The 72,089-nt window shown below is 31.1% G+C and overlaps 4 protein-coding genes, 1 long non-coding RNA gene and 1 other non-coding gene across 8 annotated transcripts; 1 reads left to right on the forward strand and 5 right to left on the reverse strand.

The window, feature by feature from the left end:
- Nucleotides 1-9,192: 9,192 nt before the first annotated feature.
- Nucleotides 9,193-10,448, reverse strand: LOC107897217 (uncharacterized). Its single transcript, XM_016822588.2, has one exon. It carries the CDS (start codon nt 9,794-9,796, stop codon nt 9,464-9,466), a length of 333 nt encoding a protein of 110 aa, XP_016678077.1. The 5' UTR covers nt 9,797-10,448; the 3' UTR covers nt 9,193-9,463.
- Nucleotides 10,449-11,824: 1,376 nt separating this feature from the next.
- Nucleotides 11,825-13,081, reverse strand: LOC107897218 (F-box protein CPR1). Its single transcript, XM_016822590.2, has one exon. The coding sequence runs from the start codon at nt 12,993-12,995 to the stop codon at nt 11,862-11,864; it is 1,134 nt and encodes a 377-aa protein (XP_016678079.2). The 5' UTR covers nt 12,996-13,081; the 3' UTR covers nt 11,825-11,861.
- Nucleotides 13,082-13,108: 27 nt separating this feature from the next.
- Nucleotides 13,109-17,919, reverse strand: LOC107897219 (serine-threonine kinase receptor-associated protein). 3 transcript variants are annotated; one of them, XR_005903166.1, is made up of 8 exons: nt 17,414-17,911; nt 16,645-16,780; nt 15,999-16,080; nt 15,126-15,301; nt 14,348-14,485; nt 14,130-14,269; nt 13,539-13,849; nt 13,109-13,354 (listed from the first exon to the last, which is right to left on the reverse strand). XR_005903166.1 is itself a non-coding variant. In XM_016822591.2 (7 exons), exons 1-7 carry the CDS (start codon nt 17,529-17,531, stop codon nt 13,620-13,622), a joined length of 1,020 nt encoding a protein of 339 aa, XP_016678080.1. In that variant the 5' UTR covers nt 17,532-17,919; the 3' UTR covers nt 13,434-13,619. The 3 variants fall into 3 exon arrangements, 1 of the variants encoding a protein (XP_016678080.1); XR_005903165.1 differs by having other exon boundaries at nt 13,109-13,361; XM_016822591.2 differs by lacking the exon at nt 13,109-13,354 and having other exon boundaries at nt 13,434-13,849; nt 17,414-17,919.
- Nucleotides 17,920-22,836: 4,917 nt separating this feature from the next.
- On the reverse strand, nt 22,837-27,826 carry LOC107897220 (uncharacterized). The gene is made up of 7 exons (XM_016822594.2): nt 27,134-27,826; nt 26,719-27,035; nt 25,479-26,213; nt 25,081-25,209; nt 24,450-24,653; nt 24,164-24,364; nt 22,837-23,944 (listed from the first exon to the last, which is right to left on the reverse strand). Exons 1-7 carry the CDS (start codon nt 27,399-27,401, stop codon nt 23,834-23,836), a joined length of 1,965 nt encoding a protein of 654 aa, XP_016678083.2. The 5' UTR covers nt 27,402-27,826; the 3' UTR covers nt 22,837-23,833.
- Nucleotides 27,827-38,726: 10,900 nt separating this feature from the next.
- Nucleotides 38,727-38,798, forward strand: TRNAC-GCA (transfer RNA cysteine (anticodon GCA)). Its single transcript has one exon. It is a non-coding gene; the product is annotated as a tRNA-Cys (tRNA).
- Nucleotides 38,799-46,781: 7,983 nt separating this feature from the next.
- Nucleotides 46,782-52,281, reverse strand: LOC107897221 (uncharacterized). The gene is made up of 4 exons (XR_005903168.1): nt 52,043-52,281; nt 51,601-51,794; nt 50,830-51,479; nt 46,782-47,015 (listed from the first exon to the last, which is right to left on the reverse strand). It is a non-coding gene; the product is annotated as an uncharacterized lncRNA (long non-coding RNA).
- Nucleotides 52,282-72,089: the final 19,808 nt, after the last annotated feature.

The raw sequence follows: 72,089 nt of genomic DNA on the forward strand, positions 1-72,089 counted from the left end.
ACTAGGGTCAAATTAGGGCTGTCACATGAATAAGGTAACTATTAAGAATAAATACCCGTTACCTCGCATTGATGATTTATTTGATCAACTGAAGGGAGCTTCTGTATTTTCAAAAATTGATTTGAGATCGGGATATTATCAGCTGAAGGTAAAGGAGAGTGATGTACCGAAGACAGCATTTCGTACACGGTATGGACATTATGAATTTTTGGTGATGCAATTTGGGTTAACAAATGCTCCAGCTGTTTTTATGGATATTATGAATCGGATTTTCCAACCGTACTTGGATCAGTTTGTAGTAGTTTTTATTGATGATATTTTAGTATATTCGAAGTTTGAAACTGAACATGAACAACATCTTCGAATGGTTTTGCAAATATTACGAGAGAAGCAATTGTATAGAAAATTAAACAAGTGTGAGTTTTGGTTATTGGAAGTTGTATTTCTTGGTCATGTAGTATCAGCAGATGGGATAAGAGTAGATCCAAAGAAGATTGAAGCCATACTTCAGTGGAAAGTTCCTAGAAATGTATCAGAGGTACGTAATTTCCTTGGTTTAGCTGGATATTATTGAAGGTTTGTGAATGGATTTTCAAAAATAGCTTTACCGATGATAAAGTTGCTGCAAAAGAATGTCCCGTTTGTTTGGAATGAGCAGTGTCAAAAAAGTTTTGAAATGTTGAAGCAAATATTAACAGAAGCACCAGTATTGACTTTACCAGAGTTGGAAAAAGATTTTGTTGTGTACAGCGATGCTTCTTTAAATGGTCTTGGGTGTGTACTGATGCAAAGTGGAAAAGTAATTGCTTATGCTTCGCAACAATTGAAACCCCATGAACGTAATTATCCGACTCATGATCTGGAATTAGTAGCGGTGATTTTTGCTCTAAATATTTGGAGACATTATCTGTATGGTGAGAAATGTTATATCTACACTGATCATAAAAGTCTCAAGTATCTTCCGTCATAGAAAGAATTGAATTTGAGACATCGTCGGTGGATAGAACTTTTAAAAGATTATGATTGTGTTATTAACTATCATCTGGGTAAAGCTAATGTGGTAGCTGACGCATTGAGTAGAAAAGCTGTAACTGAATTGAGAGTAATGTTTGCACAACTTAGCATTATTGATGATGGAAGTCTTTTAGCTGAATTGAGAGTAAAACCGGTAATGCTTGATCAAATCAGAACAGCACAGTTAGAAGATGACAAATTAATGAAGAAAAGAGATACGGTACTAAACAGTATAGCAGGGAAGTTTAGTATTGACGAAAATGATTGTTTGAGATTTTAGAATCGACTCTGTATTCCAACTACTTCAGAGTTGAAAGAGTTAATACTTCGAGAAGCACATGACAGTTATTTTGCATTACATCCCGGAGGAAGGAAGATGTACGGTGATTTACGGGAACTGTATTGGTGGCTAAGTATGAAAAGAGATATAGTGGAATATGTGGCTAAATGTTTAACATGTCAGTGAGTTAAAGCTAAACATCAGGTTCCGACTGGTTTACTTCAGCCATTAATATTCCTGAATGGAAATGGGACCGAATAACAATGGATTTTATAACTGGGCTGCCACTGTCTACAAGTAAAAAGAATGCTATCTGGGTAATTGTTGATCGAATTACGAAATCAGCTCATTTTATAGCCGTTAGAACTGACTGGTTACTACAGAAACTTGCGGAGGTGTATATTCGAGAAATTGTAAGGTTACATGGTATTCCAGAATCAATAATTTCTGATAGAGATCCACGGTTTATGTCAAGGTTTTGGAAGCAATTACATAAGTATTTTGGTACTCAACTTCATTTTAGTACAACTTTTAATCCACAGACTGATGGACAGTCAGAACGAGTCATTCAGATTTTAGAAGACATGCTCCGAGCTTGTATCATTGATTTTGAATCAGGTTGGGAACATTATTTACCGTTAGCTGAGTTTGTATATAATAATAGTTTCCAATCAGGTATTCAAATGGCACCGTATGAAGCTTTGTATGGTCGGCAATGCCAATCACCAGTGTGTTGGACGGAACTGAATGAAAGAAAAGTGGTTGGACCAAAGTTAATTCAAGAAACAAAAAACACTGTTAGAAAGATTCGAGAATAATTGAAAGCATCTTTCGATAGGCAAAGCATCGTTCGATAGGCAGAAATTGTACGCAGATCTGAAACGACGAGACATTGAGTACTCAGTTGGAGACAAAGTATTTCTTAAAGTTTCTCCTTAGAAGAAAATTTTGAGATTCAGTCGGAAGGGTAAATTGAGTCCACGATACATTGGACCGTATGAGATTATAGAAAGAATTGGAACAGTGGCATATCGTTTAGCTCTGCCTCCTGAATTACAGAAGATTCATGATGTTTTCCATGTTTCTATGTTAAAAAGATATCGATCAGATCCATCTCATGTGATTTCAACTGAAGATATAGAGATTCGACCTGATTTGTCATATGAAGAAAAACCGGTTAAGATACTGGCTCGTGAGGTAAAGGAATTACGCAATAAACGAGTTCCCTTGGCAAAAGTGTTATGGATAAGTCATAATATTGAAGAAGCAACGTGGGAATCAGAGGATACAATGAGAGCACAGTACCCCCATCTCTTTTCAGGTAAATTTCGAGGACGAAATTTATTAAGTGGAGAGAAATGTAACGACCCAAAGTTTACGGGTATTGAAAAATTAAATTTTTTGGTCATTATTTCCTCAAAATGAGTTCGTAAATATTTATTAAAAATATTTACGAATTTAGTAGTGTGGTTAATTAGATTTTAACTAAGAAAATTTAGCTAAATTAAGATTAATTAAGTATAAGGATTTAATTGAATAAAGTGTGAAAGTTTAATTATAAACTATAGAAAAGTCAAGAAACTAAATTAGCAAATAAGCCTTAAAGTGACAAATGTGTGGTAAAAATTAATTACATGTGTATAAAGTATAATACATACATGTGTAGTATAAGTATATGTTTACTTATATTATAAGTAAATAATAATAATTACTAAAATATAATAATAATATAATATAATAGAAGAATAAAGAAATAAAATAGAAAAAGAAAGAAAGAACAGACAAAGTGGAACGAAATAGGAAAGAAAAAGAAAGGAGAAAAGAAAAAAGAAAAAAATTAGTGTTTTAGAGTTTCAAGCTTGATTGGTAAGTCAATTTGATCCCTTTTCTTGTAATTTTAGTGTCTATGAAATCCTAAGAAGAAATACTATTTGAGTTATGTTGAAATTTAGAAAGTTATTAAATTTTTAGATGTTGATTAAGTTGAATAAAAGGAAGAATTAAGTGTAATTTGATGGAAATATAAGTTAGAAGTGGGAGAAGGATTGAATTGTAAAGATAGATATAAGTTTTGTTATAGTAGGTATTAAATTGTTTAAATTGTAGAATAGATGTTTTATATTGAATATTAAGAGTTGAAACTTGTTTAAAGTAGGTATAAAATGAAAACTATAAGGTTATTTGAACAAAAGAATGGTTATGGTGGAAGGACTAAATTGGAATTTATGTAAAAGTTACATGGAAAATTAAAGAGTGTGTTATTAAATAACATATATTGATAATTTTAAATGTTAAATTTTATGTAGCCAACGTAGCACCGGAAACGTCATCGAAAAAGAGGAAGGAAAAAGTGAACGAGGATATCGAATAAACTCGAGAATTTCGGTTTGTATTTCTATAAACTATGCTTAATATTTTAATACAATGCAATTGTTATTTTTAATAATTAAAATGTATAATGAATGGTATGATGGAAACTGTTACTACTTCTATATGGAAATGAAATGATTGGAAGACCCTATTAACAGTGTCGGGCTAGTCGGATACAATTGGCATGCCATAGGATTGGAAGTGTTCAGGGATATTCTGACTATGTGTCGATGAGACACTATATGTGTCGAGTACTGTGACTGCTTCGGATTCGTTCTGAAGAGGTACTTTGTACCTGACTATGACTGTTACTGTACTGTTACTGTTACTCTACGGTGTCTTTCGATTTCTGCCGATGAAACACTGTATATTATCCCCGGTGTGTAGGTTGGATCCGCGTATCTGTTTAGGTCCGAGTTATGTTAATAGGGGTAAACTCTCACCATGGCCCAATTTACCACAAATGAAACAAAATAAACTCAACTTTCCATACTGAAAATGAGCATAAACCATCGTTTCTTTTATAGGAACCCATTTTTGCCCAGGCCCGTGAAATGAAATAAACAAAAATTTATAAACCAAATTAAATAAATAAAGTGTCCCTGTTAATGTCGAATTTACAATAAACAGGCCTAAAGGCCTGATAACCCAAAACTCGGTTACATTTTACAGCCCAATTAGTCTAAACCAAAATACCCATTAACCCAATACCCTTTTTCACTCGTGACCTAAGCAACTACCTTGTTGCACCCATTAAACCTCTTAACCCAACAAATAAACACGGCCCAAAGGGCCCAAACCATTAACAGAATTAGAGGACCTAAGGTTTTCTGAAACCCTAGGCGCCGCAAGCACCCCGACACCAGGCCTCATCTCGCGCCGCAATCGGTGTGCCAATCCCTCGTCACCGGGTCTTCACTCGCCTGCAAAAGGAAAGAAACAGCAGAGACAATACAAATATAGCAAGAAATAAAATCAAATATTGTAAATATTATTTTATGTTGATTTTCAGTGGCTATAAAAGCCCGAATCGAAACGATGTAATGGACTACGTTTTCTTACATGCACATATACAATAAAAATCAGGAAAATACAGAGGTGATTTACATCTACAAACCCTGTTTAATCTTTGCTTCAGTTTTGATAATTTCTTCTTGGTTTTTCTATGCTAACAGTGAAATACACTATCGAAAATCAATTTTTTTATTATTTATCGAAAGGAAACCCAACGTTTTTGTTTCTTTTGAATTTTTTTTATACAAACTATCAAAAAAGGGAAAAGGAATAGATTACCTATGATTTGACTCAAAAAGGAGTGTTTTTAACTTTTAGGCCACCGTGTGTGGCCGCCCCGATGGTGGCACATGAGGCGCGTGTGGTGGATGCTCGTGGGGCCGATGGCCGAATGTTAAACCGGAAAAGAGGAGGTTTCAGAGGATTTTCAGAAGTTTTTTTTAAGGACTAAGTTCAAATGTTTTTTTAATAAAAAATAACTTGTATAATTATATGAAAACGATGTCGTTTTTACTTTTCAATAAGTACCAAAACGAAGTCGTTTAGGGCTAGGATCCGCGTGTTGACTCGATAACCCGGAGAGGATCCGCGCGTTTTTGATAAAAGGGAAATTTGTCCCTTTAGTCCTTCCGCATTTTTTATCTTTTAAATTAAGTTTATTTCGTCCTTAAATTTTGGCCCAGTGATTTTGTTTCGATTTCAACTTGGTCCTTGAGCCCTTTAAAGCGCAAACACTAGAATGGTGCCGTTTTGGGGTTAAGGTATATTTACCCAACGAGCTCCTATGTGTAGCAAGCGTTTTCAATCTGGTCCATTATACTCCTATTTTAAATTAAATTCTATTTTATTTTAATTTAATCCTTATAATCTAGATTTTTAATTCTTCTCACTTATTTAGTTTTTATTTTCCGTTTTATTCCTAATTATTCTAATATATATATATAAATTATTATTATTTATTACTTATATTATGCTATTTTATTAAATTTTATATCATTTTAAAAATTTGTACGTTATTACTATATAATATATTTTTTAAAAAAGATTTTTTTTGGTATATCATAGTTAAATTTTATGTATTATATTTATTTATTAAAAAACCCCAATGTATATATTATATATTATTTTACAGTTTGTATATTGTATAATATTTTAAAGTAATTTGTTATAAATATAAAATTTTTATATCGCTAACTTTTAAATATGTTTTTATTTATAAATATATATATATTGATTTGTTATATTATATATTATTTTAAAATTAGTATGTTATATAATATTTAAATTGTTTTATAAAAATGTATATTTTTTAAATATTATTACATATGTGTTCCCCTATATGTGTTTCTTTGTAGTTAAAGTTTTTATAAAATATATGCTTTATTTATTTTATCATAAATTATCTATCTTTGTTTTAGTCATTTTTTTTAAAAAAAAGGGGTTTTTTTATAGTATATATGTTAATTGTTTGGTATATGTCACCTACCTTATATTATTCTTATATATTTTTCTAGTGTTTAAACGTTTATGTTTTATTTTATTCTTTTCTTTTTGAAAGAATGTTTTATTTTATTCATGTTCATAATATTATGTTTTATGTTTTATATTTTATATTACTTACATTATTTGTATAATTTGTCATTTTTTTTACGTTAGTGCTAATTATTAATATGTTGGGTATCTTCTAAGTGAATTGTTTTTTATGTAATAATACAACATTTTGGCTCCAATCATTGTTTTAAAAAGTATATTTCATTTCAACCGCCATATTTTATCTAAAAGATTTTTAAGAAATAAGGCAATATTTTGGTGTTTAGAAGTTCGGAAAATAGTGCCTTAACGTGCTGAGTTGCGATTTTTCGTTTGATTAAACAACTAAATATCCTTTTGATAAATTTTCAAGATCATGGGATGATTTTGGTTACGAGAGTTTAGAACATTGTGTCCTAATGTGCTGGATGTGATGTTTGTATTCTTTCGAAACAAAAGAATCTCGAGTTTCAACTTAAAGCTCAAAGTTTAAAAAGAGATCATGTTTTAAAAAGCCTTTAAAATTTTCGACAATTAGGACAATAAATAATCAATTCGGTACCGATTTTGGGCGGTACGAGGGTGCTAATCATTCCTCGTACGTAATCGACTCCCGAACCTATTTTCTTGAATTTTCGTAGACCAAAATCAATTTTTATTAAGTAAAACGTTTTATAAGATGATCCAACCACATCTAAAAGGATTGGTGGCGACTCTCATTTTCGTTTTTTTAAATAGTCGACCCCATTTTTTCCAAAACCCCTAAAAAAGGGTTTTGACATCTTTTCCTATTCGAATCTTTTTCTTTCTTTTCAACAGCATGGACACATCCAACTGAACACAAATACGTATAAATTTTCTAAGTCCCATCATCGGAATAGCATGATCATATTCAATAAACTGTCCTATAAAATCACCAAATTGTTTAACCATCGCCTCCATCATTAATCCAAGAGGCAAATAATGTATTTGAACCCAAAAATCAGTCAAATTTAACAAGATACTTGACGGATCTTCTCCATTTTGAACTTTTTGCAGAATAAGTAAATGGTTATTGAAGAACCATGGCGTACCAGATATCATCCTTTTAATATCAACTTTATGAAAGAATTGGAAAAGGTATCTTTTATCCCCAAATCTGAAATACAGATCCCACCAATGGGATGCCAGAGATCGGCTATAGTGTTGCGAAGAGAAGGAAAATGAACTACGCTATTGGTTAAGCAGTGCCCAACCAAACAATATTGATAGTTCCGTTCCACCATAACAGTTTCCTCATTAAACTCTTCTTCCTCCTCGTCCATTAGCTTTAGATTGGCTATTCCTTCCTCCATAAACAGAATCACTTAACCAGCTTTCCAAGAGAATAAAAACAGAACAATGACAAACCAAACACCAAGAAGAAAAAAAACAAGACAGACAAATAGAGAGAAGCGTGTCACAGAGACAGACTTTTGTTATTATTTTAATTAGTGTAATTGTTAAAGCAATCAAAATTTTAAAAACAATATTTAAGTGTGTGCTTCCAAATTTTTTTGAAATGTGTCGATTGAGACTCACCTTGATTGGCATGAGCATTATTGCCAATACAGGAGGACGTGAGTTCGAGTGCGTTGAAACATATTATCCTCCTATTTAAGGGTTAGGGAGGGACTATGAGTAGTTCTAGACATTATATAAAAAAAATCTAAAATGTTATTCAAAAGCGTTATTTTATTTTTTATTTAATAAATTATTTTCATTAAATTCACATTGATATTAAATACAAAGTAGTTTAAAATTTTAAAAATATTTTTATTTTATTATTAATATCAAAGGGTTTTTCATGGATAAAAATAATAGATCAAATGCTTATTTAAGGGCATTTTTAATATATTAGTCATCTTGAAATTTGTCATTTCAAGCCAAAATTTTTAAAGTCATCTCAAGTGTTAATTCAAAGCTAATTACTCCTGTTATATCTTTCACTATCTGAGCACATGTCAGCAAAACGGAAAATATTGACCTTCCCTTTGACTTCATTTAAGATAATGTCCTGGTTGACCACATGTCGCGACTAGAAGAACGACACCTTTTGGTTTTCAAGACCATCCGCTAGATAAGCATTTCTGACAAGCTCTCTTACTCTTAGATGATGGGATAAACACCGGCTATTGAGACACAAGCTTTTTAGGTATAAACACTCCTCAAGTGCGAACATATTTTGAATGCAATGAGAGGTTCACTTGGCCATAACAACTTGTCACGTCACGTTAGTGGATAAAATGACATTTCCTATAAATTCCCTCACAACGATAAAGAAGGGATCAACTTTTTAAACCGTAAAGTTGCTCTAAGAAAATCCATTCAGACTCTCTACCTATTTATATGACCCACCATTTAAAAATATATATTTAAAATAATGTTATTTTTTAAAATTTAGAAACAAATTATTTAAAATATTAAATTATATTATCTTATTATTTAGTTATTTTAATTTTTTATCTAGAGTTATTTTAATATTTTAAAAAGTGATTATTCTACATTTTTTTAGAAATTAAAATATATTATAAGTTGTGTATAATTTAAAATTTCAAACATTTTTTTGAATTTCAAATTTATTTTTTAAGTTTAAAAGTAATTTATTTCATTTTATAAATATAACTATAATTTTTTAACAAATAAATTTTATGTTTTTATGTTTTAAAAATAATTTTATTTTAAAATATTTTTAATTTTTTTAATTTAAATTTAAAATATAATTAAATATTTATAAATTTAGAGCATTTAACTTTTTTATTGAAACTGATTTATTTCATTAAATAATTTTTAATTTAATCTATTTTATTTAAAAAAATTATGATATATATATGTATGTATGTGAAGAAAAATACATAAAATTTATTATGAAGAGTTTAATGAATATAAATTTGACGTTTGTGAAAAGATAGAAAATGAAAGAGGTAGCCAGATGCTGACGTGGAAATATCTAAAGTAGATCCTGATTATTAAAAGAAAACTGCCTTCCACGTCGGTAAAAAAGTACAACAACGTCAGAATTTCAAAAGATCAAAGTCAGAAAAGAGAAGGCATTTGTACCCAAAAAAGAAAGAAAGAAAAGATAATGCATCACCGTTCATCAACGTCCTAAAATCAAAATTAAAGTACACTGTCTGTCCTTAACGCAAACATTGCCCAAAATCCCAACGAACAATAACGACGGTGAAGGATACATTTTCATTTCGACAAATTATTTTTACCCTTACTACCCTTCAATCACTTCCCGGAGATATCCGACGCCAGTCGAGACGCGATTGCCGAGTGGTACATCATATCGTGAAACGACGAGTTCTCCATCGTCTTCTTTCGGAGTTGTCTCGCTTTCTCCTCCGTGAAGCTCCCCAGTGTGTATCTGCATCTCGGCTTCGTCTCCGATGTGTTTCCGGCATTGCTATCGTTGAGGTAATCGGGGTTGGATGACCACCCGAAGATTGGGGTCCACCATGAGGATGAAGAAACTGGATTCTTACGACTCGGGTCGGGCCTTTTAAGTGATTCGGATGAGGCCCGGATTGGGGCTGAGAAAGAGAATGCAAGAGCGTTCGCCATTGAACTTTTCAGAGTTTTTGGTAGATGAAGGGGAAGAGAAATCGCCACTATTAATTCTTCTGGATAGAGGTGGGGGAGAGATTATCGTCTGCGGTATAAAAGGGTTGACGGTATTTGGAGGATAACGTTAAAAAATTTGACCATTTGCCAGGTAGGTCACAAAGGCATTAGGGTAGGAACAGGTGTAGGAGATTGAAAAGGTTTGAAAGAGGATAAGATCGAACACGTGGAGGCGTGGAGACTGTATTTTATGGAGAGCACTTTTTAAGGTAAGTTGTCGGAGGAATTGCAAGTGGGGACTTGACGGAGTCGTCACGGAAGGTATATCTTTGCCCCCCATATAAACTTTACTTCAAGTGTGGAATGGAAACACTTCTGAATTTGGCAACAAAGTGAACATGGACAAAAAAAAAAAAAAAAAATCCAATCTTGATTTTTTACTTTGGTACTCATAAATGTCAGAGTTTTTTTAATTATATTGTATTACTAAGTTTTCATTATCCACTAAAATCAGGGTAATTATTATGAAATGATTAAAGGATTTGGACATCTATAGTGTTAAGTTTATTATAAAATAAATCAATGTATCTGTATTTAATGATGATCTCTGAATTTTTTAAAATTGTTATTAATATGTCAAAGCCCATTGCTATTGAGTTATATGTAATATATTTGCATTTGATGAGTTAAACCCAAATAAAAACAAATTGACATTAACATCTATCAATATCAAGTTATTTTTTAATTATTATTTTAACCATTTAAAAAATTTAATGCCGATAAATGTGTTCAATGGAGCTCTACACTAGTAAATGTCCATTTTAGTTTGTTTTGAATTTTTACTGTTTATCGTATTCTAATAAATGCTTTGAATAGAGTTGGACACCCGCAAATGTCAAATTTAATTTGTTTTAAATTTTCATCACTTTACCTTCATGAATGTATTGAATTGTATGTCGGCCCCATAGGTGTTAACTTTTTTACGGTGCCTATAAATACCCCTCCCTTGATTTTTTTTTCTCCAATTCTTTTTATTTACCATAAATTCGATTCAATTATGTATTCATTGTTAATATTTAATTTTAGTAGTAATTTTTTATTTATTTTTGTTGTCTTTTAATTAGGTTAGATTAAGGAGTAAAATTTTTGAATTTGATAAAATATACATTATCCAAATGAAGAATAAGATCAGCTTAAAGAATATTTAGATGTATCGAGATTTTTGAAGATTGGTGAATTACCTAATATGCCAATTCGATCGTCATTGCTTGTAGTCTTAGTAGAAAGGTGGAGTCAAGAAACTTTTAATTTCAATTTTCCCTACGATGAAGCAACAATCACGTTAGAAGATGTAGCCCTAATCATACACTAATAGTAGCTCTTTTCAACCATTGTCGTAATGGGCAAATAACATGTGAACTTCATAACCCCGTTTATACCTCCACAAGGTTGATTGTCATACACCCGGAGCATTGGCCATCTTCATATGATTGTGCCCACTGCTGGACTTGAAAATCTATATTTTATATTGGATATCCATTTAATACTTTCAGCTTGGGTTTCTGTTAGGATCCTCCTTTCCATTTTACTTAAAAATGCATCACTCTTAAATTTCATGTTAAACGTCATATCCAATTGAAATCTAACTCCATCATTAATCAAAATATTCATTCATCTTGAAGCTATTAAATATTAAATTTCGAATATTACAAATAATTCTAATAAATTTAACAATTCCTAATGACAAAAAATTCAAAAATATTTAATACGACTCATAGGTTTATATGTAGAACATATTTAACAAAATGCAATAACAATAATAACATATTCAATAATTCTTAAAAACAAATAATCCAACAAAAGTAACACTAAATTACTAAAATGAATTTAAATAAAAAAAATTGAATTTATTTGATGTTTTTAAATAGTATAGGGTTAAATTGATAAATTTAGCAATTGAGGGATTAATTTGATAAGATCCTGGGGCACTTTCATGGAAATAAAAGTAATTGCATAAAGAAACCGAAATAAAATTGACATGATGAAGTTAGATGCATTAATGGGTTCAAGAAACAGAAACAAGGCTTTCAACATAGATGATTATAGAAACAAGTTGGGGTGCGCCTGGAATACAAAGAAGGTGGCTACTTTCATCCTCTAGATTGAACCAAGCAGGCTGTTGTCCTCCACCGTCATCCAGCAATACTTTATTGCCATCCCTGGCATACCCTACAGCTCTGGTGTGAAATATATTGGTCACCCATTGATTTCTCGACAGATAAAGCAACTCAGTCCAAGACTCCTTCACTCCATACTCCTTCATCACCCATATATTTACGTGGTCTTCGATTGGACAACTCGAGAAATCTCGGGAAACACATAAACAACCTCCCAACACTCCCACATTCATGTAGCTGAAGCCCTCGCAATAATAAGCGCCGCATTTCTTGTCTTCGGAGCTCCTCTTTCCTTCAGGGACTTCTAAGTACTCCTCGGTGTTAAGATGAAGACCAAATATCACGTTTCTTCCTGACAATATTTCATCCCCTACCCAATGAATGGCATTGTTTACGTATGCCCCGTCGTTGTAGTTAATAGGTATGTCGTAAGGGCAATCCTTAATCCTCCTCCAAGTGTTGGATTTCTGGCTGTAAATCGTAACTTTGAAGCAGTTTTGGGTCTTGGATCTCAGCATTTTCACCACCTTATAGTCTTCGGTGATCTTGTCATACCCAAATCCGAGTATGGTGCTGTTGTCGTAGTTGTATCCGGGGATGGTGTCATGATCCATACTTATATCTTCATCCAAGGCTGGCAAATAATGACATTTTCTTGTTGATGGATTCCATAGAGCGATGCCTTCTTCACGATGGTACACAGCAAGTAATCCATTGTAAGAACCGATTATTCTAGAACGGTACTTGGTGATTTCAGCTGTAAATGGACGAGGAAATTGCACCAAGTTGTTGAGAGAGTCGAAATCCACCGCATAGGCATTATCGTCGATTTCTGCACCGTTGTCGAGGAAAAGCTTGACATTGTTGTTGGTTTTCAAGGACTGATGGAGATGACTTTTGACAAAATGTGAGGCATCTATGAGAGAACCCCATGGTTTGGACACACATTTGAAGCGGAGTAGTGTTTTCACTGGAAGCCGACAAAGTATGTTAGGAATCATATCAGTCGGAAAAGGTGACATTGGTGTGGATTAGACAAGAGAGGAGAAACCTGGTTGATTGTTTTGCAGAGAAATGAAAAGTCGTAATAGATGAGAGTAGCAAACAGGAAGTCAAACGGAAAAACACATAGCTGTAACATGTGAAAATAGATCATTATCATATTATTAAAAAAGTCTTACGTTTTCATGTGCCCTTCCTTCTTTATCAATTATTTTACATTCAATAGATTATTTAGTTCGTATTTTTGCAGAAATCCGATGGCTTCCAACTGTTCAAAATATTGTTTTCCTATACGATTTCATATTCCCTAAAAAGAAAAGAAAAGGGACTTTAGCCTATGGTTTCCATACAAGTATCAGGTTCAACAGCATCCATTGATCTGCCACCTTCAAGAAAACCAAAAGGTTCACAAGTTTTTAAAGATCGAAAATCAAACTCGAAACAAACATACAAGGCAATTTGAAAGGAGAGTTCATTTTATTTCCATTGAGAGTAAACAAAAAAAAAAAGCAAAAAATTCTATATATGTTTCTGTACCCAAAAACAAAGCAAGAAATACTCACACCCATAATCCTACAACCTGGCAAGCAAAGTTGAAAACGAACACTTGATGTCATCTACAACTTTAATACTATGTCATGCGTCTATGCGGTGCCAATATGAAGGCTACTCTTGATCTTACGGGTAACCTCATCAGCCACAGCCTTCACTTTTGGATTTGGTGCATTTCCAGGTACTGCATCACTCTCTTCACGACTCACTGGACTTGTCAACCATATTCTAATGGTGCCATCTTCAGATCCTGAAGCATAGGATTCCCCTCCAGGTGCAAAACGTACACAGTGGATAGGACCATGGTGACCCTTGTTGCAACCTACATTGATAACAGTAGAAAAGAACATCACACAACCAGTTTCACAAACTACACTCATCTGCTTCGATGGGAACCATCCTTTACGGTTTTTAGATATTTTTTTATGACTTGCAGCATATTTATCTGAGTATGTTGCAAGGTATACTGGGAAACATGTTGCAATCCTCCTTTGTGTAGCATTCAAAGATATCCACATTTGGCATAGCTAATATATAAGTCCCAAACATATAGCCTTTATTTTATTTTATTTTTTGGAAACCCAATCATAGGGGGCACCTACCAAGCTCTTTTCCAGTATGAAAATCAAACACGTGCACCCACATATCTTCTCCACCAGCAATGAACTTATTGCCATGCTTTGGCTCCAATGAAGCTGATTCTACATTGCATGGCATGTCGTAGCTTTTCACCAACTCAAAACTAATTAGAGCAAATACAAATGTCAGCAGCCATGGTGCCAAAAGAATAAAGTTTTGCACAAACCAGCTTAAAACTTACTGATTTGAATCCCAGAACTTAACAGTAGATCCGTCAGCAGTGGTTATATAGCGACCATCCTGACTCACTTCAGCACTAGTGACGGGTGATTTTGTTTCAAGTGTTTGAACAATTTTGCCGCTTCTCAGATCCCACAACCTATACACGTACAAGGTTCAGGAAATCATTTAGACAATAATATTATTGCGAGAAAATCAATGCTAAATGGACATTTTCCTATAAATCTGTAATTTATTTTATGCATCAAAGGTTTGAGAATACACCGTACAATCAAATACGGAAGGCATGGTTTTCAATATACATACATATAACGTGTTTGTGTGAAATATTTACCAACAACCTAAACTAAAATCACCTACTTCTTTTTCTAACTTTCAAAAACTTTCGATATGGCCCTATACTAAACAATTTATAATGTCAAATTCTGGCACCAGCACTTTCTTAGGCTGATTAAACTGAACCCAAGGAATGTTTGGAAACAAGGATGCATAACCTGCAAAAACGCCCTTAAATGTTCAAGCTTGACTTTTAAAATTAATAAACAATATACATTCATTAAGCTAGCTCAAGTGCTCAATGCAAGCCAATAATACTCTACACTACCCATCAAACACCTTATCTCAAAGCCCTAGAGTGATGCTACACTAATTCATGACATGTATGACACTGATGCAAACGAAATATCTAAACTAAAACAAGCTCCTTACTTGTTAACGTAATTATAGAAACCACAGAGGAAAAAAAATGCAAAGGTGACATCTATAGAACATGTTCATACCTAACACCACTAGTATCACTACAAGAACTTAAAATGGTCTGGTCACTGTGGAGCCATGCAACAGTTCTAACTGAACCAGGAGAATTATCCACTTCTCTTGGTGCTGCATCAAGACGATTCAAATCAATTATTCGAAGAATTTTCTCAACTCCACCCGTGAGTAGATGATGTGTATCCTGTAAAAATGACAATTTACTCAGAAGAAGTTTATCCTCAGCTGAAGAGTATATTTATTAATGAAGCAGGAATGTGAGTGCAAGCCTCAGGAAGTTAATTGCAATCTAAACTCAATATCATGTATTATGTACAAACAAATTTTAAAATTTGTAAAGGTCTCATGAATAAGAAAAAGCAACCGCAAAAGCTCACATAAATGACTTTGGCAACTTCAGTCTATCAAACGAAAAGGATACACAATCGGACCTAGCAAATGATTTAAGTGCCAAAGAGACACATGAATAATAACATATAGAAAAAAGAAAGATGAGCTTATGAAAGTATGCAAAATATTTTCAATAGTACAAGAAACGTAGACAAATTTCAAAATAAGAATTCAAACCATTGGATTAATGCAGTTCTTTCAAAGTCAGTTGCTTTGGAAGCTTGCTTATATTGGGTCAATACACATGCTACCTTGAAAGCATAACCACTGGCATCTCAAGAAATACAACCTTCTTGTAATAATATCTAAATAGAAAGAAATAGTGCTGATATTTAATCACAAAAATAAAATTGCCCATGAGAAACAAATCTGATAGAATACTTGCTACCCAGAACATCATAATCAGAAATAACATTGCAATGGGCTTAAGCATTAAATGCAAATTTATGATTAGGGAAAAATATTCTTATGGAAAAACAATTAAGCTCAACCTCCGAAAATGCACATGCTCGAACAATATGCTTGTGTTCAAATGAGTGCAATTCATCTCCAGTCAATGCATCCCATAGTTTCCTGGAAATATTGAAGGAAAATGATGAGTCCCACTTTTCAACCAACTATCCTCACTGAAAATGACACTATGAGAGTGTCTGTGCGGGTGAGAGGTGTTAGAACAAGAAGAAGAAGAAGAAAATCAATATCAGCTTTTAATAGTTCATACACATGTAATTCCCAATTTCCTATATTTAGAAACACAAGCATGGACCTCAAATGAAAGAAAGACAAACACTTTGGTAATTTTGCCATTTTGGAAGGGATATCTGAAAAATCTAGTAGTTGATACCTTCCAGTTATAAAATTGATTAGCACAACCCAAGAACTGAGCCTACTAAGTACAAAAATTGCCACCAAGTTCTATCAGAGCCTCACTAACCGTACTCCTAACAACTAGTTGATAAGGGACAGAGAGTATGGTAATCCACAAGGATGAGGTCCCTTTATTTTCTGGTGAGTGCTTAATAGAATATATAAGTGTGAGAAAATAGGTTGGAACGGTGGAATTTGGTATCCCTTTGCACAATAAAAATTTCTTCCCCCAATAAAAGTTACTTCTACGGCTGAACAAAAATTACGTACGCGGAAAAATCAGCCGAGGCAGATGCAGCACGTAATGCATTGGTATCCAGACAGGAGCTCCATACTGCACCTTTATGCCCTTCAAATGTGCCAATCCAATCTCCAGTCTCCCCATTTCTTAACATTGGAGTGGAGTCTGAATTCCCAATGCATCATTAGAAAGAGAGTTGATAAACAAGAAGCTAAATGGAATCAATCAACATCACCAGAATGCAAACATAATCACTGTCATTTGCTATGGCTTCTCAGAAAAAAAATAGAAACTAGAAGATGCCAACATGGCAAGAAATTACCGAATCACTATGCCAAGACAACCTATAAAAATGGATTATGACAGGAGAGATGATTAACAATAACATTAAAACAAATCCCATAAACAACCTGATCAACCACAAACTAGAATTCTTGCTTCAAAATGATCATACCATTTCAAGTGACATAGCAATGGTAATTTATACTTGCTTACGAATAAATAATAGCTAAATGTCAGCGCAAAGCAATGACATTTCAATATTGTATCTGCCTAAAATGATTAGTGAACGGACTCACCAAAGAAAAAGGCAGTTCAAAACAGTATAAAGAAATAAATTCAAAGCTGAAAATCAATATGATCCAGAACAGACTAAATCAAACGAAAACCCCAAACCTAATTCGACATTCCCGCATCTAAATTCATATACGTAGCTGATTTATATCAAAAAAAAATCACTAAAATAAAATTCAAAAGAAACCCCAAATTTAATCAACAACAAAAAAATAAAACCCACACCTTTACTGGCACTGATAAGAAAATACCCATCAGGGGTAATGGGGCTGTAGAACAAATCAACTACCGGCCTTGAATGCCCATGGCACACTAACGGTAAAGCCACCTTTTTCTTCTCCATTTCTCCAAATTAACAACAATAGCAATAGAAATTTAAAAAAAGAAAATAGAAAAAAAATCCTAATTTGATCCCTTTGAATCAAGTTCTTTAAAAAGGAAAGCAATTATTTAATTATGTTATATTACGTAACTAAACTATAGCACAATTGTCAGAGATTATGTACTTAAAAACAAAATTAAAACATTTTGCTTTTTTATTTTCTTAAGAAGGGATGCAAAGTAGGGTTTGAAATTTTAGCTATAAGTTTGCTAATGTGATGTAAATGTTTGGATATGGAAAAGTAAGCAAATTTTGATCGCTAAATATGAAGAAAAAATGGAAAATATATCTACATATGAAGGATATATATAGCAGGGTAGTTTGAGAGCAGGAAAAAACATGGAAAACACTTTTGAAGGAGACCTTCATTATATAGTCTAGTAGTGACAGATTTTGGCATCTTTTCAGTTTTGCAAATAAGGGTTTCTACTTTTTGATTATGTAAAATTATAACACGTCTTTTTCAATCTAATTTTGTTGACCTAACTTGGCTTTACTCTACGTAAGTTGAGATTTTATATCTTGATGCCTATGGCATATAGGTCATGTATGGGAAGCTTTGCCATGCATTTCATGAGCTAATCTTTCCTTCACAACTGTCTCTCATCATTTAAGTTTATACTTAGGATCAATTCAATTAGATTCGTTTGAATTTTTAGATTTTTTTTAACTGTTCAAGATAATTCAATTCATTTTAATTATCGTTTTTTTTATTAATTTTAGATTTTGAGATTTTAATTTATTTTGACAAAATAGGTATTTTATGATTTTTGGACATTATTTGATAAAATTTTAAAGTCTTTTTTTATAAATATTTCTAAAAAAATTAACTTTTAATTAAGACTATATTTGATAAATTGACAAATTAAATGTTGAATTTAAGTTACGGCATATTGTTTCAAATTAAATACGGAATATAATTAGATCTTTTATAAAAGATAATATGATTTTAAATGAAATAGAATTAAATAAAAAATAATTGAATTTATTTTATATTAAGGGTGTATTTGATAAATTATTGAAATGAAAAATTTCAGCATTTAATATTTTAAATGTGTTTGACTTTTTTTTAGCATAAACCACAGGTGTCCTCATTCGCAAAATCTTGTTCGAGCTGGGGATGGTATTCAATTAATGCCTTTCTAACAATGTTAGACTCTAAGATTCAAACTTAGTTTAAATGTATTTGATAATCATTGTAATTTTTTCACTTAATATAAAATTTTGAACAAAAAAGTGTCCGAATAAGAGAAGTAGGTAGGTAGCTACTTCTCACTTAATGTAGAATGTAACAATCTAATTTTCATTAGTATCGAAAAATGCAGTTTTAAAACCTCATTTTCGTAAACTGAGTTCTTAAATATAAAATAGGAATATTTACGGAGTTAATTTGAAAATATAATAAAGTTCGATTAAGTAATTTAAATGAGAAAATAGTTAATTAAAACTTAGGGACTAAATTGTAAAATTCTAATCACTATTAAATTTTAATTTAGAAAAAGCTTGGAGACTTATATAACAATTATCTAAAAGACTAAAATGGTTATTTAACCATTTTTAATAATGAGATAGTGAATGGTGATGGTGGTTTAATTACTAGTTAATTAAAGTATAATAAACCATAATTAAGGTTTAATCATATTATAAATATTAAAGTAAAGTAGAAAAAAATAAAAACCATCATTATTTTCCTCATTTACACCGTCCACCATTGTTGAAAGAAAGAAAAGTTTTCATTCAACACTCGGCCAAGCAATAAACTAAGGTAATCAAGTTTTTTTCTTATAATTTTTATAAATTTATGATCATGGGAGCTTGATTTAGTTAGTCCATATATTAATTTATTCAATTATTAAGTTTTTTGCAAGTTTTCATTATTAAGAAATTGATGAATTAGGCTTGAAATTGATAGTTGGTAAGCTTAAATTGTAAAAAAGACTAAATTGGAAATTAGATTAAGCTTGTTAGATGATTTTGTAATATTAGGGACTAAATTGAATAATAAAATATGTTATGAAATTATGCTATGAATAGAAAGCATATAATCCGTAATGAAAGAATGTGAAATTAAATTCTGATCCGATGCTAGATATCGAAAAATACACATATCCCGAATATAGGGACTGCAACACCCCACACCCAACCCAATCATTGAATCCGAGAATGGAGAGTCACAGGTCGGCCCATTGGACACACACCATTCTTACTTTTGTAACAATTGTCTATTTTGGCGGGTACCCATTTTTCAACACGATATTCTGTTAATTTAAGACTAAATTTATTTGGAAGCAAAATTTAAAATGATACCCGGCTACACTTAAAGATTTAAAGACACAAGGAATAGCCTTTTCCGGTAGTTTATTATAAATAAAAAATACAGATAAGCCAATGAGGCTACCGATCAACATTTAAAGTGTTCAAAATAACGTTTCAAGTACAAATTAATGGTTTTAAATGGTGATATCTAACAGTTGTCCTACCACCCCCTAGCAAATACATGTTACCCACGAAGACAAGAAGGCTCACAAATGGTCGCAGATCTAACTATATCCCTTCAATCACCACACTCAACCTAAGAACCTGAAAGGAAGAAGAAACTGGGTAAGTTCGTGAGAACTTAGTGAGTTCCTGGGGAAATAAATCCCACCAATAGTATTGTCAAACATTAAAGAATAGGGCTCAAACTAACGAACTAGTTCCCCACATTTGGCGGATACATCCCTCTTATCCATAGATCAACTGGCGAATTCTACCACAATCAAACTCAGCCTATCGACGGATAACATTGGTTTCTAAACTCATATATGACAGTTACAGGCACAATTGCTCCGTAGATATGCCACTTATGTGGACTATCCTTTTATGACTAACTGACTTTACTTTTCATGCAACGTGCACTACCACATGCACCTTTTTCTTATGTACTCCCTTCCTTGTGCTAGCTTATGATCTTGGTTCTAAAGAACTCATTTTTCTTGTATTTTCATATCCGCTCATTAGAGCTATTAAACAAACATCACCTTTGTATCCTCCTAACTTCCCTCTTTATTTGAATAGATATGTGTTCCCCCGCAAGACTAAGTTTTCACCAGTCATAGTTTGCATCAAAGTGTCATATCGGAGGTAAAATATTTTATCATGTATCTTCTTTATCATTATACATGACAATCCTCCATTGCCTTCTTACACCAGTCTGGATACGAAGCTTGTGCACCAAGGAAGGAGTATTCATGCCATGAAAATATCAGGTTTTCTGGATCTATTTAACTGTATATAATCTTGCATGTACTGACTCTTTGAATATGTTTCATTAGACATGAACATCAGAAACGAAGGACAGAGCCACTTACCTAGTTGTACAGTGATAAAGATTAAACGAATTAACATAGATACCAGACTCAAAGTATAAAGGAACTCAACAGGACACTTTACTTAAAGCTTTATCTACTGTTCTAGTTCATTCCCTTTAATACTGGAACCTTCTCCCATTTCTTTAGCTAAAAAAAAACTTCTTTAAACATAAAAAATGACCAAAGTTTTATGATATAACAAGAATATGTAGACATGCAAATAGTTTCTAGATAGAAATTTCCTTTTTATCTAATATTTAAAGAAATCCTAGCAAGCCTCTATTATGTTAGTTTCTATCTATTTGATAAAGGTTAAAGGAAGGGTTAAGAATTTACCAGCAGACAATTGGTATAGAAACTCTCCTAAGCTTTAACAGTTAATACCTTTGTTAACAAAGAACTCTCCTGGTTTCATTGATGATAATAAAGTCTAGCAGAAAAGATGAACCAGAAATCTTATCTTAGCTATCACGTTATCTTATCTATAAAACTCACGTCCAAATTTCAATCGGGATTATCTCTAATCATTACTGGTTCTCTCACGCTTGCACTAATTAATCACATCCTACGAGGCTCTCCAAGTGTCCTAATTACTGACACATTGCCTCCACTTGGATGTTAGGTGACTTAAACATGTCCCACGAGATATCATGCTTACTTTAGTAGTGACACCAAAAATGCAGATGGCGATCTTATTAGTGGGAAAGTCTATCTCATAAGGTTCGCACCACAATCAAGAACTCGTCATATTGCGAAGTGGAACTCTACTGTATTGGTGAAGTTCTACGAAGCACTTCACCACAAGTTACCATCATCAATAGGTCTAAGCTTTGCAACTTAGGTGATCTTTGCCAACATAGTCTCACAAATCAGACCAACTCGCCAATTAGGGTGTGACATGGATTAAATTGAATAAAATACAAGATGTGTTTGACTTTGTATTTAAATGTTAATTGGATGTAAACTGATGTTGTTTCTACTATTGAATTATCAAAAGTTAAAAATGACGTCGAACCGTCAAGAGAGAAAGGAAAGGTGAGAGTCGTTTAAAAAATTACCTTGCTGAAAATATTAATTTTCAACACTTAATTAAATAGAATCTAAATAAGAAATAATAATCAATAACTCTTATATATTGTTTTTTTTAATTATAGAGAGAATTTTTAATTTACTTCATTATTTTAAATATAAAATAGTTATTTTTAGATCATAAAAATTCAAAATTAATTATAAATTAAATTAAATAAAAAGTGAAGGTTGCTACTGTTTAGCAACTAAATTTTTTTTAAAATTTATACTTAAAAAACCATCTAAACACTATTATTTTTTTTCTATTTGTTATTTCTGTTTTTTTTCTCAAAGCTAATCATACTTGACATTACAAAAATAATGTGTAGAAAAGAGTATAAGTTGGTTAAAATGGACTTGATCAAATAAGATTTCAGTTGAAATTGAAATTGTTTGGGCAATTAAATTGATTATAAGGTAATATTAAATAATTGACCGATGTTGAGAAGCGAAAGTCCTCATCGCAAGTTCAAAATTATAACCAGTGCTTCTTATTGTTTTACGTATACACGCTATAGTTCCCTGTGGGTCGGGTGCACCGATTGCTGAAGAGAAGGGTTAAAGTAAATGGAAGAGTGAGAGCAAGAGCTGCTGTGTAAATGCTGGAGTACCTGACTGCACAAGTGCTAGAACTGGCAGGTAATGCAGAACGTTAAGCATATTACACCTAGGCATCTGCAACTTGCTATCCGGGGTGATGACCTTGATCAAGGGAACCATAGCAGGCGGTGGTGTTATCCCACACATTCACAAATCACTTGTCAACAAGTCCTCAAAGGAATTGTTAGAGAGATCATATGAGTTAGTTTAGGGTGCAGTTAGTCAGTTAGCCAATACAGCTAGCAATCTGTTGAACAGCAGTTATTCAAAGCTCTATATATACTCATTGTTAACAATGTACAAAGATAAGATAGATTCAAAAGAATACAGGAGAAAGAAATTTAGTTCTCTCATTCAATTCAGTTTATTTCCTTCTATTTTGTATTGTTGAATATTACCTAGATCTTTATCTAGTTCTTTACAAGAGTAATTTATTGACTTGATCCTTTGTCAGCGTTGCCCTCCGAAAAATGTTTTAGAGACCTGTCTTTTGCCTGCACAAAATGTGGGGATACTAGCTTTTTAGTAAAGCAATTATGTTGATTCAGGTGGCTTCAATTTACAATTCTTCTTCGGGTTCCCTTAGAAGGGGACTAAGTTGCCTTCCAGGTCTTGTTGAGGTGGTTCATAAATGAAAATCAATTTGTTACTGACTAAGTATCCAAATAAATACAACAATCATTTCCTTTACTCAAACTTTTCTCTCTTGTCCTTCTGTATGTGTTTATTCCATTTATTACTTAAAGCCCATGGTTTTTGACAACTTCAATCAGCTTTGTAAAAACTCAAAATCAAGCATAAATAAGAGTAATCCAAATCCCAGCATATACCTAAATTGGTTCGTACAATTAGTTAGGACATTCAAAAATAAATAGTGCAATCCAAACTATCTCTGAATTTTGACACAATGCTCAAATGCCATTCATAATCAATTTCCATAAATGTACAATTATATGCCATTTTGCCACTCAGATACCTAGGACTGTTAAAACAAACATCAGTATAAAAAAAATTTTAAAAAAATACAGGCTCTTCAAGCACCCCAGAGAATTAGGGTTAGGGTGAGTCTCAGAACACATCAAAATTACCCAAAAGAAGAGGGTCTGATTTATCTCATCCTTTGGGGAAAGACTGCTTGAAAAGAAAAGGGAAAAACAAAAATACAGAAAAAAGATAGAAAGCCCAAAGAAAGAGATAAGACCGATGGTAATGCAAGTTAAAAAAAGAGGTGTCCTACTGACTTTGCTATTCTGGTTTATGTAGCAATCTGTTTATGAAAGGTGAGATGGCTGCAAGCAATGCCTTGGGGCACTCCTCGTGTGGTAGATGGCCACATCCAGATATTGCAACCAGTCTCTGCATAGCAACATCATGAAACAGGACATTAGTTCGTTGTTCATAAACAAGAAATTCAAAGAGTATCAGCAATTCTGGCTCGTAATATGGCAACAAAACCCAGAAATGGTAAACATGTTACGTGTAAGAACACTGAACAAATGAGTTTAGAGTAAAGTTTCTGTATGCCAGATCTTTCAATTTGAGAGCAGAGGATATAAATTGTTGCAGACTACTTACAGAATTTACAAGTTTTGAAGCCAAGGCCTGGCAAGATTTAAGAGAAATATGGGCATCTTCAGCACCAGCAATGACTAATACCGGCATCCCTTCAATAGCTTTTAGCAGTGATGTTGCATTTTGTGGTGAAAGGATTGTTTCAGATGACAACCTGCTTATCTCATGAAGTGCTTCATCCCAACCTTCTACACAAAGTGGGGCCTGAATGAAGGAAGATGATCAATTCAACAAATCAAATTAGTAAACAAACAGAAACATCGAACTAGAAAGGTTATATGAAATTTACCTTGTAGAGGCTCAAAACTTCCGTTGTTAACTTGGTTGCATCATACCATGCACGTCTATTCACCACTTGTGTGATTTCTGTTCGCAGAAGCGGACGAACCAAGTGCTTCTTCCCAAGTGAAGTGCGCAAGAGTATCCTTGCAAAGGCGGGAACAACTTCTCTTGACAAGCTAACGTTTAGCAAAACCACTGCTTTGATTGTAATCTGAGTAAAGCACAAAATAAACCAAACGGTGTAAGTAAGAACCGAGCTTAAAGGCATTAAGCTAAAGTTGACAACCGGCCAAATTTGCAAAATGACCCTTGCAGTAAAGTTTAAGGAGAAAAAGGTAAGATTCCTGGAAAATGCTAAAAGTAAAACCATTGAACCAAAATACTTGTTACTTTTCCACGCTCAACATAAATAGATCATTTTTGTTTATTCTGACAGTCTACTGTGGGAAACAAAACATTAGTCTACCATAGCCAACCCTGAGACGTTCTTGTGTCACTATTTCAAGTAGCTATACAATCGCAAAAGTGCCAATAATGTAGATGTGTCAGTAAAAAACTAGCCACAGTAGCGAATAAGTAGGATACGCTTTTGTTGTCTAAAACATCCAAATTGATACAGGAACATCATGAGAGCTTACATTGAACGAATTCATTGAAGTTTGGACTTTTTGTGCAGCCTTCAAAGCAAGCAGGCCTCCATCATCATGGCCAACAAGCACTACTGAAGAAAACCCCATCTCAGAGCAAAAGGAAAGAAGCAAGTCAACCTGAAAAATACCAGGTAATAATACTTAAGTACTTCTGACTGATTAAATCAAAAGGCTGACAAGAAATATATTAAAAGATACAGCGAACTGCAGATCAATAAATTAGGAGAGGCCTACAGCAATAGGAAGTGCTTATAAACCAAAAAAAAAAAAACTTCCCAATTATATATATCACTTTAAGCATTTAATCTGGTAATGCATCCTTCCTGCCACAAGAGCATATCACTCCTAAATTACCACATAGCATCCAAAAGAGTGTTAAACCTAACCTGAGTTTCAAGCTTGTACGGATTGGGCAACTCTTTTCCCTCCCAGTCCTTCCGGCTAGGCCTAGAAGTCAATCCCCAACCAGGCCGATCAAAAGCGGCAACTGAACAACCAACCTGGCGAGCAAGCACTCCCATTACATGCCTCCAAGAAAAGACTCCCCCTCCAAAACCATGCACTAAAATGATACCAAGCTCACCAGTTGCCTCTATATATTGTTGTAGAGTGCCAGAGTTCAAATGACTTGTCTCAACCTGTGCAACTGAGTCGTCAAGCCTGAAAACAGGAATATCTTCAGAACGAACAGGAGAATTTGGGGAACCATCCAACAGTGGAGCATAAAGAGAAGAGCTGTGAAATTGATTGCTATAGCTCCTCTGAAGATGGTGAGATTGCGTTTTTATTGACAAGCTTAGTGCTTGCCTATCAAGCTTTAGCTTTCCGGTAGCCACTTGCGGTGTGCAAGTAACTTTAGGTTCAAGAAAGGTAGTAGATGACAAAGACCTAGGGGGTGAACCAGGAAAGGAAAGCTTGTAATGAATGGTAAGTCCTTGCAGTGCAATGAATAAGCTATCGATGTCAGCAAGTAATCTAGCAGGGAGTTCCCGTTCATCATGAGGTTGCCCAAAAGGCTTTCGCCTTGTTTCATTATCACTTTTTGGAGTTTTCCCTGCAGAGGGAGTGGGAGACCGTGGAACCTTCTGGAAGCCAGAGAAAACATTCTTGCAAGAAAGAACCTGCAATAACATGAATGTTACATCCAAAATAAAATATCAATATTCCTACTAAGGAACCAAAAGCCATGAAAGCTAGAAATTAACTCGTAAAACGCCTGAATTTTGTTTCTGTATTCATTTAGTTACTTCACTTTGTAGTTAAATTTTTGCACCTAAATAATTGCTAGAAAAACAATAAGACAACTATAATGCAGAACCAATTCTAACATTATCATTTCATACTAGCGTAAAAACGCATTTTATTCTTCAAAAGTTGCTTCTTCTTTTTTATTCAGGAAGCAAAATTAATAGAAACGAATGAGAATTTTTTTTTTTAATCCCAACATAATTATGTTATATCAAGTAAAATCAAGCTTTTTTGTTTTTAGAATAAAAAAAAGAAAAAGAAATTGCTCTGTGAAACAAGAACACTAACTGAAAAACCCAAGGGCTACTTTATACAATGAAAAACTCAAAATAGAAATTGAAAAAATAAAAGAAAATAAAAGGAAGCTCGAAAACTTACAGCTTCAGGGTCAACTCGATGAAACAAAAGCTTTCTCCTTGCTCTGCAACTTGTTCTATAAGCAATTACAGTGTGACCAAGTGCGAAAACTACTGATGAAAGAAATAAAACAGGCATTCCCCACGATTTCTTCCAATGAAGCCTTTGGCTTGTCAACGAATAAGCCGACGAGGATGCCTCTGCCTCTATTCGAGAATTCACCGTAAAAACACACGCCTTAATTGAAAGTAGAATAATCGAAACAAATGCGCATAAAGTAACCGTTCCTGCATAAGGTCCATGGGATAATGCTGGGCCATCACACATCGAATATACACCTGCAAATTATAAACATAAACATAAACAAAATGAGAAAATGTATAATGATTCCTTTCATATATATATTCTTGTCAACAATGAAAGAGAGAGATCGTACAAGTGATGATGATAGATCTGAGGATGGAAACGAGAGGGATATCGATTAAGGAGTTTTTGAAAGCGTAAAGACGAAAGTGTTGGTTGAAACTGTAGCAGGTGACGCACGTGAAGCTTGAGAGTAAAAGGAAAGGGACCATGATGTCGCCTAACGCCACCAGCAACGGCAGAGACGATCCTATAAGCGACGCTAACATAGCCACCATGAAAATCGCCGTCCGTACGATCCTCCTTCCTTTTTCTACCACCATCCATGCTTTCATCGCCATTGTCGAGAATAGAATCGGACGGCCACAATATATTCTTCCAGATTTGAATACAAAAAGAAAAGAAAGAAAGTTTTTCCCCTTTATTTTTTGTTAAACAGAACTATGTTGGAGATGAAATCCTGGAGAAAACCAATTGAAACGCCGCATGCGACGGCATTTCGGCGGTCCGTCGGACAATGGAAAAGAGGTGGAAAGGGAAGTTCAGTGATGGCAGACTTCGAAAAGGAGTATGGTTGTGGTGGTTGATGGCAACTCCTGCATTATGTTTGAAGGTAATGAGTTGTCTCTCTCTCTCTCTCTCTGTTTTTCTGAATCCTTTGTCTCACTGTTTTTCGCTGTGTTTTCGTTTCTCTTTCTCCTTCGTTGTTCTCTCTTTCCCTTTTTCTTTTTTTGCCTTTTCATATATATAGACTGGCTTATTACACTGAAATGGTATATTTATGGTTTTAGGGACTATAGCATAGTAGGTTCAAGTTTGTAAATTTATTTTAGGGTTAAACTTGATTTTAATATTTTTTATATAAAAACATTCTTGTAATAATAGGCTCTCTTTTTTTTTACTAAAATATTATAAAAATAATTATTATTTTATCAAAATTACATGTATCCAAAATTATTTACTAAAATATTATCTTTTAAACAATAATTTAGATTTTTTTTATTTTTTTATATCTAACTTGGAATCTTGAGGTGACAAAAAATTCTTACATTGGGATCTCAAATCTTCATCCTATATTGTTTTGGTAAGTAATTTTAAACATATTTTATTTAAATAATATTTTTTATAATATTTAGGTCAAAAGCTTGTAATAATATTTATTAATTAAATAATTATTTAATTGACTCATAACATTAATTTAATTAAGAAGTTAAATTTAATATAGTAATATAATTATATTATTTGTATTAATATATAAAATTTTACGTTAAACATTGTTAAACAATTTTAATTTATCAATAATTTAATTAAAAAAATATTGATTTTGTTTTATATGATTTAGGTGGATAAATATGAAATATGAAAATTAAATTATTAAAATATTAATTTTAAAAACTTACAGGAGTACATAAATATAAGTGGATTATTCACATTTAATTTAAATTTTCATCTAGTTTTATTATTATAAAATAAAATAAAATGGTATGTTTTTTAATTTATATAAATATATATATATCTAGTATAAATACTAACAATAAGGTTTTGAATAACTTGGAGAAGAAGTGAATGAAAAATAAAAAGGTGAAAATGGGTGTTTGTTTTGAGTGAATTTGTATGGTTTTGAAGAATAATAAATTAATTTTGTCGTTATATTAAAATGAATTACTGTAATCTTAAACTGCGAATAATGATTAATAAGAATAAACTGGTTGATATTGAATCTGACAGCACTTGATTCTGCCTTGCACCATATCTGCCACTGCACTGCCACCCCTTTTTATTTTGTTTTTTACAATGTCTTTTACTTTTCTTTGGACCGATTTGCCCTGTCCCCAAATTCTCTCTTCTCTTCTCTTTTTTTTTTTTATTCAAATATGTATTCCATCAATTAAATTGTGTTGATATGGTTCACTAGTGCCACATACTAGCCTCTCATTGTGCTGGAAAATATAAATTTAAAAAATATAAAAAAAAATTTATCACATGACATTATAAGAGGTTACTATGTGAGACCATCAGATTGACTAGAAACATCAGAGTAATTTAATCTCTATCAATTTCAAAAGTAAGCAATTACGGACAGATTATCACGACGTTAATGTTTTTCATCAATTGTACATTATTTTAATTGATATAATAGCAAATTTAGCTCTCAAAGTTTACACATTCTATTAATTTGGTATTGATTTAACAAATCTAACTTGTAACATTTGTGTAAATGTGTAAAAATTGAGGTTGAATTAGGCCAAATTGACAAAATATGTTAACATTGAGGGTTAAAAGTGTTATTATACCAATCAAATTTATGTACACTTAATGTAAGACATTAGCGCCATGGTAGTTGTCTTTAGTTACTCGCTTTCGAAATTGACATGGAATAAATTGGTCTAATTTTCCTAAAAGGACCAATTTACTCTCAAAATTTTTAAAGAGACTAAAAAGGTCTTTTTACCAAAATAATTTGAATTTTTGAATTTTTTATTTTTGCTAACATGGACCACCACATCAACAACATAATGGCTAACTTAGTAATCGTTAATGGCCATATAAGCAAATTAACTATCAACAACAAAAATCATTGGTCAAAAGACTTAATTGATTATTTTTTAACGTTTGAGGGCTCAATTGAGTATGTTTTTCACGAAGAGACTTAATTGATTTTTTTTCCAAAGTTCAAGGGTTTACCTACTGCTTAAGTTTAGCTGACTTCTACCCTTAACTCCCTTCCAACCATTAAATCAGAAAAGTAGATTCATTTTCATTTATATTGTATCATTTATATTCATGCTTTTTTTTTTAATTTACATTACATTATTTTTGTATTTGTTTAATAATTATTTTCATTACATTCAAAATTTTACACTAATTTAAATATCCTAATCAAGATGTAATATAATTTTTTAATTTATATAAAATATGTTACTATTATTATTCATTTAAAATATGTTACTATTATTATTCATTTATTTATATTTTTATTTATATTTTTTAATTTAACTAATTGTTTTATTTTGGGATGTTTATTTGGGTTTAATTTTTAATTTTATTGTGTATCACTAATATATTTATGCCTTTTAGAATTTTAATACAAGACCCAAATTTACCATTTTTAAAATGTCGTATATTTCAAGACTAAATCTCATCATATATGCAATTAAAGTTCTTTCTTAATATTTATTTCCATATATAAGTTATCAATGTTATAAAATAAAGAGAGATGGAGGGAATAAAGAACAAAGAAAATATGAAAGCAATAAAAAATGTAATTTATTGATCAAAAGGGGTGATTACAATACTTCATCAGACTCTCTATTTGTAGGCATAAAAAGTATAATAAAAGAAGTAGAGATCTAATTCTAATAACTATTAGTATTTAAAGTACATCAAAACTTTATCTTGATCATGATGGACATCCACTTAAAAAGATATTCATAACACTCCCCCTTGGATGTCTATTAGTAGATAATGTGTCTCGTTAAAACCTTATTAGGAAAAACCCCTATGGGATAAAAACCTAATGAAGGAAAAAAAGTACACAATCTATAATATGCAAAATACACTGCCTCATTAAAAACCTTACCAGGAAAACCCAATGAGACAAAACCTCGGTTAAGGGAAAAAGAGTACAACGCGTATTTACTCCGCTCATGAAAACATCTCATATTTTTATCATATTCTACGTATTCAATCTTGAATACTAGTTTTTCAAATGACTATTTGAATATATTTGCTAAGCATTTATATTACTATTCTTTTAAAAGTCATGAGTGAAGGAAATTTGGGGAAATATATTTTAATCTCTTCAGGAGATTCAACAATAATCATAACAAACTTTAATTATGATTCTTCTATAAAAATACAAATAGATAGTTTGGATCATTTTATAATCATCTTTCAACTACTATTTACTAAGTCAAATTTACCACATATGTTCAAATTATTTCAATTCATATAAATGAACAATTTCTGAGAATTTCAATATGCTTCTAACATCCTAAATCCTTCAAAATTTTAATATAAACTTTATTATATAGTGATTCATAAAAGATTGTAACAAAAACCATTAGACGCAAGTTAAATCTTTTATGAATTTTCAATTTAATAATATACTTAAAGGTTATTGCATCCACCACAAAAGAATATTATATCTTTTCATAACCAATACCAGTACTTAGCAAAAAAATTTATATTTCTATTCCGATTTTGCAAAACTATTTCATTTGTACCCTCATTGGCTTTAAACCTTTAGATATTTGGACTACTGGTCCAAAAACTCCACGAATTTAATTGTCCTTGAGTTGCGTCTTTCTATTTTGATCAATTTATTCTATATCTATATTTCTCAATAGTTTACTCAGTATCCTCATTTTATTTCGTTATTTCAATAATAATATTGCATACAAAATCATTGTCGACCACTTTTATTATTCGGTTCCACATTTTCTCGAATTGACATAACTTATCGAGATCTCTTATTTTCATTATTTTAAAATTCAGTTTCAAGTACCTAAATCTCTTCTGAAGTTTTACTTATTAGTTATGTCTCGGATATCTTCTGGAGCACTCGCCTCCACTATATGACCATCTAGAAGAATTTTTCATCTTTGAAACCGATCAATCTATATAACTTGTAAATACATCTAATAGTTAACTTGTAATGAGTTATCCTTATTGAACTTCTGGTTCAAATTACTCTTCCCCTAACTCATTATAAGTTATTATTTCTCCCCTCCAATGTTGGGAAAACTGACAACTCATGTCATAATTAAATCTCAAATTAATAGCTCAAAAATATTATAAGGAGACTCATATAATATACATGCCCAATCTTTTATTATGAACCATCTTTGTGTGTTGTGGTGGAGCAGTTGGAACATATACCGCACATTTAAAAATTTTAAGATGGGAAATATTTGGCTCTTGACCAAAAATAAATTGCAATGGGAAGTATTTATAATTTATTGGCTTGATGCGTACAACATTTAAATCAATACAATCTCATGTTGAATTAGAAAGTTTTGTTCTCATAAGTAATGATTTAGCTATTAGTTGGAGGCATTTGATAAACACTTCAGCTAAATCATTTTGTGTGTAAACATGAGCTACAAGATGTTAAACTTTTATCCCAATTGACATGCAATAATCATTGAAAAGTTGGGATATAAACTCACCAACATTAGCAAGATGAATTGTTTTAATTGCATAATCTAAAATTAATCATTTAAACAAACAATCTCACAAACGACAGGTTGTGAGTTGATAACGCATGTGATTATTTTGTAGATGCATCTACCAAAATCATATAATATCAAAACCATCCATATAGTGGATGAATAGGCCCATATTCATTTCAGAAATGCAAGATATTAAATCTCAACTTTAGCTAGTGAGTTTATAAGAACCAACTTTTATTGAGAACAAGCAACAAATGGGAATTCTTTAAATTAAAGAATCTTTGGTTCTTTAATGGATGTCCATATGAATTCTCAATTAATTTTCGTATCGTATTAGATCCAAGATAGTCTAGCCGATCATGCAAAGTAGTAAATGCATTTGTATTAGTAAACTTTTGGTTTACTTTAACATGTGTTTCAATTGTACTAAATTATAACAAATTGATAATTTTATTGTCATTCTTTTTATTTTGTATCCACATTAAATACTATTGTGACATTTACTACTGGAAATGTCTAAATCATTATGAATTCTATAATGCCACTAAGTCAATAAATATAATTTCCAAATAATTATATGCAGTATTCGCTTTAGGGAATATGCCAAAATCTTCAAATGCCCAAAAATCTATTAATAGCGAACTTTGAGAGTGGATCTTATTTTCCATGTGTACAACAGTTACATAACCAATGACTTTTCATACATAAGTTTTCTCTCTTGCAAGTTCTCATCAATAATATTTTACCACGTAACTTTAATTGAGAACTTATTCTGAATACTGTAGAGTTATACTCACAATTTTTTAAAAAATACTTGCAACTTTATATGCATGCAACCATAATAAGCTTTAGATAGAATTATTATATTCTATTGCTCATGAGTAGATCTTTCACAATCAAATATTTTGCTTTCAACCCTTTAATAGGGATGATGACAAAAGAATATCATAAATATTATAAATTAATGACTCAATCCCCTTTTTTTATTCATATGAAATATAACCTTTTCCCCATTCACAATCTCAATATGAGATCCATTACAAATAACTTTTATTAATCATCAAAAATTTTGTGCTTTTTAGATAGTGATATATTAACTCTTCTGGAGCTTTCAACCAATTTTGTACTATCAAATATTGAAATAATATTTATTTGTTTCAATACCAAATAAGATAAATATTTTCTATCTATAATGATATAATTCATCCTACATTTTCATATCCTTCCTCAAAAAATATTAACAGAAACAAAATATTTAGGCATACACCACATATGTGGCCAATAATATTTCATATCACATATTGATAACATAAGTTATCTTTACCCTTTAAAGAGTTATATTGACAGCTCTCATTGTTCTCTTATTTATTATTATGTTCCCACTTTTAGTGGTCCATTAGTATATCTTTTATTTTCTTTATGTTTACATTCACTTCGGGGAATGCAACAAATCTAGTAGGATAGACTTATAAACATCCCAATAGATTCTTTATTTCATAATTACCATCACAAACATGCGTGAGGTTTCAAATCAAAATCTATCTATGCATGTTGTCATGATTAGTCTCCAATTATAATAGACAATAAATTAAACATAGTAAAATATACCTAAAGATCTTTAACATCATCGTCATCACTAAAAGGTATGAGATAGTTTGAAAATATTCTTGATTTCATATAGATAACTAGTTCGAAAATATTCCTGATTTCATATAAATAACGGTATCAAATCTTTCACTATCCTTAAAACCAAAAAGTAAAATAAGTTAATCAAAACAATGATAACATATAATGAAAGAAGAAAGAAGATTGAAAAATAATAATCAGATATAAAACATTAAATAAAAGAAACTTCCTGTAAAAATTTTGAATCTTGCCGTCAAAGAAATTGAAAATCATGGAGGATAAATTTAATCGTCGATAAAAGGAACTATCACTTTGAGCAAGATCGTGCTGATAACATGTTATAAAATAAAGAAATATGGAGAGAATAAAGAACAAAGAAAATATGAAAGCAATAGGGAATGTAATTATTGATCAAAAGGGGTGATTACAATACTTCATTAGAGTCTATATTTACAGGCATAAGAAGTATAAAAGATGTAGAGATCTAACTCTAATAACTATTACAATTTAAAGTATATCAAAACTTTATCTTAATCATGATGGACATCCACTTAATAAGATATTTATAACAATTAAAAATTACACATCTAATTCTCATTTACATCATTTTACTTTTAATATTTTTAAATATTTATGTTTACACACTAATCACGCTTTTTTAGTGTTGCAATCTTAGTCCAGTATAGTTCGTTTCCGTATTTAATATTATTTTCTTTTCTTATTTATAATAAATTAGTCAAAATATATTAAAACCATTCATTAACATAACATTAGTTTTATTTATTTACATTAAAAAAATCTTTCAACTCTAAGTTATATCTAGATCTCATCATGGACCGAGCTACTCGCCTAGGCTCAAAGGCTTGATTGAAAGTGAGAGAGTTTGGGTAATAAGATAAGCCCGAAAAATGGATTTGGACAAAAAACAAAGTTCATTCTCTAAATTGGTCGGGCCTTAGGTAGGATTTTTGGCTTGGGCTTGGCTCGAATCAACCTAAAATTTTTTTCTGTTACTGCTTTGTTGTTGTTTTGCTGTCATTTTGCTATTATAGCTGCTATTTTGTTGTTATTGTTCTGATATTACATAATTCTTGTTTTGTTGTTAATTTTGTTACTATTTTAGAGGCATTTACTATCTAAGTTGTAACTATCTTAGTGTTATTTAAGTATAAAGATTTTTTTTGTAACAACCCTATACCCGGTCCAGTCGTACAGACCCGGTATAAGACTATTATATTTGGTGCCAAAACGGTTATGGCTAGATACTGTTTAATTAAAACATTTGTACATAGTATTTTAACTTACCAACCATATTTGCAAACATATTTATAGTTTCAATAATTCATTTCATATATACCAAAATACTTCAAGTAACTCAAAATAGATAGAATTTCAAGAGTTTACATTTTAGTCCCTAATACATGGGAACACATTTGGACTGCCTATGTACATGCTATTTTAATTCAAAATATGGTACCTACTTTTGAAGCTCTTGAGGATGTGATGAGATGAGAGGTCTTCTAACCCGACTCTACCTCTTCGAGTTTAATTGTACCTACGCGTTAAAATTCAACGCGTTAAGCCGATGAAGGCTTAGTAAGACTAAAAGAATAAATAGGTAAATAAATCCTAATAAAATATTTTAAACCTATTCTATTAATACATATTTACACACATAAAAGTTTCTTTAGCTATGCCTTATATTAATAAAATTTAATTTATCTTTTTGTAAGTTATAAAACTTACCTTAACACATTGATGTTTTGCTTTTGTTCACAACTCATATTCTTGGCCGAAAGTAGATTTTATAGAACACACCGAATATACAGAACAAATACAGAGGTGCATTATTATGCACTAATGAACAGAGAGCACTAAAATACTATACAGAGAGCACAGATGTGCTAATAATCAAAGAGCGTGCTTGAGTTCCTTAATGGCATGCCACTAATATCCTAGTAGTTCTAAATTTCGTCTACTTAGGCATTAAAACTGAATTTCATACATTTAAATATTTTACATAAATATTTTGAAAAAGATTTCTCATTTTCTCCATCATTAAATTTAGTTCACATTTCACAATTCACAAATATCACACCTTTTTCACATATATACTTTTGTCACAACATTATTACTTAATGTTCAAACAATATACCATCTTATATTCTCCATCTATAATTTTCTTTACAAATTTCATAATTCTATAATCTATTTTTTTTCTATTTATAAATTTAAATATATATTTTATATTTTTATTTCTAAGTATCTCTATACTACAATATAAGCATTTAAATAGAAATAATTTAAAAATCTTGTAGTACTTACAACAAAAAGGTGGAGATAATGTCTTCCTTCACTCCTTAGCCTTCACTTTTCCTTTTTCTTCAATTATGTCCTCTTCTTTCTTTTCTTTCTCTTCAATTTCATATAAAACATATAACATTTATATGTTAGGAAAAAAAAACAATCAAATGACTTTCCTATACTATTTAATCAAAATAAACATGTATGATATAATAATTTCATCATTTCTTACCTTAGCTCACATTTCAACTTAATCCATTAATCAAAATTAACTTTATTTTATTTGACACTAATTTCATATTTTCATTCAAATCTCACTTTAGACTAATTTCAACTTTCAAATTTTACCATAAACCCTAATTTCAAAATTCTCTCAAATTAGTCCCTATTAATTAAAAACCGGTAATTTATTTTTCCATTCAATTCTTTTCTCAATTCTAACTTAAAATTCTATCAATTCAAACTCTAATATTTCAATTTATTCAACATGAATAGCATCTAAAAATCGATTAACTTTCAAAATTTCAACATAAATCAAGTAATATTTTGTTCTAGGATTCTAAAAACTCAAAAATTATAAAAAAAAAGACTAAATTAACTTACCAATCAAACTTTAAACCTTGAAATCTCAAATTTTCTTTCTATCCCTTTCCTTTATCCCTGTTTTCGTTTGCTATTATATTTCTTTTTTATTCTTTTTGTTTTGTTTCTTTTATATTTTATTTTATTATAATAATATTATATTATATTATATTAATTTCTTAAATAATAAGTAAATGTATATAATTATTACAAGTATATGTATAATATTTTCACACATATATTTTATAATTACCATACACTTGTATTTGCTTTTTTACTATACAAGTGTTATAGATATGGTTTTTTTACTAATTTAGTCTCTTAATTTTTTCTATTCTATAATTCAACTTTTAACCGATATGCAATCTAGTCCTTATACTTAATTACTCTTAATTTAAACAATTTCACCTAATCAAAACTTAATTAACCACACAACTGATTTCGTAAATATTTTTTAATAAATATTTATAATTCCGTTTTATAAAAACGGAGACCCGAAAATACACTTTTCAATTACCCGACTATCGGGTCATTACTTTTTTTTAATGTATTTTTAATTTGTTAAGAAATATTTATTTTTAATATTTTAGTGTATTTGGTGTATTATATTTTTGAAATTTATTTTTATATAAAAATAATATAAAAAATGTAATACAGTAGAGTTGGGTCGGACTCAAGTTTAGTATTTTTAATCTAGGCCAAACTTAAAGCAAAATTTTAGACTCATTTTTTGGGTCAAACTACACCCGAGCCTAAAAAATATACCTAAAATTTTGCATCTACCTAACCTATGATTAGATCTAATTCTATGTAGGTTTATATTTTTTTACTAATATTCAATTGTTACAATAATCATTTCTTTGATATCACTACTTTTTACTATAATCAATTATTACAATAATAATTCCAAACTTTTCTTAAACTTAATTATTATAATACAAGGGAAAATTGAAAAAAAAAGTATACAATTTAATATTTTCAGAAAACTTTTTGGTTATACAATAATAATACATTTAATTATTTTTTAATATTAGAAGGATGCAAGGGACTTCTCCATGTCCATGAAATTAAAAAAAATGAACCAATGAGGCAGTATTAATCTAAAGAGCAAAAGAAGGAACGCTAGTAAGTTTAAGATGGATAACATTGATTTAGGTTAGTTTAAGAATGTTTTTCAAAAATATTTTTACTTTTCTCAAACACTTAAAAATATTTTTGAGAAATATTATTAAACTAGGACTAAAAGTAATATTACCTAAATTTAGATTAATGTGTTAGACATAAAAATTCCTTTGGTCCTTAATTCTGATGTGATTTCCATGAAAAAGTAAATCTTAACTTTGCAGGAATCCCCATTTGTGAAAGCTTTATGTTGGGTTATTTACCATTATATGTTTTTGGTTTTAAAAAAACTTAAATTGCAATGACATAAAGAAGCGATGAAGGATTTTTGTTCTATTTCCAAGGACATAAGCCTATTTTTAAAATGGTGTCATTTTCCGTTAAAATATTATTGAAAGATATAATATAAAAAAAAAACTAAAAAAATATTTTGTATGTTGAGTTAACGTCATAAGTCAATCAGATGTTAACTCAATTAGAAAATAACTAAAATATTTTTGTATTTAAGTAGTAACAAATCTATATTATATTTTAAATTTCTAATTGAGCTTGAATATAAATTAAATTGAAAAATAACTAAAAAACTCTTATATTCAAAAAGTAACAATATAAAAAAATATTTTAAACCCGCTATAATAACATTTACAAAACCTCAATTTAATCACTTTAATTTTATATTTTTACAAAAAAACTTCACCTGTTAATATTTCATAATCTAACATATATATTGATTTATGATCGGTTACCAATTGAATTGTGTCAGTGATAGCAAACTTAGTAATGCAGTAGAAAAGTCATTCGTTCTTTTTAAGTTAAAATATACAATATATAAAACTAGTTACCAAAATTGTCAAAGAGGGGGTCATAGCTCAGTGGTAGAGCATTTGACTGCAGATCAAGAGGTCACCGGTTCGAACCCGGTTGAGCCCTATTTTCATTAATAAATATTTTTAGTGCTAGCTTTCTTGTTCCATTTGTGCAAAATTTATTGGTATACTGCATAGCCGATGATTTCCCTCCCTCCATTGAAGCCTTCTGATGACACAATGGCAATTTTACTCAATTATGTTGCTGTTTTGAATATTGTAATGGTAAATTTAAATAAATGATTATATATGCATTTGGATGAACATAGTAATGGTGAACTGGTGATGGTAGGGAGATAAATTATAATACGAAAGCAAAATTATTATTAGGAATATTAAATTAAATATATTAAAATATAATTTTACCGTATGTAATTATTTATATAGATTATTTTTCTGTAATTAATAATATTTAAAAGTATTTTATTTTTATTTTTAGTTACATTAATATTATATGTTATCTTTAAAAGCATGAAATAAGATACATATTATAAATAATATTATTAAAAATTAAGGTGAAATTAAATATATTTGTAATAGATTGAAAATGATAGCAGAGATGATAGATCAAAAAAGGTCAAAATAGAAGATGATGAGAATAATAGACTAAAGCGAATGATTAAAATAATAAAATAAAAAATTTAAGAGTGACCGAAATAAGATCGACGCTATTTTAAAGTGATATCTGATGAGTCTGTCTATTGACATAAAGTTTTGTCTGTCTTTTGACATGGGGTTTTCTCTTCTTTCTTCCTTTTTCTTCTTCGAAGTTTTGGTGTGACATTTTTTCTTTGTTTTTGAGTGATGGAGGAAGAACTAACTAATCTAAATTTAATTGATGAGGAGGAGGATGAGTTTCATGAGGAGGCTACAATGATGGATCAGAATTATAAATTCAGTTAGGTAGAACGATGCTTGACTGATAGTGTTGTTCATTTTCCATCTTTACGCAATACCATGGCTGATCTTTGGCATCCTATTGGGGGGATTTGTATTTCAGATTTTGGAGAAAAAAATGTTTCTTTTTCAATTTTTTCATGACATTGATGTTCAAAGAGTGCTTTCTAGAACTCCCTGGTTTTTCAATAATCATATACTAATCCTTCACAAAATTCAAATGGGGGAAGATCTGCTATGAGTTCCGTTATTTTTATCAGAGTTTTGGGTCCAAATACATGATTTGCCTCCAGGTTTGATGACGGAAACAATGGCCAAACAATTTGGGATTTTTTTGGGTCAGTTTATTGAATATGATACATCTATTCTAACAATAGGAATCAAAAAATTTATGCACACTCGGATTCGTTTGGATGTGACAATTCCATTGAAAAGAAAGAAAAAGATTCAGATTGGCAAGGATTAGACTGTCTATGCTCGTTTTTAGTATGAGAAACTGAGTTTATTTTGTTTTATCTATGGTAAACTCGGTTATGGGGAGAGTTTTTTTGCCCGTTTTAGACCTGAATTGAGCCTTCAAAAATAGTCTTTGGGTTGGATATTTCATTGTGTGTAGTGGTGCGACGGCGAAACGCAACTGTGAGCAAATGGCTCTGTGAAGCAGACGGTTCAGAATGTAGATAGTTGGATATGGAAAGAGACACTAAAGGCCGAATTTCAGGGGAAGAGAGGGATACTGGGCGTAACAATAGGGTTGATATGGAGAAATCATATCTAAATCTGAATTTTATTCTTGTAGGACCTGGACAAAAGATATTAACTAAAGGGATTGACAACTGGAGAAACATGAACAGTAAGGAGTTAAATGGGGCTGATAGTGATAATGGGCCTATGGATCTAGTGTTGACTAAGGAAAATGATCTACTACTTTCTATGGAAGGCAAGAAACGACAACGGGTAGTGGGTGATACGACAATTTCTTTGGGGAATAATATTGAAGGAGGTTTTCACGATATAATGGCTAGCTTTATAGAGCGGGGCAGCTGAATGCAATAAAACTTCTAAGCTAGAATGTTCGTGGACTATGGAGACCACGGACTGTTAATAGGTTCAAAAATAAGTTGAGGGCCATTAATCCTAGGATTTTGTTTTTTATGGAAACGAAATTAAATTTAAAAAAAGAATAAGATGGAAATGGTTAGGTTGAAATGTGGTTTTGAAAACGGTATTGATATAGGGGCAATTAGATCAAAATAATGTTTATCTTTGGGTTAGAAATGTAACTCTTTGATTATGCTTAAGAGTTATTCTCATTACCATATTGATGTTGATATTCATGATAATGAATGTAGAGAATCTTGGAGGTTAACAGGTTTTATGGGAATCCTGATGAACGAAGTAGGCAGAGGTCATGGGAGCTATTTAGACAATTAGGAAATGATCAAAAGGTCCTTTGGCTTGTGGTTGGGGATTTCAACGAGATTATAAGTTCCTTTGAAAATAAGGGTGAACGTCTTAGATCAGAACGACAGATGGCTGAGTTTTGAAGCATTTTGGATGACTAAGGGCTTAATGATTTGGGTTTCATTAGTAAGTGGTTTACATGGGAGAGAAGAAGATTCTTGTCAACTAATATAAGGGAAAGACTTGATAGGGGAGTCATGACCTTGGAATGGATGAATCTTTTTTTAGGCTATCAAGTGGAGCATTTAAGTCATACTTTTTCAGACCACTGTCCAATTTTTTGTATACAACAGGAAAGCGAAGGGATGATAAAAGATATAGGGCCAAGCTTTTTTGTTTTGAGGCCAGATGGTTTTTAGAACAATATTTCGAGAAGCAAGTAAAAAGGAATTGAGCTGATTCATCTGTTAGTATTCCGGTTAAGCTAGCGAAAGTGGGACAACAATTCCAATAATGGAGTCGCTTAAGGAGCCAGGAGCAAAGGAAAACTCGAATAGATTTTAAGGATCCACTGATGAGGTTTTCACCGAAATTACAGATGTTCAATTAGGCCTTAATTTGGAGGTTGATAAAGAGAAGATCTTTTGGGAACAATAGGATCGAGTCAACTGGTTGAAAAATGGGGATCGAAATACAAGTTTTTTTCACAAAGTAGCTGTTACTTGCCAAAATCGTAGTCCGATGATTGGATTAGAAGGGGAGGATGGACGTTGGGTTTCAAAGGATGAAGAGATGTTATAGATTACTTTGAAGTATTTTAAAAACTTGTCCTTGGCCTTAGAGACAGATGATGATGAAAGGTTGCTTGGGTTAGTGGAGAAACGGATCACAAAGAGCAAGAATAACGAGCTTCTCAAACCTTTCACTAATAAAAAAATTGAGCATATAGTTAAAACGATGGCACCCCTAAAGGCCCCGGGAATCGATTGTTTTTCAACAATATTTTATCAAAGGTTTTGACATATTATTGGACTTGAGATTTCTAGTTATTTCTTGTTTGTTTTGAAAGGTGAGATTGAAATGGGTGAGATTAATAAAACCCATATTATTTTAATTTCTAAAGTTGAGAAACCGAAAAATCTTTCACATTTTAGACTTATAAGTTTATGTAATGTGGTTTACAAAATTATTGCGAAAGTCTTGGTGAAACGTATGAGTGCAATGTTGGGATATTGTATTAATAAAGCCCAAAAGTCTTGGTGAAGCGTATGAGTGCAATGTTGGGATATTGTATTAATAAAGCCCAATAGGCTTTTATCCCAGAAAGACATATTTCAGATAATGTTTTAATCACTTATGAGGTCTTACATTCCCTTAAAATGAAAAAGAAAAGTAGAAAAGGGAATTTTACGCTTAAGCTCGATATGAGTAAAGTGTATGATCGTGTTGAGTGGGATTTTTTGGCTGGAATGATACTTAGGTTGGGTTTTCATACTGATTAGCTTATTCTCATTATGAGGTGCATATGTTCTGTTTCCTATACTGTGGGTATCAATGGGGATATTAGCGATTTTGAGATAAGGAGATCCATTCAGTCCTTATCTATTCTTAATCTGTGCAGAGGGTTTTCCTACACTACTACATCATGCAAAACAGAAAGATCTGATGCTGGGTGCTCCAATTGAAAGGGAAAGGCTCTCGTTTAATAATCTATTTTTTGTGGATGACTGTATTTTTTTTGGTGATGCCTCGTGTGAGGGAACAAATATAGTTGGAAACATTATTCTAGAGTACGAGCAGGTTTCAGGGCAATAGATTAACTTTGATAAATCGCTTATTTATTTTGGTGCAAGTGTGGAGTCTAATGTAAGGGAGCTAGTTACCAACATTTTCGGTGTCCATGTAGGTACAAACCCCGAAAAGTATTTGGGTCTGCCAATGATGGTTGGAAGAAAGAAGTTGTGAGCTTTTGCAAATTTTGTTGACCGGTTCAAAAGAAGAATTGATGGGTGGAATTTGCGTTATCTCTCGATGGGGGGTAAAGAAGTATTCATTAAGTCAGTTTTACAAGCAATTCCTGTATATAGGGGTAAACAATACTCGATTCGACTCGAAAAAATTGAAAAAAATTTGAATTTTGATTTAAACGAATCGAGTTATTCGAGTTAATCGAGTCAACTCGAATTTTTTTCGAATCTCGAGTTCGAATCGAGTTGAGTTTTCGATTTCGAATAACTTGAATAATTCAAATATCAAACTATAATATTTTACATTTTTACCCCAAACTCCCAAACCTTTTTATTTTTCCTTCAAAACTTTTACTCCTTCCCACTTTCTCCCCAAAACTTTTACTCCCCTTCCATCCCAACCCCCAATCTACCCAAAGTCCATTTCCCACAAAAATTTTACTCTCCCGTTTACTTTTTCTAAAAATTTTACTCCCAAAAACCCGAAAAACTTTTTATTTTCCCCCAAAATTTTTATTCCCTCCCACTTTCCCCCTAAAATTTTTACTTCATTCCCATCCCACCTTTCATCTACCCCAAACCAGTCCCCCCCTCAATTTTTTAATATTTTTCCTCCAAAATTTTACTCCCCTTTTTACTTTTCCTCAAATTTTTATTCCTCAAAACTTTTTATTTTCCCCATAAACTTTTACTTCTCACCCTTTACTCTCAAATAAAAAACCAAAATTATCCAAAAAAATCACTAAACATAAATAGTAATAATTTTATTTATATCTACTATTTATATTATTAAATTAAATTTCACATTTTATATTATTTATATTATTGAATTTTTTTGTCATATTGAATATTTATTTTCAAATTGAATTATTAATTATCCCATTAAATATTCATGTTAAAATTTTATATTGGTATCAATTTCACATTTTATCTTTAAAATAACTTTTATTAAAAAATCACATTTTTACATTTAATATATTTTTTAATTCCAAAATACATAGTGACAAAAATCTGAAGATAATTGAAACAACTAAGCAAGAAAAGAAGCTAGCCCGTATATAAAATATTAATAAACAAATTATGAGGTGATGAAAGTTAATAAAAATTTTGATTAAGGTAAACAAATTTTGTTACGATGGGTGACAATGGTTACAAAGACCCAAAATTATTTTTTAAAATTTAACTTGAACAAATATATTTGATTTGATTCGATTCAAATTCCATCTCACTCGACCCGATTCGAGAAAATTTCAAATCAAATTAGGATGATAAAATATGATTTGTGAACTCGATTAACTCGAAATTTTTCATTCGATTCTATTGAGCTCTCACCCCTACCTGTATATGTTATGCAGTGTTTTGCTTTGCCGAAGATTTTATATCGTGAGTTGGAGGGTATATTGAATAAATTTTGGTGGTCTAATAACAAATCAACTAAAGACATTCATTGGAGTAATTGGAGTGCGTTGTGTAAACCCAAAGTTGTTGGTGGGCTAGGATTTCGGGATCTTTTTTTGTTCAATAAAGCTTTATTAGCAAAACAAGTTTGGTGTTTATCTTTCTAGCCTAGTTGCCTTTTAACAAAAGTTTTAAAAGCCCGTTATTATCCATTCTCAAATATTTTGTCAGTAAAAGTTGGTTCTTACCTTTGTTTACCTGGAGAAGTATTAGTAGTGTTCGGGATCTGATTACAAAAGGGTTAATTTGGCGCATTGGTAGCGGTGAAGGTATGAATATTTAGAATAATCCATGGCTGCCTGGTCTTGGAAGTAATAGATTATCAGTTTGGAGTATAAATCCTTATTGGATTATTGTGAACCAGTTCCTTGATGTTGAGTCAAATACCTGGAATAAGGAAGTGATCTGTAGACTTTTTGATAGAGACCAAGCGAAACGCATTTTCAATATTCCTCTTGCTAGCTCCAGATTTCATGATATGCTAGTTTGGAGGCACGAAGCCACTGGGGAGTATTTCATGAATAGTGGATATAGGGTTTTAGTTACAGAAAAATTACAAAATACTGATTACAACCCTTCTACAGCAGAGAAGTACAAGGATTTTTACAACTTAATTTGGGCTTTTCACCTACCAACGAAAGTGAAAATACATATGTGGAGGTTATCCAATAATTATGTGCCTCATTTTGGCAATCTTATTAAGCGAAGGCTATATGTTGATAAAGCTTGTCCACTGTGTAAGGAGGCTCCGGAGGATTCTGACCATTTGATATGGTATTGTGGTGTATTACAACTGCTTTGGGTTTCTCTAAATATCACAATTGCTCCAGCAGGGATTACCTCGAATTGCAAAGACCGGTTTGTAAATATTTTTAATGCAATAGATGAAAGTACCAGACACCTTTTAAGTATTTCCTTTTGGGCTTTGTGGCATAGAAGAAATAAAATGATACATGAAGGTCTTAAGATATCCATGCAGGAACTTTTGGGTTTTATTCGAGGTTATATACAAGAGATAACTTTGAATTGAGTCTCTTTTTCCTCATCTAGAACTACAATGAAAGAGTTGTGGCGACCCCCTAATCCTGGTATTATTAAATTAAATTTTGATGCTTCTTTTCAAGGTGATTCTAAAACCTCTATTGCAGCAGTTTTAGCTCGAAATAACAAAGGAAAAATCATAGGAGCGTGCACTTACCCATATGAGGGAGTTGTAGATGCCTTTGTTGTAGAAGCTAGGACCTGTAAAAGGGCTTTGCTGTTTGCGATTGACATGGGTTTTAGGAGTATACTTCTAGAAGGGGATTATCTGTCGATCATTAAAAAACTCAAGTTAGATAAGGAGGATAGATCCACTCTTAGACCGATTTCTCAAAGCATTCGACTCTTAGAAAGTCACTTTCTGAAAGTTACTTACCATTTTATTCTAAGAGAAGCTAACAGGGTGGCACATAATCTGGCACTGGAAGGACGTTGACGCCACACATCTTGCTTCTGGGTTGATGAGGCTCCAGATTCGGTTGAAAAGGTGGTAGACGAAGACTGGACTACTTGACTTCAACACCGCTGAGAAATCTTTGTTAAGCTCTGAAGATGAAGAAGGTTCAAAGGAATCTCTATGCTTGGTTTTCAAGGCAATATCTTTCTTCCGGTTTGGCTATACAGAGTAGTTGTTGTGGAAGATGAGGATAATGGTTGGTATTCTCTAATGAGTTTTTTTAGTGTTTGGTTTGGGGTGTTTTTCTAGAGTTAATAGTTTTTTGCTTTCCGCATGCTTTATTTTGCTTTGATGGTTGGTCTTTTGATTTTACATCTTTTCATTTCTCTATAGTGTGTTAATATGTCAGACTTTCTTGAGCCAAACACCTATTAAATGAATATCAGTTTTCTATGCAAAAAATAAAAAAAAATATATTTGTAATATTATTAGTATTTATTTTAAAATTATATGTTATTCTAATTTTTCTAAATATACTTTTATTTTAATTAGGAAGTTGAAGTTTTTTAAATTATTTTTAATTTATTTCATAACTTTATAATACAAATTAAATGAATTAATAATCTCAATAGTTGTTTCACTTATGAAAATAAACTATTATAAAATTGATATAATTTGAATTTACTTTTTAATTAATAACATTATTATATGACTCTAAATTAGAAAAAAATTAAATATAAAACATTAAAACTAGTTTTAATATTAAAACTAAAAAAAGATTTTAATGTTTTAATATTACATTTAATTTTTGATAATTTTAATACATTAAAAACATAATTAATTTTTATCTATTATGGGTGTAAACATCCAAATTAAAACAAAATCCGTTCCCAATTCTCAATTTTTTTTTGAAATTTAATCTTTAAGACATTTACATAAACTTTCAAGATAGAGAATAGAAACTCGAAAGTTAAATCTCAGTCTGCTACCCTAGCATGCAACTGTCTGTCCTTTGGCAAGCTTTTAAGTTTTTTGTATTGTCTCTTTGTTAGTGGCAGCCACTTCCACAACCACATCCAAGCCTTTAGGCAAAGTTTCCACGCTACTGATTCTTTCCCTGGATCCATGGAAATAGATTTTGCAGGATTAACCCTCAATGAAGAAGAAGAAGCAGTTTTACAAATACAAGTAGATCCGACTAAAGATAAGGAAGAAGGAGTTTTTAGATAGGTGGGATGTTTCTTAACGGCCAGTGTTATTCACTTCCCAGCAATGAAAAGTACTATGGCTAACTTATGGCATCTTGTTAGGGGTGTTCAAATTAGGGATTTGGGGGAAAAAAGGTATTTATTTCAATTTTTCCATAATATGGATTTAGAAAGGGTTTTAAAGGGGTCATCATGTACCTTTAATAACCATCTATTGATTCTTTATAAGTTACAATGGGGAGAAGATCCATTAAAGGTTCCGTTGATTTCAACACCCTTCTATGTATAGGTTCATGATGTTCTTATAGGGTTTTACTCTGAAAATTTAGCCTTACAACTGGGGAATTTTATAGGGAATTTTCTGGAATATGATGGCTCAACCTTGGGAAAAGAAAACAGAAATTTTATGAGAATTCAGGTCTAAATAGACATTCGATGTCCTCTTAAAAGGAAGAAACAAAACATGTTTTGTGGTATTTGCTCTTATGTTAAGTTTAAATATGAAAGATTGTCCTTATTTTGTTTTTATTGTGGTTGACTAGGTCATAGTGATTCTTTTTGTGCAGCTAAGATGGTAGTAGGGGTAGAAATTACTGAGATGGGTTGGGATTTATCTTTAAGAGCATAATCAAGAAGAGCCCAAACAATGACTAGCGTTTGGTTAAGGGAGGATGGTGGAGTAATGAGTGGTACCAATCCAGGCGACCAATTCCAAGGAAATAGTGAGTGAGGAACATATAAAAGAACAGGGTGTCTAAAGGATATTGATCCTATTTTGGGATTTAACCTGGAAGGAAGAAGGCCGACGTCACAGCAAGTGGGTGAAAATTAATTAACTGGTCAAATACAGAATGCAATAGATCATAACCTGAAAGATATGGTAATAGGTGAGGAAGGAAAAAAGAGGGCTAGAGGAGATATTGAAGAAAGCAACAATGTAATCCTTAGAAATAGGAGGTTGTCAAAAATTAATCACTTTTCATCGGCGGCTGCCATGAAACAAGCTGACCGGGCGCAATGAAAATCATACGTTGGAACATCCGTGGTTTGGGGAATCTACAGGCAGTTCACAGATTTCGGCATTTGTTGAGGTCACAATATACCTAAGTAGTCTTCTTCATGGAGACAAAAATCAATAAAAGTCAGATGGAAAAAGTTAGACGAAGTTGTGGGTTTCATTACGGTATTGATGTGGATGCGATTGGTTCGAGAGGAAGATTATGTCTTGCATGGAGAGGGGATGTCAATGTCACACTTCAAAGCTTTTCAAGTTGTCATATTGATGTTTTAATTGAGGATTCAAGTGATAGGAAGAAGTGAGATTTACAAGGTTTTATGGTTCTCCTTGTTCACATAATAGAGAATAATCATGGAATCTGTTACGGCATCTACAAACTATTGGAGAGCTTCCATGGCTGGCTTGTGGGGATTTTAACGAAATTCTGTATGGTTTTGAAACGAAAGAAGGACTACCTCAAGAAGAGAGAATGATCAAAGCTTTTCGAAAGGCGTTAGAAGATTTTCGATTGGTGGATGTGGGATACTCAGGAAATTGGTTCACTTGGGAGAGAGGTAACTTGCCAGAAACGAATATACAAGAAAAACTTGATAAATGTGTAGTAACTGAAGAGTGGATCTCTTTATTCCCAGATTCCTTAATTCAACACCTCACGCATTCTTTTTCAGATCATTGTCCTTTACCTATTACTACAGAGGGTGTAGCGAGAAGGTAACTAAATAAAAGTTTTAAGTTTGAAGCATGGTAGATCTTGGAGGAAATGTTTATGGATGAGGTTTGTGCAATTTGGGAAAATTCCGCAGGGGATTTATTGAATAAGCTAGAAAATATGAGGAAAGGACTAGGAAGATGGGCTAGGAAAATTTGCCAAAGCAAGAAAATAAAGAAAGATGTTTTGAATTCAAAATTGACAAGGCTGATTGAGTCTGAAAGAAGTGACGAAAATATGGCAGAAGTTATTGACACAATGATTTAATTGAATTTTGAGATAGATAAGGATGAATGTTATTGGGAACAGAGAGCTCGAATAAACAGGTTGAAATTTAGAGATAGAAATACAACGTTTTTCATAAGCAAGCAACACAAAGGAGAATGAGGAATTTTATCGACAAAATGCAATATGAAGATGACAGGGAGACGAATGAGGATAAGGAAATAGAAGGAATTGCCAGATCATATTTCCAGAAGCTATTTTCAGCGGGAAGACAAGATAATTACGATCGAATATTATCAGGAATGGATTGCTGCATTACTGAAGATGACAATTGTCGACTAAATGAAAGATACACTAAGGAGGAGATATGAGAAGCTTTAACGGAGTTGGGTCCCACTAAGGTACTAGGAGACGACGGTTTTCCAGCATTATTTTACCAAAAATGTTGGCCGATCATCGGAGAGGAGGTTTTAGATTTTTGCCTTCAAAAACTGAATGAAGGTATACAAATGAGTTCGATTATCAAAACAAATATTGTGCTAATACCCAAGATTTCAAGTCCTTCCAATATTACTAAATTTAGACCAATTAGCTTAATGTGATTTATAAATTGATAGTAAGGTCATCGCAAATCGACTTAAGGTAGTGATTAATAAATGTATAGATTTAGCACAGAGTGCTTTCGTACCAGAGAGGTTTATTTCTGATAATGTGTTACTGGCTTATGAAATTTTACATACTTTGAAGCATAAGAAGACTGGAAAAAAAGGGGTTTATGGCGGTAAAATTAGACATGAGTAAGTCGTATGATAGAGTTGAATAAAAGTTTGTGGAGATGACAATGAAGAAAATGAATTTTGATCCAAGATGGGTTGATTCGATTATGAAATGTGTCTACAGTATCGTACTCAGTGGTGTTCAATTGAAAGTTAGGGGAAGTGTTTCATCCCAGTAGAGGTTTAAAACAAGGAGATCCTCTAAGTCCGTTTTTGTTTTTATTCTGCGGGGAAGGCCTCTCAAGTCTTATGAGGATTGCAACTGGAGGAAGAATACTTAAAAGAGTAAAAGCTAGTTGAAGTGGGCCATCTATCTCACATTTACTCTTTGCAGATGATTGCATTCTATTCGCAGAAGCTACTGAAGGAGCAGCGCATTCCTTAAAATAGATTTTGAATGAATATGAAAAGTGTTTGGCCAGTGTATTAATTATGACAAGTCAATAGTGTTTTTCAGTACAAATACGCAAGTTAGGGAAATGATCGCAGTCTCTAATGTAGTTGGAGTAAAAAGGTCAACTGATCCAGAACAGTATTTAGGGCTTCCTAATATGGTGGGAAGAAAGAAGAGATCGTCATTTCAAGTTTTGAAGGACAAATTTAAAAAACAAATCGACAATTGGAGCATAAGACACCTCTCTCAAGGGGTAAAGAAGTTTTCATAAAAGCAGTTCTCCAATCCATCCCTACTTACACTATGGCTTGCTTTCTTATTCCTAAGTCTCTATGTGTTGAATTGGAGGATATTATAGCTAAATTTTGGTGGTAGAAAAGTCATGACAAAAAAGGCATTCATTGAAGCGCTTGGAAAGAACTATGCTCATTGAAAGAAGATAGGGGACTTGGTTTTCAAAATCTTGCAAAATTTAATGTCGCGTTGTTAGCAAAGCAGGGTTGGTGCCTTATTAATTTTCCAAATTCGTTATTAGCTCGTGTTTTGAAGGTAAAATATTATTCTAACTCAGATTTCTACAATGCTGAGTTAGGAACATTACCTTCACTTACTTGGAAGAGTGTCTGGGCAGCAAGAGGGGATGAAGCAGACAGATTACAAAACCAAGAAAGTAATAAAAATATCAGGTTAGTTTCGGATCTAATAGAGGCCACTACTAGAACTTGGAAAACAACTGTTATTATGAATACCTTTAGTATGGATATTGCAAGGAAAATCATGCAGATTCCATTGGCAAAAACAGAATACGAAGACTTTCAAGTATGGCGAGGTGAACTGTCCGGTGAGTTCTAAGTCAGAAGCGCCTATAAACTATTACAGGAGTCTAACATGGATCCTAATAATTACTTTATACAAACCGAAATAAAAAATTTCTATAAGAAGCTATGGAAATTATACATCCCCTCAAAAGTTACATTGACAGTTTGGAGAATCTCTTGGAATTTTATTCCTTCCCTTGTTAACCTCAAGCAAAAGAAAGTGGTGGTGGACACACAATGCCCTCGATGTCATCAAGATGAAGAACAGTAACCACGTTTTTCGCCAGTGTCCAACTGTTGAGACTTGGAATCACTTAAATCTGTCTTGGGTACTGAATAATGATACTCAGACTACGTGGGAGTGGTTTACTTGGGTCTTTGAACAGGGGACTAGTGAACAGATCAGATTTTTCTATTGTGGACTCTGGTTAATCTGGTTCAACAGGAATAGGTTAGTATATGAAAAGAGAACAGCGACAGGAAGAGACATAGCAAAACAGATCCAAAGTTTCATCTCAGAGTTCAATGGGACAAAAGAGAAAAAACTCACATACCAGTCCAATAGAAGCTTTCACAGCATGTTCGCAGAGCAAGGGTTACAGTTTATTTTGACGCAGCTTATGACCAACAACATTCCAGATCGGCTTCGGGCTTGCTTGTACGAAATGAAGAGGGGAAGATCTTAGCATCGAAAATGGTCACTCATTCTGATATAGCTACTCCGTTCATGGCAGAGGCTCAAGTAGGGCTACAAGTAATGAAATTAGGAAACTTCACGGGATTAAACAAAATAAAGGTAATAGGTGACTCAAAAACTATTATAAAGAAATGCCAAAGTTTCGAGATTGACAAATCAACCATTGAAGCAATTATTAGAGACATTCAAAGCATAAAAGACAGATTTCACGAGATAGGTTTCACTTTATCCCTAAAACAGAGAATATTTATGCTCATGTTATTGCGAATGAGGCTGTAAAGAGGAGAGAAAGCTGTTACCTGGTGGGAGGGATTCCAGAACACGTTCGTCAAGCTCTGGAGAAGTATCGACCAAGGCATCCGGACTGAGAGGAAATGAAGATAGAAATCTCTAGAAAGGATAGTAGGTAAATTAAATATCTTTTTTTTTTTTGAAAACCGCTATCATTATGGCTGGGTCAGTGATGTGAAAGGACAGAGACCATTGGCATCCAGCTGTTGATTTGACTGGGTTAGGATTTGTTTTATTTCACTATTTAGTTGTAGTTACATTCAGACGAATTGGGCTAGTTTTAAATGTTTTAAATTGGCTCCTCTTTTTAGTAGGCTTTTAGATTTTCTTTTCTTCTTTTAGGTTTGGGCTAATGGACTTTAACCCTATTATGATTATGTGTAATTAGTTCTTTTTATTAATTCCAGTCAAATCTTTTAATTAAAAAAAAAATTTCAAGATAGAGTTGTAATTTTACCTTTATTCAAACTCATAATAAGCTCCATCTTCAATTGCACTTTCATTATAATTTAACTTATTCAGTTTAATCAATAAGCTATATTTGTTGTAAATCATTTGATAAAATGGATGTCCATAACCCCCAATTTCATCCTTAAAGAATGAATGTCCATAACCCCATAAATTTATTATGTTATAACCCTTAAATTATTTATAGGGTATCTTATATATTGATCCTTAATGCCTTGTAACTTATAGTTTTTAAAGCCCTATAAATAGAGGGCACGTACAAGCTTATATACATCCTAAGTGAAAGTTTAATCATCTTTTATTCATTTGTCTGTCTTTCTTTCTTAATATTTGTATTCGTTTTAGTTTTATAAAACGTTACCAACACAGTCTTGATCAAAGTGATAGTTTCTTCTATCGACGATGAAAATTTCATCATTTTACATCATACGAGATAAATGCATGATCCCACATCATCATCACCAATTCGGAATAAACTGTCGAAGCAATTGATCTTCAACCACTAGCAAACCTCAAACCCAAGGTATGTTTTACGTATTCAAAACCAAGTTTAGTTAATATATATATATACACATTTGCCAGTTATTATGATAGTCAATTTGCCATTAACTTTGACAAATATGCACCTAACTATCCTAGAGTTATTCAGAAAAAAAATGGGAATCATATATATTTTAAATATAAATATAATTTATAATCATGAACTTGGTGTCACATTTCTAAAAGCGTCTTTATTAAATTTAGATTTTTGGTACTTGTTTTTATCTTTAAAAATGAGATTTATTTTAAAATAAAAATAACAAGTTTGATACAATTTTCAAGTTATTTTAAATCTTCCTAATAGATATACAATTATATTACCAAAAGGTTTTTTATTTTTAAAGTATTAAAATTTTAAAACTTTTGATAGTGTTAAAATTTGAAAAAAGATTTAATGAAATTATGTTGTTGGTGAACATTATTTTCAAAAGCTAAATTAATATTTAAGTTTTAATTTTGATATGTTTGTCTAAATAGTTTGATGAGGTCTTAATTTACTTAAATTTACAGTATTTTAAGTGGTATTTTGTTTTAAAAAATAAATTTGGTTCTCGTTCTTTTTTATCTTTACATATCCCAGCTTAAATATGCCATGGCTTATATAGAGCAATTAGGCAATAACTATTTTTAAATGTATTCAATGGTATGTCCATTTGAATCAACCGAAAATTTCACCAATTTCCTTTACAAAATGCTTGCTAATACTGGGTTGCATTTAGGTGGACACCGTAAGAATTCCCGCCATCATGTATATATCTCAATACAATGATTAATTTATGAGCATCAATATTGGTTTAGTTTAATTGCCTATGCTAATTTTTCATTTTATCATGATTATTTTCCCCTAAATGTTTTATCATATCTGTTTTTCTCCGAACTGCGTACTTTGAGATTATCGTATGTAATATTTTTTTAGTACATATATGTACCTTGTATTAATCTGTAGTTCTGGCTCTTGCATGACACTTTGTTATTCATTGGGTTTAAGATTGTAGTTCATTTGCATATAATTGCATTGTCCATCCAAACTAAACCTAAGTCTTAGAACCACAATATCTACAAATAAATATATATAATCTATTTTATAGTTAAAAGATGGATAGTTTTAATTTATTAAATATAAAATAAATTATTATATAATATTTAATGTTAATTAACCAGACTTTTATTTTAAGTTCTTCTATTAAAATGGTGATTAAAGTTATTGTTAAATATTCATTTAATACAGATTTAAATCGTATCACCCATCTCTAATATAATAAATTTATTTTTTTTTTTTAAAAAGAAAAGAAAAAAGAAAAAGAGAATAGTGTTTCAATTTCAACATTGGGACGAGAAATAGCTTTAAAATAAGGGTGGAAATGATGAAAAGGTGTAATAAATTTGGAATTTTGCAACGTAGAACACCCCATTAAGGAAAAAAGGTATGAAATTTGAAATTTGGATTCAAGTTCAAATTCATCTTTTCAAGGCGCTCAATTGCAATGCCAGCATGGAATTTTCACTTCTCTATTATTTGTGGATTTCTTTTTTGAAGAAAAAAGAAAAAAAAAAGCCTTTATGTCAAATCTTTTGCAAGAAAACGAATATTTTCCCAAATGAAAATGGAAAGTAGGGGTGAGTTTAATTTGGTTGGATTAGAATTCTTTAAAATTTTCGTATATTTTATAATAATTTAGTTTCTTCGGCTTTTTATGCTAATTTTAAATGTTTTTATAAAAATAAATTCCATTTTATGATTTTCGGATATTATTTAAAGTTTTTTTATATTAATTTTTTAAGTAAATAAAAACAATCAATAAGTGTTATAACATTTTTTATTGGATTTTTTTATATAAATATTTTTTTAGAAATTAAAAAAAATTATCTCTTTAATATATAACCATTGTATAAAATTATTTTAAATATTAGTATTACAATTTTTAACAGGAAATAATATATTATGATTTTTTTCTCTCTTAAATCTGGTTAAAGCTATACAGGTAGGAAACCTACAAGTGTGAGGTGTCATAAATTTGGTCATTAATCCAAAACTGCTGTCCAATAAGTAGTTGAGACCAGATAGGCCTACTTTATGCATGTGGAAGAAAAAGTGTAATACAACATTATTCCCTCTAATCATTACCCTACCAAATGTTTAACTCTTTCATTTCCCATTTTTTTAATAAATAAAGTAAATAGAGAGTCAAATCATAAAATGGGCAGATATCATTTTTGACAAATAATTGCATAAACTAAAATTAAAAAAATTGGGAGGTTTTTTTCTTTTATTTTCTTTTCTTATAATTTGATAAGTATTAAAATGTTAGCAACTTGACTCTTTCATTGGAATTATGGACTGTCCTTCCACCAACCTTGATAATATGGACAAGCATCGCACAGAGAACATATCTACTGCACTCTTTGGAAACTAAATAATTATGAATTAAGTACCAAAACAATGTCTAACTTTCTACAGCATGGACTATCATTCTTGCAATGAATGAATCATATTCCTAGTTGCCATGGTCGTATGACCCACAAACACAGGCTTTTATATTCTAATTTGACACGAGAATCTCTTATTTTGGTGATTGATAAAAATTCTCCCATTCATATATACCTAACCTTAAATCATTACTTCATTAAAAACTATTTTGTTAAATGTCATTAAATTCTTTTATATTTACATAAGATAGCCGTTATATTTAAAATTTTAGATGGACTAAAAGAAATTATATAAATATTAATACCCACCATCAATCAATGTTTTATTTAGTTAAGTTATAGGTCCCTTTTATTTTATAAAATGACAAAACGGTGCATTTGAAAAATGAAAAAGTACTAAAAATTATGAAAAACTCAATAAAAAATCATAGCATAAAAAAGAGGGGGTTGAAAAATGAAAATCTTTGAAAAAAAAAATGAAATATCTCTTATTGAGAATAAGAAGAAATTATCAATATATGTTAGAGTTGTGTGATCCGAATTCTTGCTAAAGAAATAATATAATGGTAAAGTTAGGGGATCTGTGGTGGGCTTAAGGCCGATGGCCGAAGTATATAGATGTAGAACTACGCTATATGTTGCATAAGTAGAATTTGTATAGTACTACGCTTCTTTTATTTGACTTTGATTAAAATAAGGTTTTTCAGTCTTTAAATAGATGTAGTTGGAACTCTTCTTATATCATTCGATTTTTCAACACTAGTCAGTTTTCTTCTCCCCTGCCCGTAATTTTTTCCTAAAAGAATTTCTATATAATTTCTTTGTGTTTTATTTTTCTTTCTTATTACTTTACTATCGTTTTATATTATCATTATTAATGTTTAATTTTACTTTATGTATCAATATTGAAATCTATTTTCTAATTTCAATGGGACATATGTGCTTCTTGACAAAGGAATAAAGCTTGACTATGAACAGTGGTTAAGATTTTGTTTTATTATATTGTCCTTTATGAAGATCTTCTTTTGTTGCGTGGTTTTCACCCATTTTTATAGTCCCATTAGAAAGAAAATTCCAACACATTTTGCACCATCAAAAGCAAAACCTTGCACTCTAGGGTTTCCATTCCCCCTCCTAATGGGGTTGATTTGAAGTGATGCAAAGTTTGTGAAAAAGCATAAATAATGGAAACGTTTTGTCCTTGGGAATGGGGTTGTTGAGAGGTATGTGTTGCTTGGTGGCGTGGATTTAGAATGTAAATGTAATGTTAGTATTTCAATGTGTAAATTTGAGAAGAAACCTTAGAAAATAATGTATCATCATTCATAAAAAGGTTAATAATTGTATAATGTTGAAGTTCTAATACATGTATTTCTCTACCCTCATCTTTCACATATTATTATTCATCGTACCATATTATATTTATATAAATTTTGATATATTCATATCATATTTGTATTATTGTGTCGTATTTGTGCTATATTTAAATTTCTTCTCCTTTATATTGTATTTGTATATTATGTGACCGTTTCTTATCTGTTATCACCAAATCTACTATGCATTCAAAAAAATGTGGTTGTAGGCGTCTAGCAAAGTGAGGCTTTTTGTTGTACACTAGGGGAAAGAGTAGTCTAATGGGCTGGGTTTGGTACAAAGTAGTTGAACGTACTAATTTGATGCTTCTTGTTGAGGTTGAAGTTATTATTACCCAACATTGTTTAAATCACTCATAAGTTCAAATATCTAAAAGTGATGATGTTATATTCGAATTCAATCAGCATAAATAAGTATAATAGTAGAAATTGGGCTAAATTTCTCATCAAGGGTTGGGCTTCAATGTATATATATATATTCAAGAAAGGTGGTCCATTTGGGTTAGAAATTAGAATAATGTGACCAATAAGTTTCTAAATTCTGAATGTTCAAAAAATGATTGTGGCTAATATATGGATACTTTTCCTCTGCTTTGACTTTGAACTATGAACCCAACCTAAGATATTCAGCCTGCTTGCTAAAAAGAACAATAGGAACCACTACCATGCTAAAATAAAAAGGACAAAGAGATACCAACTTATTATTTGAAGCCACAAAGTTTGATGAAGAGGAAAAAGAACAGTAAGTTTGTAATGATGTTTTTTTTTTCTTCGAGGGGGGGACGGTTGACAATTTATTTTCCTCAAATTTGGTTTGGGCCCGAAATTAAGCCCAAATTATTATCTATAAACCGTTATTTTATTTTAAAAATTATACTTTTATTAATACATTTTTATAATTAATTTAAATAAAAGCTACTTTTTTAATGTCAAATAGTAACTTGAGCCTTTAATTACAAATATCCTTACCAGTAGGCTTGGCATAATAAACTTCATTTGTCGGGCCACTTATTAAAACTCAAAGATTTATTCGGAAAGTGTGAGGGTTTAAGTAAAAATATAAGTTTAAAAAATGGGTTTGGACAAAAAAGGACTCATTTTTCAAACAGACCGAACTTCAGGTAAGATTTTTTGGCCCTGACCCTACTTGGCTCGAATTTGCCTAATTTTTTTTACTGTTTTTTACTATCATTTTGATGTTGTTTTGTTATCATTTGCTATTATATTGTTACTATTTTGTTATTATCGTTTAGATACTGTATAACTCTTATTTTATTATTGATTTTGTTACTATTTTAAAGACATTTGTTTGTTAAGTTACAACTATATTAATGTTATTTAAGTATAAAACTTTTTTAAATGTATTTTCAGTTTATTGGTTAATATTTTTAGTGTATTTGATGTATTATATTTTTTAAACTTGTTTATAAAAAAAATTAATACAAGCGGGCCAAGCTCAGGTTTAGCATTTTTTATCTGGGTCGAGTTTGGACAAAATTTTAAAACTAGTTTTCGAGGTAAAATAACCAATCCTTAACTCCTAATAATTTTAAGTTACCTTAAAAAATTAATATGCGTTTTTTAAATATTTTATTATACTCATACAAGGTATTTATCAATTTTTTGATATTACTTGTGAAGTTTAAAATTTTTATTTAAAGTGTATTGAACATTTTCCATAAATTTTACTGTTTTGAGTTCTTTTATCCTTCCCTTTAAAATGTTTGTGGATATTAAGTGAAGTATATTTTTAATAATAGTAGAGGATAAAAATTGTAAATTTAAAATTGATATGAATAAAAAAATAAAATATTAAGATATTTACTACACCATCTTTGATTTTGTCAACCTAAATGAAATGGATTAGGACGAAAGAGAAATGTTTCTTTGTGCTACATGTTATATTGGAGACCATACCTAAAAGAACCCTTGGTGAAAATATCAATTAAAAGACTTGTGTCTGAAACAAGCCATCTTCCAAGGTGCAGAGAAAATGAGAATAAATATCCCACAAGAAAGAAAAAGAAGGAGAGGGGGTCCATGAAAGTGGGATGACAAAATCTTAAAGGTGTAAAGAGCCAAAAAGCACAGGCGCAGAGAGGTAGGCCAAATGCCCTTTTTAATGATGAGAGACGGGAAGATTGATTGGTTGGATGGAGAGTGCAACAAAATTAGTAAAACAGCCGGAGTGACGTTTGCGGTGTTTTAGAGGTGAGTGAATTGGGCATCGCGGTTTAAAATATCAAGGCCCCCATGATATTTGCCAAATGCCGTAGCCGTCGTTGTCATTGCCAATCTGCCACTTTTTAGCAACGTGGATGGAGCAGCATCGCTGGTTTGCACTGGAAATTTTTGTAATATGGACTGTCAGCCTCAGTCGGTGGTTCCAGAATGGCTTTCTGGTTGGGAGGGAGGGACCCTTCATATCAACTTGTAGCCTCCATTTCCATCCCTTTGATTTTATTAGCGTGGAAGTTGGGTATGGTTTGGCTGGTACTTAGGGGGCCCTTAGAGTTGCTTTTTTGAATTCAAATGTTTTAGCTTCAATTTCTGCCGTTAAATGTTACAAGTGCAAGTCCCAATTGGATAAACCGTTGGCTTTAATATAAAAGAAATGTATTGAGTTTGAGTCTCATATACAAAAGTAAAATGTAGAATTAACATGTTTAAAAAGTAAAATAAATCTAACATAAAAATGATATTAAGTAACGTTTGGTAATTTTTCATAGTATGATTACAATAGAATGCAATCCTTTAAAATATGATTGTCGGAAAAATTATTTTACAACTTTTGGTATATATAATAAGGTATTGATTGAAATCTCGAAAAAATTACATTATCATATTTGATTCACTAAGTACTTTCCTAATGATATAATGATAATTTATAAATTTACCTTTATTAAATAAAAGATAATATCCTTTTATTTAATTTTTATAATAAACTTTATTCTTAACAAATATTTGAATTAAATATTTTAATAATAAAATTTAATTGATTATTTTAAATTATTTTTTAATTGAAAATTTTAATTAAAAGAAAATTTATTTTAATTTTTTCTTGCCTATATTTTCTAAATATATTAATGCATATATAAAATTGTGGATATATAAAACTTATTTGGGAAATTAAAAACAAAAACTTGAAATTACATTTTGTTTTAGCTAATAAATAAATAATTGATTCTACACATTGCTTTTAGCAAAACTACAAATAATTAAATTATAGAAATGTAAAATTATAGGCGGTCGAACCCACAATTCCTATACAACTTAAATGGAACAATTCTACCCATATTCTATAATAAAAAAAAGTACTTCATACAAATATAAGTATTATATCAAATTTGTAGCTCGAAAAAAAATTAGGAAAAAAACTATTTGCAAAAAATCTAATAAGAAATAGAGAAAATCAAGTAGTAGGAAAGCGGAGAGAGGTAATAGCTTTTTTTTTATGTCTATTAATAAATTAATAACCTAAACTAATATAAAATAGGATTAATTTTGTCTTGATTTTTTTTAACTTTCCAATCCACATGTGAAAGCAGTTTTCCCACCATTTATCATGGGAAAGTGACTAAGAGTTGGATAATATTTTACACATTGTACTAAAAAAGACAAAATAATTTGTTAGATAAAAAAACAATCTGGTTTTTTTTGTTACAAAATGGTTTTTATATGTTTACATTAAATACATGTGCTACATGTTATTTTATGGTTATTCCGTCAACCATACCAGTTTTTAACAATACAAATGGATGAAATTTTAATAGAAATGATTAATTTGCTTTTTGATCTAATGTACAGAGACTAATGTACCCATTTTTTAAGTGGAGAAAGCAAAATACAATCTAATTTTTACTACAAGAACCTCTATAATACTTTTACCTAATATCAGTGGTTTATGAAAATTGAACCGAGAGCAAAATTTTTTGCGTCAAATTACATCAAATCTAAAATTTCATGTCACGTCTTATTTACATAAAATATTTAAACCCAGTGCCTGAAATAATCTTATTTACAATACATGTAAAATCTTAAACAAAGACATACTATACACCTATATCGGCTAAAGTATATGAGAGGTATTTGCATTATACGGATCATATGAAATTAGTCAGTCCATTATTAGATAAATTAATTTATCCCATATATTATTAAAAATAATCAAAGGAATCCAAATTATAATAGAATTAACATTTACTATATAAAAAATGTCTTAAAAATTATTTTTTTCAATCACAATTCAACTCCAAATAAAAGACTTCATTTACAGAATTATAAAAACTTAAAAACTATTAACTCAAATTAAATAGTAAATGATATTTTTTAAACAACAAATGTTAACTCTATTCCAATTCGATCTTATTTGATTCTTTTTAATAGTATAGGGACTAAATTGATCCATTTAATAGTATAGGTACTAATTTGATTAGTTCCCTATAATAGCGGAACCTCTGAGGTACATTCACCTATCTATATCTATATAACTACTTTAAGTATTATTTGGTTTTTGTCTTTTCTTTATTTTTTGGATTTTTGAACTATTTTTTCTAGTCAAAGGGGTTTCTAAGTTTGATTCTAAAAGTTTGTGTTTTTTAATTACAAATACTCATGTATGTTGAGTATTGCTTATAATATTAAATATTTTTCTCGTCAATTAAAATAGTTAAATTTTTAGTTTTTAATTGATTATAATACTTGTGATGAATAACATGATTGAGTATAAACTATGTCTACAATTAATGTTACGTGGGCATGCGATATAATCTAAATAAATCTCGCTTTTGTGTATTTGTTGGTTAGAACTAGACTTCTCTCGTTCTTAATGCTATTAGTAAGCTAAATTTTAAGCATGAAGTTATAGCGTTGTTTATTAATAAGAGGAATAATTTCAATGAGCTTCTTTTTGGTTATTGACAAAGTAAGGAGAGATAAATTGCTGGGCACGACGTTGACAATTGGAGGGTAAATCTAGAAATTTTTTTAGAAGGGATAAAAATTGAATAATAGATTTTTAAGAGATTAAAACATAATATATTAATTTATTATTTTCATCATTTTTGAAGGGATCAAACATAATTTTCTTCTTTTGGGGGTCAAAGTGTGGGTCAAGACCCTTGCTTACTTCCCTTCAGATTCACTCTTGTTGGCAACCAATTTATATTTTCGTATTGATAATAAAATGAAAATTTTATATTTATCCCAATAAATTTGCTGTCAATTTTAATTGTTGCCTTCTTTCTAAATTTTAAATTTAATTTTAAGTTTTGAAATTTTAAAAACCCAATCATATTTAAGAAATAAAGTTATATATGGATGTAATCTTATTCACTGTTATATACTAAATTTTATTCATGAAATTAGAAATTAAAAAGTTAAAAGGAAGACGAGGGTTTTCTACGATGTTGGCAAATTTTTGGTATGGAAAACGAGGAATGGAAAGAAGTTGAGAAAATGAAGATTGGGAATACGTGTTTTGGGTTTTAAATTTAGTTGAACCCATGTTTTATTTTAGATGAAATTTATATGTTCCACATATATTTGATGTTTAACTTCCATTTTTTTATTGCCATGCTGAAATTATTAATATCGTTATTTTTTTATTTTCAAAATTAATGAAAATTAAATTATTATATTTTTTTTATAAAAATTAATTTACTCAATATTCAAATTAAAAAATAATATAAAATGCATATTAAAATTAAGATTAAAAATTAAAATCTACAAAATAGAAAAAATTAAATTATTGAAAATAAAAAATTTATGTACTTATGATATATTTTAACTAAAATAATTTTAAAAAAAATCTAAATTCAAAGTATGATTTCCCATTTATTAGGAAAATATCTGCGGTTGACTCTATTTATTTTTCCCTCTTTTATCACATTTAATAAATCTTACGAAAAGCTGGACAAACGAGTACGATAATAACGAGGGGGGGTGGGCGTGGGGCGTCACAGTCAGCGGTGACCATTAACTTTAAGCAACGAACTAAATAGGCATAGCTACAAAAGGGCGGCGTTGCGTCCGTGACCACAACAACTTTGGAGTGCGACAGGGAGCCTTATTCGGCGTTGCCATTGCCCATCCCACTTCATTGTGCCATCACCGTCCACCCTATTTTGAAGTGGAAAAGTTGCTTTGAAATTTGCACTTTTATTTCTTCTTTGAAGCTTCTGCTTCTTCAGTCACGTGTTGCGTATACATTTATTTAAACGCGGGGAAGAAGAGTCTTCGTCCCCAAAAAATTGAAAAAAATTGCAATTTAATCATTTAATTGAAAATAATAAAAGTTCCAATGGGGCCCGCCTAGCAAAGGAGATCATGTCCCAGAGGCAGGCAGACAAGTTATGGAGGGCTGTAACTTGCTTGCCTTGGAACATTGAGTGGGACAACACCCGTGCCTTCTCTAAACTCTTTTATTTTTCTCTTTCAGTAAACTTGTAGTTTATCACATCAACTGTCTAAAACAAGCAAAATGCTTGCATTTCGTTTGGATTATAAGAGTGATTGTTATGGAGAGGCTGCATATTTCACAAATTTTAACCTTATACACTCATTTCAGTAATGTTGTAACCCATTGAACTAATATTCCATCCATAATTTTTCTACCTCAAAAGTCCTTATATTATCAATAATGAAGCAAACAAATCCCTCTACTTAAAAAAAAGGAGCAAACAAATAGTTTTCGAATCTCTAACTTTTATTCATATTCCCAGACTTTTATTCATATTAAATAGTAAAAGGGGATGTAAGGAGGGTAGTTGACCAAATCACCTATAACGATGAAATGAATTTATATGAAATCTTTTGTCCCATATAATAATTTAGCAGGTGAGTTTTTCTTTTTGGAAATCAGGTCTTTTGCTGGGTTTTTATTAATATTTTTGAGTTCCTAGGTTTAGGTCACTCTACCTTGTTCTTCTCCTTATATTATTATTATTATTATTTCTATATATTTTTTATTTTATTCAAATTTATATAATACAAAATAATATCATGTCAAATTTCTAGATGAATTGAGATCATAAAAGTCTTTTTTGAAATTATACTTAGAGTGAAGTAAATGAAATGAAATTAGAATGGAGATGGCTAAGACATAGAATTTGGAATGTGAAACTGCGTGCAAGCCACTTATTTTGACCAACAATGGTGGTGTTCATTTTGAAATGTGAAGCTCAAGCTTGAAAGAAACCCATAATGCACAAGTTTGATTTTTTTTACTTTTACAAAAACAGGGTTGAGATGAGATGAAGGATTTATTTGAAAAAGAATGATTGTTTGAAGATAGAATACTAATTAAATTAAAGATTTTAGGCCGGTGGCTGGTGGACTGCTAGTTAGGTAGGCTCATGGATGTTAATGTGACATCTCACATCATCAAAAGCCAGACTAATTATATGATTCACATAAGTGTGAGCCCTTCTGTCTTTACCCGTCTCGCATTTCACGGCTATTATTTCATGTTAAATTTAGTAACTCATGTGTTTATATTCTTTTGAATTTAATGTATTTTATATCTATTTAAACTTTGATTAGACTATAGCAAAAATGGCAAAATATTTGCTTTAGACTTTGGCTGAACAATTATTCCGGATTCTTATTTTTACATCTTTGTATATTCATATTTTACTTTAAATATGTCTATGAATTAAAAGTTGTAAAATTATTTCTACTAAAAAAAAGTTGTAAAACTATCTGAACTTAAAAAAAAAAAATGACAAACTGAACTAACTAAGAGAATCCACACATTCTTACATAAGGTAAAGACTAGAATTTGGGACCTCAAAGATCCCAAAGGTCTCAACCTTGTTATTGGCATTGTTATTGAGTCAAAGTCTTATTTTCTTTTTATATATAATAAAGCATATTAAGCATGCAATTAAGATTTAACTCGCACCATTAACAAGTAAAGTGCCAATGTTTGCTGCCCAAAATGGTCGCAAGCCATTAGTTGGCTAATCAAGTACCACAATCCAAATTTCAAAGCCCATCCCAGCCTTTGATAGGTAGTCCGCACAACCATTTAACATTCACCTTGCGTGTAGGAACCAAATCTACCAATTCCACTTACAACGACATAAATCTGTTGAACCTCTGATATCTAGTTGGCCACCTCATGTCTAATAAGCACCAATTCAATCAGCATTGCATCCTTATATTCCACCTACATTGCCTTATACCTTCTCGACCATGCCAAAAACATCCCCTTCAACATTAGCCTCATTTCTGCTAGAAAAACACTGGCATCACCTATATTCTACATATATCCAATAATCCAATGTCCAGCTTCTTCTTGTACAAACGTTCCAATGGAAGTAACACCATCAAGAATGTAACACCCCCTAACCTATATCCATTGCTGAAATAGGGTTATGGAGCATTACCGAACTTTATGGATTAATTGCAATTATTTCATAATCTTTAATATATATATCATAACTCATTCATAAAACACTTATATGGTCCCTTTTATGTGCCCTCAAAGCCCAAGATAAGCGTTAGAAGAAAATCGGGACTTGACTAGAAACTTCAAGAATTTTGCGCAAAATGTCCATGCCCGTGTGGCCAGACCGTGTGGCTCACATAGCCATGTCTCAGCCCGTATTCTTACCCGTGTAACTCTCTGACTAGTGTCACTCGGCCAACCACACGCCCGTGTACTAAGTCGTGTGCAAAGTGCAGGGGTCACACGGCTAAGCCACACGCCTGTGTGCTAGGTCGTGTGTAAAAACCTGGACATTTTGTTTTGAAATTTTAAAGTGCAAAGGACACACAGTTAGATCACACACACATGTGTCAGGCCGTGTGTCACACATGGTTAAGACACACGTCCGTGTGGACGAAAGTAGGTCATTTTAAGGCCACTTTTCTCACCCTTTTAAGATATCAACCTGCATACAACACTCTCATATACCAGTATCTCAACCAAACAATCAAAATAAGCCAAAACACATTCTCAATGTGACATAACATCACCAACACTTCATTTACTTATACTTACCTATTTAACTCCATACATAAATTTATCAAGTACTATTACTATCTACTTACCATTAAACATTTAAGATTCAAAACTATATTTCAATCTATTTCATTGTTAAATAAACCTTATACATGCCATATAAACCAAAATTTACATTGCAAAAACTACTGAATTAATCTGGATAGTGTGGCTTGATGTGTTGATCTAATCCTCCGACTTCACGCTAATCTACAAAGAACATTAAACAACATGAGTAAGCTTAATGAACCTTAGTAAGTTCATAGGCTTTAAATATAAATCTTAATGGACATACTAAATAGTTCATTTAGATTAAGCATTTCACAACATTTCCTGCCAACCACAACTTCGATTGATGAATTTACATAATTGAGCTCAATATTAATAACTATTTAATTTCTTTCACATTAATCCATGTAATACTTACCAATCCTTGTCAAATTAGAAAACGTCTTACTGATTTGAGTACATCATTTTCTTGATGCCATAGTCCAACTATGGTCTTACACAATTGCCATGGCCCTGCCATGGTCTTACACTCATAATGCCATAACCTAGTTATGGTATTATCATTAGGATGCCATAGCTCAGCTATGGTTTTACACGTATACATATACTGCTATAGTCCAACCATGGTCTTATGTTCAAGGTGCCATAACCCAGTTATGGTCTTTTCATTAAAGTGCTATAGCCCAGCTATAGTCTTACATTCAAACATTGCCATGGTCCAACCATGGTCTTATCCGTCAATTCATCTTGTGTCACGTAACAATTATACTCAATCCTACGTTCCACTTAATTTGAACTTTCAATTCAATTTTCATATTTGTACAATAATCATAATTCAATAACAAAAATATGAAATAATACATTATATCATTCCTAAATTAACAATTAATCGTGAAAGTTTAATCATATGAACTTACCTGAACCAATTTGTAGAATTTGTTGTAATTTAGGAACTATTCAGCTAATTTTCTTTTTTCACAATTTTCTTCGGGTTCTTGATATGAAGTGAAAATATGAAAAATTAGCTTCTTAAGGACCTCCCATGGCATTTTGCTGAAATTTTTGAAGAGAATTTGTCTAGAATTCTCTTGTAAATTCAATTTCTAAGCTTAATTTTACAAAATTTTCAATTTTACCCATTGTTCACACTAATTTTTGTTATTTCTTAGACACACATGCCGTCCAGCTCTATAATAAGTGTATAATTGCCTATTTGGTTCTCCCTTAATTACCTTTTAAGCCATTTAATCATTTTAACAAGTTTTGCACCTTTTTTAATTTAGTCATTTTTAATTAATTAACTATCAAAATGTTATATTTTTATAAATATTTTATAAATATTTTAATACTTACTCAATGACACTCCGTAAATATTTTTATAAATATGAAATCGAGGGATTGATTCCTCATTTTTAACCTAATTTATTCTTTTAAATCACAAATTTACTGATTCAAAAGTCTTCTAAAGTCATACTTGACTCATAAATAATAATTAAATATTAAAATTTTCAAACTCACTTGTTGGATTTAGTGGTCTCGAACCACTATTTTCGATACCACTGAAAATTGGACTGCTACAAAAAATCCCAACAGAAGCATCCAAATTCAACTTCACCCACCCGGCTAGAGGTAACCGCCATCGATTCGGTAATCCATATTGGATCGACACATTATCTTTCAACCATATCTTTGGATATCATGTGTCCAAGTTATACTACCCATTAGAATCTCCAGAACAAATCCACAACCATTATTGAATACCCAACCATTCTTATATTTCCAAAGATGCCAACATAATATAACAAAGAAATAAGACCAAGTCGTGCCTTCAACCTTAATGTGGCCTTCATTCTTTAGATTCCAATTCACTTAAAGAACTAGAGATAAAAAAAAATGCACCTTGCGGTCATGATGGTAACAACGAATGCCACACACCTTAAGAGGACATGCAATCTCAAAGTACATGAAGCACCGACTCCTTAACTAAATTGCACTGCGAACACACAGCCTGCTATCATATCCTACGATACCTTTATGCATTAATCAAGAAACACTCATTAGAAAAAAAAAAGGATAAGCTAAGTTGATATCAATTTGTAAATTATCACTACAACTTTATATGAAATTAATTAAGAATATCAACAGTAGGTAAAAAGAGAACAAAGTCTTATGATTGCTACAACACAATATAGAAGTAACTTATGATGGCAGTTCACATCTTAAGGGTGTGGAAAATCGCTATATTAAGGAGATTTCAATGAGTTTTTATAGAGTAAGGTTGTTCACTGTTATTTACCATGGGTGCAGTGATAGGGTGGTGTGTCAACCTAATGCACTATTGGAGCTAACAAAGTGTTTACCATGAGTCTGAATGCGTGACACCACATTCGTTGTTGAAGCAACTCGAACTAGCTTTTAATATAAATTCAATACTACTGTTTATTTTTTACAACTGACTTACTTGTACTAATACATATGACCCCTTTTACCGGTAGAAGTTTTCCAGGACCCAAAAATGACCCCAAAACACACATAATTTGGCTGAAAACAATACCATTTCAATTCTAAGCATTATAAAACACCAAATACATGTTTTTAACCTTATATTTGCATCTTTAAACACATACAAGCATAATATTACTATCATAGTCACAACATTCCCAATTTAAAACATCAATTTCACCTTCAAGCCATGATTGCAACAATGAAACATAGCATAATCATTAACTTGAAATCACGCATTGTAACATAATCACATAACCATTTAATCAAATGCTTATATGCCTATAGAACAAGCTTACATTACAAGTTTCAAGCATAGAAAATACCAAGGAATCATAATTGACTCAAAATACAAGTTTTGACACTAGGTGCATGACATTTTTTCCACAACATCAAAAAGTAGTAAATCATCATTGTTGAGCTGAGAATTGAAACTTGAATGCTGTTGACTTTCCTAAATCCTCAAAAGCTAAACGTCACCTACGTACGAAAATAAACAAATCCACATGCTAAGCAAAAGAGCTCAGTGGTGCTAGCATAATTTGAAAGCAATGCATAAACAAATCAAGTAAATAATTTAGCCATTAAAAGCATTTGTAACATGCTCATATCATTAGTTGTTTGTCTCATTACCATTTTATTCAAGTTACCATATTATTCACCATTCAATTTAAGTTCTAAATGCCAACTTATCCTTTTGCATTCAAGACTTTATATCTTGATATTTACTAGCTATACTTGAATTTAAATCATATTAACAATATCAACTCAATATTTTTTTATAACCATATGACATTCCCATATCATTATTGATATCTAAATTTCATGATACATAAGGCATTCCTATATGCATTTTTGTTTCATTTCCCAATCGAATCTATTGATTTGTTACATAACATCATCGATCCTCCGGGCTCATAAATTCTAAATTGCATGATCTTTCACATGCTGTCTTTCAATATTTTAGCATATTTATAGATTACTCAATCAATATGCTATGTTCCACATTCAATGTCAAATATCATAATAAGTCATATGTTACACAATTTTATAACTCTTTATTAACTAAACACGGACTCAAGATGAATACACGGATTGACCAAACATCAAATCAATATAATATGCATCCTGTGCATTATTGGTACGTCTGAAGTAATATGCGATCCGCGCCTCATCGATATAAACTGAAGTAATATATATGTGTGTAACACTTCATCGGTATGTTTGAAGTAATATGCGCTCTGTGCCTTATCGATATAAATCGACGTAAACCCCATACATTAATCTTATGACATGCCAATTATACGCGACTCTGTTTGAGACTGTTTAATAAAGTATTCAATGATTCTATTCATACATGTCCACATATCATTCATATCACTTTTAATCACATTAACATTAGCATATGCGCTCTGTGCCTCATCGATATAAATCGAAGTAAACCCCATACATTAATCCTATGGCATGCCAATTATACCTAACTCTGTTCAAGACTGTTTAATAAAGAATTCAATGATTCTATTCATACATGTCCACATATCATTCATATCACTTTTAATTACATTAACATTAGCATATCAATATCTTACTTTCACATTACATTTATATATTGTATCACATTTCACTTATTATTCATTTCATGCTTATATTTTCATCTAAACACATATGCATGCAATTGCATAACATTTTCATATCATTTACATTTCTTCATCATGCTTTTCACTTACATGTAACAGCCTATCCAACATAGACCGTATCGATATACTGTGTGGCGTATAGTCGATTAAGCCAAATGTAGAAAAAGGGATAGACTAGTGATTTGTTCATTAAATGATTGGGTGGCATATTGCATTTGTAATACCCTTCAACCCTAAATCGTAGCCGGAATAGGGTTATGGGGCATTACCAGACAAATCAAACAAATTACAGATAATTCTTAATAAATAAATAATTAAACAATTAATTATTCAACAAATATATTATAGTATAATCATAAATTCATATAAATTATGTTTTTATTTCTAATTGACTTCAATCATTCAAAAAAATTTTTAATAAAAATTTTGATGCATTTCTTCTTATTTTTACATAAAACCCCCTGCAAGTTCAAATCAGAAACCAACTAATCCAAGACCAATGGCACAATCAAAATAATTTAAACCTAAATACACCTAAATTATAACCAATTCATTAACATAGTAATTTAGTAACTAAACATTCATAATATTAATTAAAATTTAAATAGTAATTTCATTCATTTTTCATTCTAACTTAATACCAAATTATATAATATAATCTTTACTATTTTATTAAACTAATAACAAAATATGGTATACCATTCTTACAACCAACATTACAAGCATATCAATGTAACCTATACAACACTTAGTACATGCCACTTCCAATTAAGGAAAGAAAATCATCACCAAAAAATCTTTTTGCTGGAGTCGGGATCATTCGGATGTTGGACCGAGACACTAGACTCCTATTAACCTGTGCACGGAAACAACCGCATGCTGAGTATTTCATACTCAGTGGTATTACCATAATTCAAATTATAATAGCAATAAAAAAATTATAATTACCGAACATGTAACTATCCAATTTCTCAAATATCAATTCATTCTTAAACTTCATTAATTAATAATAACAATACAATTTTTAACTATTCTTCAATTTCTATCACATATCACGTGTAATAATTTCAATCACTACATGAATATTAAATTCATGCCTTTCATTTTCAATCTTCATTTCAATTCATAATTCAATTTTCTCGTTTCTTTCAATATTTCAATAATATAATCAATCAATTTATTTTAAATTTCTCATTTTAGATGATCACCCTATTAACAGACCCAGACTTTGACGGATACACGGATTCCAACCCAAACACACCGGTATGACACATTGTGCCTAAAACGGTACATAGTACCTGATCAGAATATGACACATAAAGTGCCTAAAACGACACACGAAGTGCCCGATACGGCAAGCGAGGTTCCTGAAATACGACACTTAAAGTGCCTGATCAGTAAAGCCGGCAAGTCCCATACACTTCTAGATCCAATTGCATGCCAATTATATCCGACTCAGCCCGACTAGTTAATAGGGTATTTCATATCACTTTTCAATTTCAATTTCAACTTAATTCAATACACTTTTCCATTTCAATCCAGAAGCAATTCAATTTCAATACATATTCATCATTCAATTAAATTTTTATACAATTCAACAAATATACTTACCTTATAATTTACTTACCATATACATAAATTAAATTAAACATATAATGAATAAATAAATAATTTGAATTATAGTAATACAAACCCGAATTTTGCGATTACTCCTCGATAATTTTCTCCTTTCCTTTTCGTGCCAATGCTTCAGGTTCTTTGTTGGCTACGAAAATAATAGTAATTTACATTATTATTTACAGCATTAATTAAAATAAATAATTAAATTTCTAAACAATTCCTACCTTATTCCCAATTTAATCCTAACTAAACTTACTTACTTTCTTAATCCAATTCACTCTCTTTTTCTATTCAAATTTTGTCTAAACTCATATTTAACTATAAAATTTCCAGCATATTTTCCTAATTTTGAAATTTCTTTAATTTAGTCCCTACAACATAAAACTTATAGCCTAGTTTTCAATTTAATCCCTTAATCGATTCTAACTTAGAATTCATTCAATTAAATCCTTAATTCCATAATTTGTCCAAC

Source organism: Gossypium hirsutum, chromosome A10, assembly GCF_007990345.1.
Source record: "Gossypium hirsutum isolate 1008001.06 chromosome A10, Gossypium_hirsutum_v2.1, whole genome shotgun sequence".
NCBI classification, from domain to species: domain Eukaryota; kingdom Viridiplantae; phylum Streptophyta; class Magnoliopsida; order Malvales; family Malvaceae; genus Gossypium; species Gossypium hirsutum.

Bases quoted from the DNA above. Each gene is read 5' to 3' on its own strand.
- LOC107897218 (XM_016822590.2), bottom strand. From the start codon at position 12,995: ATGTCACCTTTTCCGACTGATATGATTCCTAACATACTTTGTCGGCTT.
- LOC107897217 (XM_016822588.2), bottom strand. From the start codon at position 9,796: ATGGCGAACGCTCTTGCATTCTCTTTCTCAGCCCCAATCCGGGCCTCA.
- LOC107897220 (XM_016822594.2), bottom strand. From the start codon at position 27,401: ATGGCGATGAAAGCATGGATGGTGGTAGAAAAAGGAAGGAGGATCGTA. The intron at 26,214-26,718 runs GTAAGTTTTCGA...ATGTTATTGCAG, and splicing joins ATCGAGTTGACCCTGAAGCT to GTTCTTTCTTGCAAGAATGT. The intron at 24,654-25,080 runs GTAAGCTCTCAT...TGCTTTACTCAG, and splicing joins CTTCAATGAATTCGTTCAAT to ATTACAATCAAAGCAGTGGT.
- LOC107897219 (XM_016822591.2), bottom strand. From the start codon at position 17,531: ATGGAGAAGAAAAAGGTGGCTTTACCGTTAGTGTGCCATGGGCATTCA. The intron at 16,781-17,413 runs GTGTGGGTTTTA...TTGGGAATTCAG, and splicing joins TCTTATCAGTGCCAGTAAAG to ACTCCACTCCAATGTTAAGA. The intron at 15,302-15,998 runs GTTGAGCTTAAT...TCATTTTTACAG, and splicing joins GAGCATGTGCATTTTCGGAG to GATACACATCATCTACTCAC.